Source organism: Myodes glareolus, chromosome 27 (assembly GCF_982192425.1).
Source record: "Myodes glareolus chromosome 27, mMyoGla1.1, whole genome shotgun sequence".
Taxonomy (NCBI): Eukaryota; Metazoa; Chordata; class Mammalia; order Rodentia; family Cricetidae; genus Myodes; species Myodes glareolus.
Genome location: NC_142052.1, coordinates 30,748,278 through 30,810,607, shown reverse-complemented (window position 1 = coordinate 30,810,607; position 62,330 = coordinate 30,748,278). Strand labels below are relative to the sequence as shown.

Genomic DNA, 62,330 nt, shown 5'->3' with positions numbered 1-62,330 from the left:
AAACATCTTTCTTGTTAATTTCTGCACGCTTGATACATTCATGAAAACACATTGACCAACTCGGAGAGGCCTAGTTTCTCCAGTATCTTTCTGTCACTCGGTACTTTTAGTTAACCTTCACATATAGTAATCATTAATTTTAAATTTGTGGAGTTTATCAAAGGATTCTCGTGTTTTGGGTAGCATGCCACTGCTATGCTGTAATGTGGAAGAGGAGATTTGGTGATATATAGAGTATTTACCAATGCTTAGGAAATAGGGAAGTCTCACAAAGTAGAATGCAGTTGAGGGACAGCTGTGTCTAAAACACCCAAAATTTAAGTATATGCTCATCAGTACTGGTAGAGATTAGGATGCTTGGGTATGCATTGTTCACCAGTTTTTTTGCAGATATTTGTCTCCAAACTATTACAAAGAAGCTGTCACTGATTTAAAACTAGTCACTGGGCCCTTCTGCATATCAAAAGAGGACTCTAACAAGCTGCTCAAGGAGGCATTACAGGGTCAGAAACAACCTTAAGGCCTGGTGTGCCTTAAAGTTCCTGTTTTCTTTTTGAGAAAAGCATAGTTTTGTCAGATGGGCAATATGACATCAAGTGACAAATATTTGAAAAGTAAAATAGGGTTGTGGTAAGAACTGACATCATCAATCGAGGCTTTCATTTAGGATCTCAGGCAGGGAGAAAGAACATTCTTGGGAACATTCCCTAAGGGGCCAATGTATTGAAAATAAAAGACAGCTCCATCTCTAAAACCAGGAATATGTTTGAAAAAGCTGTAATGGTCGGGGGGGGGCTAAATTTTCCCACCATATGGAGCTATGGTTGTCACCCCATGGCCACTCTGCACTTAGTAAAGGTCTTGAGATACCCTGTGTTCCCTTTGTGTAGAATTGTTTCAATAGCTTCCACCTAAATTTGTGTGATTGTTTCTACTGACTTCTTATAATTCTCCCATTTCCTTCCATTTCTCCCCTGGAAGTATACAAGATACAGGATGCTTTTTTTCTCCATTTTTTTGTTTTTGTTTTTTGAACAGAGTTTCTCTGTAGGACTGACCTGACTATCCTAGACTGTCCTGACTATTCAAGAACTCACTCTGTAGACCAGGCTTGCTTCAAACTCACAGAGATTACTTGGCTCTGTCTCCTGAGTCTTGGGATTAAAGGCATGTGCCAGCACTGCCTAGCAAGAGGCTATGTTGCTTATGAAGCTTACAAAGCATAGGACATTCCTTCTCCAAGACCTCCCCACCCTAGCTTTTTTCCTTTTTACATTTTACTTGTCCTGTCTTTCTCATCCCCTGTGACCTTCACCTCAGAACCCTGTCAGTGAAGAATGCCCTGTTGTTTCAGGTCACCCTGGTACTTAAGAAATCATTCTGACAATATCTTTGATGTGTAACTCTCCCATTTGCCTAATTGTCCAACCTGGCAATTTGTCTTTTGCTATTTCAATTCCTCAAAGTGTAACCTGGAGCCTGAACCTAAAAGACATTTAGCAATAATGGAATATGTGGAACTCAAAATCTGTCTTAGCTGGCTCCTCTTCGAGCATTAGCCAGAGATGGAAGCATTTCATTAATATACAGACTTATCTTTATTAAATTCCTAAATGTGTGAAGTGGTTTCTCGATTGAAAGGCATATCAGTTCTAGAACAGCTGCATTTCCATCTTGTTAGAAAAATTGTTTCTGGGACAACTTCTGTTATATTGACTGTTGCTGTCCAGGGCAATGACCTTCTGTCCTCCATATTATACTTTCAAAATTCATAAACAAAAATATGTTGCATCCTCACAGCATTTGAGTCATGCAGTTGACTATCCAATGGAGTCACAGAAAAGGATTTGCATATGGAGCATTACTTCTGTCTTCAGAACAGGCGGAATAGTTTATTGTGTACACTGCAGGGGACACAACATGGGCAATCAGCTGATGGTGCCACCATTATGAAAAAAGGGCCCAACTGTAGTAGGGGAAATGATTTTGTAATTTCCAAACATATTTTTTTTAATTAATACCCTGTTAATGAATACAGAGCAGATAGTGAGGGGTGAACACTTTGGGAAGGTTGTTGTGAGCCAATGAATGTTGAATTTGCGATTAGGAAACAATCATATGAAGATATGAATGATCTTGCTTGGCACAGTTGTGTCTGCTCAGAGATTTAGAAAACAGGCCATTGACTGTAACTCTCCTTGTCAGGTTTGAGATCTCAGCAGCCAACATAAGCATATCCATCAATCTATCTCTTATTTATGATGTCCTATTCATCATAAGGGTCTATTCCTTTTCAAAGTCAATATAGCAAAGTTTCATTTAATCTTAAAAGTGTAGTATCTTTTTATCACTTTAGAAATCACATATTGGAATCATTTTCAAATATTTAATTTAAGTGTATTGCTGCTCTTTATTTGTTTCTGTTCTCCAATGTTTCTCAGTTATTACTAGTTTCATTTCATTTCTCTCCTGATGGTTGATTTCTGTGTAGAGCAGTGTCTCCTATAGGTTAGCCTTGCCTCATGCTACTTAACTGAGAATCATTTTGAACACCTAAGCCTGTCTCTATTTCCCAGTGCTGGGAAAAGAAACATGTAGCTTCTTCCAGGTTTTGCCTTGACTAGCAATGAGAAAGAAAAATAGGACAGTTAAAGAGTGTCTGCTGATCTTTCTGGCTTTTATTGGGGATTAAGAAGAAGAGGAACTTGTGCAAGGATTGAGCTCATTGACCAAATCTGAAGCTGTGGAGACACAGTACAGAAAGGGAGAGGATGGATGGAGGGTGAGAGCTTTCCTCCTTCAACAGTAGTTGAGGTAACCTATATGGAATCAGAAGTCTATTGTAGATGCGGTGTGATTATCCTGATTGACCATTGTTGGCCATGCACAGACCATGGCAATCAAGAATCTGAGGAATTTACAGACCTTATCTTTAAATATAATTGTTATATTTATAGTAGCTCATCCAAAACAGAAGATCTGGGTCAAATGTATTGGTTCTGCCAAACAGAACTGTTACTTTTCTGAATTAATACGTTCATCTTCAGAGAAAATATATAAGACATCTTTAATGGGCTCTAATACAAATCCCTTGTCTCTGGAGCACATGACCATAAAGTCTGATTCAACTATTCAAAATGATTTTTGTGATTAAACCTGTATCATATTCACATTCTCTTTGCTCCCTCCAAGCCCTAACATGACCCTAATTGTTTTTGAACTCCTGTTTGTTTTTTCATTAACAACAGTTTCAGAGTAACAGCAGTTATACAGTAACAGTAGTTACTTTATGAATGTGACCTGTGATAGTCTACAGGATTTCCCATCTCTGAGGCAATGGGATGGCTGCACTGGGAAGTGAGTGTGCACTGAAATGTGAGCACAGAGGACCCTGTGCTTTGGATGAGGAACAGGATGTGCTCTAGGGGAGTGGAATTGTGTACTAAAATAGACAGTGAACTAGGGAACTGTCTGCTGGGCTGGGAGGGCAGCACTGAATGACCTGTGCTGTCTGAGTCATTTGATCTCTAATCATCTTAAGGGGAGCTGCTAATATTCTGAGGCCCAGATGGATGACCCTAGCCAAGTAGGAATTCTGGGAAGGGTTAGCAATCAGGAGAACTAGTGGCAGGTTAGTGGGTTCTTTCCATGTTTCTCTTCTGACTCTGCAGTAGGAAGACCACAAGCTATACCATGTTGAGTCGAAGGTGTTCAGAGCAGGTCTGTTGAACTGTCATTTCTGCTGTGACTTGGATGGACCATGAGACAGACTGTAGTTATGTTGTTCTTGTTAGCTGGGGTCCTTCTTCTCTGAGCCTCCTTGTGTGTAGATTTACAGGTTAAAGGGAGACTCTGCAGCTCTGGAAATGGAGACTATGATGCAGGTTGTGTCACTCTCCAGGGTATCCACATGGGCACTGCTTTTGTTGTGCAGTGGGGAGTGAGATTAGAAAGCTGAAGGTCTAGATTTCAGAAGTTTTGAATATCTAATTCTAATTTCAGGTTTGTGGTATAAAGATTTTATATAGCTTGGTAACTTGTAGAAAAATGGTGGTATCAAACTTCTTACAGCAATGCATGTTTAGAAGGTTTTTTACCATGATGTTGCTGCTAACCACAATGATGTCATACAGTGAAGCTTACTTCCAGAAAACAAAAGGCATTTCTGAGGTACAGAGACTTCTCAGGTATTCATTGTGTTAGACAGGTAAATAGGGCACAATCCATATCTCCAGTCATATTCCATGTAGCAGGAAGCAAATTTTAAATTATTTTTTTGATTGTTTTGGATTGATCATCAGTGGGGCTGCATTTCCCATAAACCAAAAGAAAGCATGATGGGCAGGAGAGCCATTGAAAGAAATCTCCTCCATTTGAAAGACAGCATCTGTACCATGAGGTTTCTTTCTCTAGAAGAAATCAGTAACTTGCGGCATCAGAAATAACAGTTTAAGGATCATTTTGAAAAAAACCTTTGTGAAAATTGTAAAGTTTGTGATTATTTAATTTCTGTTCACATATTATCAAAGGCAGCTGGGTAACATTGGTCAAGTCACATTTTTCCTTACCTAAGGTTTCTTTGGTCTTTTGATTTAAACTTGACAATATTTCACTGCTTTTGTTCTTTGTTTCTCTCCAACCCTATTATTCTTTTACAAATATTGTACACATTCTTGATTGATGTGCATTTGTGGAAAGTAAAAAAGTCATATTATATGAACCTGTTTTTTCTGTTTATTGGTATAGTTACTGCGGAGAGACTCAATTTCTTTTATCTTAGATGCCTGCCTCTTTCCATTTACTGTTTCCATTTACAGTTGTTGATATCTTTGTATTTGAATCTCTGCTACTAAAGTGTTGGTATGATCAATACGTAATCCCTTTGAGCATTCTTTGTGTTTCCACTGTGATTGTAGCTTTGTATTCAGCTTTCCTGTTGTAAATTGTTGTAGAAAGTTATTGGATTCCATTCTTCTAATTGTGGAAATTTACCAGACACAAAATCTTAATTTTGATGCAACATTTCCTAAGGATAATTTCTTTACTTCTTTATTTATTTATGATTTGTTTTTTTCACTTTATCAATCTTAGATAGACTTGACCTATTGGATAGAAGATTTTATATGTCTTGGCAAGTGGCTCAGCACATATTCTTTTTGTGGATGACCTGAGTTCAGATAATTATACTAAATATGGGAAGTTTGTAAGTCTCTACTATTCTCAATCCATCAGATCTGACAGCCTCCTTTTTTGTATGTCACCTGTATACATATGCAAAACATTCTCTCTCATACACAAACATACACAAGAAATAGCAGTAACCTTGTTTTCAAAAGTGCTTGTGACTTATAATGTCGGAGCAAAGGAAGTTGCTTTACATGAACCCTGATTCTTCAAAAATGTGTTCTTTTGAAATTTCTTTTATAAAAGTTATTATTTCCTCACTGTGATGCAGATTTAGATTCAATATAAATCTATAGACTTTCCTAACTTTGTATTCAGATTATTGCTTATGCTATTTAATTTTTAATTGTGCATTTTTAAATAGTTTCTGTGATAAACAGTTTTAATTGTCTCTTATTGGTCTTAGATCTTTCATTTTCTGGCATTTCTGTGCTTTTTACTCAGTGCTTTCTTCATGCTTGATTTTTTTCTGTTGTTGGTCCTTAAATTCCAACTACCAGGATGAGTTGCCCCAAGAATCATGTCTCACACCACAGTTGATGTAAAAGCATGAGGATTTTATTAATTCTGTCATGACAGGGTCTTTTAGCATTCGAGAAGCCAGAAAGACCCTAAATAGGTGGTACCGGCTATTTTAAAGCAAAAAGCCACAGAAACAAGGGGGGTATCTGGGGGTTGTTTTTTTTTAACTATTATGATTGTCTTATTTAAAAGTACTATTACCAACAATTGGCTGGAAAGCAGTTGCCAGATCAGATGAGGTAAGAGGGAACATCTGAGGGTCATTTGCCCCTTTCCCAGGGACTGAGTCAAAACACCAGGAATGGAGTCATCACCTATGGGTTATATTGCCCCTATTAATAACTGAGTTCTATTTTGAGAACCTTCACAAAGAATCAGGAATATGATGGAAAGTTCCCAACATTTCAGTATGTGTATGCATAGCTGTTAGTTTCCCAGGGACTGGGTGGAGCACTAAGGCACTGAGGCTGAGAGGGCTCAGCTTGAAGTTCTGTACTGCTTACGTCATTGACAAGATTAATACATTGTCTTTGGTTCTCTAAAACCTTCTCAGATATTATAGTGTCTGTGTGCTAATTTGCCTCAGCTGTCAACATGACAAAGCCAAGGTTCACCTGAGGGAATATCAATTAAACATGTTTTTAGATCAGAATGTCTGATCTCTGTCTGAAAGACATTGTGTTAATTGACAATTGATGTTGGAAGATCGTCCACAGAGTTGGCAACATCTCTAATCAAGTGGTCATTGGCTGATTAAGAGAGCTAGCTGAGCATAAGACAGTGACAAAGAACAAGAGAAAACCAGGAAACAATGGTTCCAATACTTTGCGTTCAGTGATTAACTTGACTTTCAATCCTAAGCTCCCTCAATGGTGGACTCTGACTTAGGGGTAACAACCAGATAAACCTGTACATGACCAGAGTTCCTTTTGCTTAGATAATTTAATGACTGCAACAGAGATGAAAGTAGGAACAAAAATTGGTACCTCAACAGTGATTTTGTTGCTGCAATGGACTTGGAAATAGGGACTTTGGAAGAATTTTGAAGATATCGAGACTTTGGATGGCAAAAGTCAGGGAAAGCTCTACACAGAGCATAACTGACTGTTCCTGTAGGACCTGAAAGCCTGGAATGTTGACATTGCTGGCAGGCAGTGGAGGTCAAGGCCCTAGGATTTTAGTGGGCAAAATTCCCTACAGGGAAACAAGGAGTTGATCTGGCCTATCAGTCTTGAGAGATCTTTGTCTCAGGGTTTTCAGGTTAAGTCTATGGCTACTGGGGCACAGTGTGACTTCCAGTTCCTGACATATTGATGGACTCACTCAGGCAAAGGCATTCAGGCTATTTTGTGTTTCTCTTTATAATCCCTTAGTAGTCAAGAAAGCTCAGAAGCTTTAAAGGGCAACTGCTCTGAGACAGTGAACTTGTGTTCCCTGTATAACTTACAATCTTCCTGGCATCCGAGGAACTACAACTGTATTGAGCGCAGACATTGCCAGAAAGTTCTGATTCTGGTAAAAATATAAAAATTCTGATTGTTCTCAATAAGCTTTCATAGCCTCATCTAGCTTTGGACCCTCCAGCCCAAGCCTGGCCTCATTCCTTGTGGCTCTATTAGGTGATATTGGTCTGGTAAGTAAGTACAGGTGCTTTGAAGACTTTATAAAAGTATTCCTGAAGATTATTTTTGTGATCCTTTGACCCAAAATCTTTCTTAATGTTTCCATATGCCAAGAAGGTTATTAAGGCAGAATTAAAAAGTAATAGACTGATATCTTAGAAAAAATATAATTTCTGTTGGATAGTTATTACTGCTGACTCCTTTAGGTCTACAGTGAAAAAGAAACACATAGAAAGGAATGAAAAGAAAGGATTAGGTAATTTCAAATGACTGTCCAGTGATGAAAAAGAGGGATTTTCAAGGATTTTGCACCATTAAAGGGAAGACCCTTGTTCTGCATTGAAAACCAAGCAATATGCCTTACAGTGTAAGACTGTATCCAGGTATTCTCTTAATTTATGGAAGGCATATGCAACAAAATTCCTTATCTCAGGTCAACAGCATACAGAACCTGTAGTAAATTTTGTTCAAGCTTGGTAGAGTACTACACATGGTCTGTCCAGCAGAATTCAGTTGGGGTTCCCTAGGAAGAGACACTGAGATGGAAGAAAATTTAGATCAAGAGAAATGAAGACAGAAACATAGGTTAGACCAGGAGGACTGAAGGCCACTACCAAACAGCTCCGAGTTTATTTCTCAGAAAGCATATATACTGTTTTCAAGTAATGTTCAGTCTCTGAATCTCTTAAATGTCTCCCTACAGTTGTCATGAATTGAGAAAAGAAATCTTGAAACAATTCATCAGGTCTCGGTTCTATCTTAGACAATTCTTTGCAGTGCCGGGTAATTTATACCAAGCCTTTGTCAGCTAGAATATTAAGTTGAGTATATACTGCCATATCAAATTTCAACTGATGACCTAAGTCTTCATAATTACCTTCTTCTGCTCACATGTCAAACTAAACAGGAATTTTTTATGGTTTATTTAACTTTATTTTATGTACATTGGTGTGAAGGTGTCAGATCCCCTGCAAATGGATTTTCAGACAGTTGTGACCTGCCTCGTGGGTGCTGGGAATTGACCCTTGGTCCTCTGGAAGAGCAGTCAGTGCTCCCAACCAGTGAACCCTCTCTCCAGCCCCAGACAGGCATGTTTTGAACTTTGTTAATATTATCTCTAAGTTCACATACTCATGGAAGTAGGATTCCACAATACATACTCTCCTCCAGACAAACAATCTCTAGCCCTTTTTTTCCAGTCCACAGGAGACAAAGCTTCAACTGGTATTGCCTACAAAATTGCTTGAATAAATAAGAGTTTTTGGCCTATATTGAGAACCAGCATTTTTTAATTCTTTAAGTTGTGTAAAAGCTAAAGGTGTGTGAACTCTCAGAACATTTCCTTGAGCATCCTGATGTTCTATAACTGGAAATAAATTAGATCCTTGAATGACTTTTTTCTTGGCTCCTCTCTTAATACTTCTGTATAATTTCCTAATCGTCGAAGTCTGTTTAGAACTTGCAGGCTTCTGGACCATAGAGATTATAGGAAATTTTCTTTCTTTAATAGTATAATCCTCAGGAGAATCTAAATCTGTCTCCTCTCTGGGGGAGGCAAGGGAGTGCTCCATCTTGAGCTTCTCCATGAACTCCTTTGTGAGATCCTTCATGAGTTGTTTTTTTTTTAACCAGGAAGAAATTTGGACTGCTTCCTGTTTTTTTATTTAAAGAGTCCATCAAATTAATCAGTCCCTTATTCTCTGACTGTATTCCAATTCTCTTAGATCATTTACATGACTGTTCTTCTACATTCATAAAACTGTAGGAAATCTGAATCAGGACATTTAGAAGTCCCTTTTTGATTTCACCTCATTATCAGGAAACTATCTTAAATTTTCCCTCATCATCATAATCTGAGGTGACATCATCAGATGACTTTTAGAAGCATTTGCATTAAACAGTTCCTTCACTGAAACAGAAACTTTGTTTTACTTTTACTTCAGTTTGGGTACAATTTCTGTCTTTCAGGAAAAAGATCTAAGCTGTCAAGAATAAGTGTTGAGAGGCTGAAAATATCTTCTGAAATGTTCTCTGGACAATGTACATCATAATATTGCTGTATTTTAACTCCAATACACCCCCTAATATCTGCATTGATGGTTCCCTGTTCAAGAAACCAAGGAGAAATTCTTTCAATAAATTCCCAAAATTTATACAGTTGCTGACACAATACCTTAGCACCTATGGGTTCTTAAAATTTACCTAAATAAATGTACAAAGAGCCGTTTGCTGTTTTTTGTCTCATAATTACTTTTTACATTTATATAAAAGTTACTACTTTTTCAAGATACTTCCTTCCTTATTATACACTTACACAGCAGTTACTAAATGACTTTTTCATTCTGCATAGCTAACCTCTTTCATCTTGTATATACACTCCTGTGTTTACTTTCCTTTGTATTTACATCTAGGGCTCCCCGAGAAAACTCACTGCAAATCTCCCTTTTACTGAGTATTGAGTACACTCTTTCATCCTGATGTGTCCTTGTGTTGTTCCTCCCACCCCCTTGCACATTCCAGCATTTGGTGCAGATTTCTCTTTGATCTCTGTTAATCTAGTCTGTGTGTCATATGGTTGAACTGAGGTTCTTTTTAAAACTTCTTTAGGCACTTTATCTTTTGAAAATAAGAAAACAAACTATTTCCTTTATACATACCAATCAAAGATGCTGTTCCCTCTCCTTTAATCATTGCCTCGACATAACCTCCCACCCGCCATCTAGTTTTCAGAGAGGGTAAGGCACATTGCTTTGGGGAAATTCCACAGCCCTCCCTACTGTATCTAGCCTGAGCAAGGCATCATTCAAAGAGACTAGGTTCCCAGAAAGCCAGTACTTGCAGCACACCAACTTTGGGACTGAAAGTCTGGCAGTATGTGTAGCGTTTATTATAGAGTGGAGTATGAGCCTAAGGAGGTTAGGACTGCAAACAGAAAAGAGGGGTGAACTTGGGGAAAGTGCTGAGGGTGTAGGAAAGATTTGGGAAGGTCTGTGAGCTGGTGGCCTACATGGAATTCTGGCAGGTTTTTTGTTCATTGAACCAGGGGTCTCCACCCAATTTGGAAGCTACAATACAGACAAGATGAAGGAAGTGGGTTTTTGGTTCCATATTGAGGGTTTTTGAAAGCATGGCGGAAGTCTATGTGAATTTTTGATGGTTGCTATTGGCCTCTCATCCAGCATGTGGTCTTTTCTTCAGTTTACCTACTTGTTCTTCTTGTGGTGTGTCCCGTACTTGAGCAGAGGCTTTCCACCCAATGCGTAAGTTGTGATAATTGTAGGATTGGTTGGGAATTGTGTCTTGGAATGTAGTGAGAGTATTACTTTCATAGACTTGTGGACTGCCTACCTAGTCTTCTGGCTGGAATGATGTGCACATGAACAAGGATTTTCTGCTTGAATTTGAAGCTGAAGCACAATTATATTCCTTTTTCTGAATGGGAGTTTATCCTATGGCATTGTATGTTGGAAATCCTTAATTTGTTTCTTGGAATTTCAAGATGTGTCAGACAAGAGGTTGGCTTGAATGCCAGAAGAGTTTTGAGATATTTGTGCCATATGGGATATTACAGATTATGAAGATCAAAAAACTCAGACTAAATGCATTTTCCATTTGTTATTTTCTATTTCAGTTATTCTTCTCTCATACAATACATGTTGACTGCAGCTTCCACTTCCTTCCCTCCTTGCTTTTTCCCATTCCTCATTCCTCCAGGTCCATTGCTCCTCTTTCATCTGTCACAAAATAGAAGGCCTCCAAGGGATATCAAAAAACCCTTCCTAAAAAGGATCAAGAAAACTAGGTAAAATTTCTCATTAAAACTGGACAAAGCAAATGAATAGCAATGAAGAGGTCACAAAAATTGGAAAGAGTAAGAGATACCAAGAGTTCTACATTTTTGAAAAATTTATTATGATTTATTTAACTTTATTTTATGTGTATTGGTGTGAAGTTGTCAGATCCCCAAGAACAGGAGTTACAGACAGTTGTGAGCTGCTATGTGTTTGCTGGGAATTAAACTCAGGACCTCTGGAAGAGCAGTCAGGGCTCTTAACTGCTGAGCCATCTCTCCAGCCCAAGAGTTCTACATTTAGTAATCACACAAACACCCCAAGCTAACAACCAAAGCGTGCATGCACAGGGCATATACAGAGCTGTTCATGTTCCATGACTGGCTCTTCATTCTGTCTGAGACACTATGAGACTTGTTTTGCTGATTCTGTAGGTTTGGTTTTCCTGGGTTCCTCAACCCCTCCAGATCCTACATTTTTTACCCCTTCTTTCCACAGTATTCCAAGAACTCAAGCTAATGTTTGGGTAGGGATCTCTGTCTGTGCAACAATCAGCTGTTGAAAAAATTCTCTCTGGTGATATTTGTGCTGGGAATCAATCTGTGATTTTTAGATATAATGCATTTCATTTCTTTTTTCTTGTTTAGTTGTATTTAGTTCTACCCTAATTCTGGAAGCCATCAAGTTCTGGTTCCTGGCCATCCTGGGAGTATCAGACATTGGCTTCCTCTTACAGTTTGGATTAAAATTTAGACCAGTCATAGGTTGCTCACTTCACAAACTCTGAGGCGCCTTTTCCCCAGTGTATCTTGCTAGCAGAACAAGTGTAGTTCTAAATTTAGTGACTGACTTTGTGTCCCAAACCTACCACTGGAAGCCTCATGTATTTACAGAAGATGGCTGGCTCAGCCTCTGTATTCCTCACTATTAGGAATCTTCAATAGTGTCTTTCTTGTAGTTCTGAAAGTTTTCAGTGTACTTTTTCCACATCTCGTGCAAACAGCTCCTTCATTCCTGTCATCTCTCCTATTCTTTATCTCTGTCCCTTGCTTACTTGATTTCTCCTGTTCCCATCTCCACCTGCCTCCAGTGCACCCACAAAATCTATTCTATTATGTCTTCCCAGAATTCCATGCATGTCCCCTAGATCTGTTCTTGTTACTTAGCCTTTCTGCATCTATGGATTGTGCTGTGATTGACTGTGATTACTATGGTTGTACTTTACTTAACTGCTAATATCCACTTATAACTGACTATATGGTGTTGGTTTATGTGCTTCTGGTTTGCCTCTCAGGGCAATAAAATACTCGTGCAAAAAGACAGAAACCAAATAATTCAAATATGGTGAGGTACACCTGTAAACGGAATACTCAGTAGAGGAATCTATAATAGATGAGACACATTGAAAAATATGTTCAGTATCATTAGCGATTAGGAGATTTCATCATAAACCTAACAGAAAGGATGTGTTCAACAACACAAGTGACAGCTAATGCTCCAATAATGTGGAGCCAGGGGACTCATGCTCTTGCAGTGCAAACTTGTCCAGCCACTCTGGAAATCAATATGCAATTCTCAGAATATTGGGAGTCAATCTACCGCAAGACCCAGGTATACCACTCTGTGCATATTCCCAAAGCATGCTCTTCCATCCTACCACATGGACACTTGCTCGACTCTGTTCATAATAGCCAGAAACTGCTGTGTCTGTGAGAGATTGTGTTGATTGATCATTGATGTAGGAAGCCCCTAAGAAGGTGGATCTGTGCTGAGATATGGTACATTCTGAGCATGAGGTAGTGACTAGGCAACAGAGAAAGGCTGTAAACTGTCTTTGCAAATGTGTTTTGCCTTCAATCTTGCACTTTTTCCTACTCTTCCTAAAATGATTGTGTGAGATTTGACACAATCAATGAAATAATCCCATTTACTGCCTGAGATGCTTTCAGTTTGAGGATTTAATCACAATAGCATAAAAGCAGGCAACACGAACAAGAAAACACAAAAGTTGATTTTGTCAGTAGAATGATGACTTTTTTGAGTTTTTTTTGTTTTCTTTTATTTTCAGTTTTCTTCTTACTTTCCTTTCATCCCTTACTGCATCTTTATTTTTTCTCTTTTGGAATGTTAATGATATTTTGTGACACTGATGTTAGAAATAGGTAACTTGTTTTCAGGTTTGTAAGATGTTGGTGTCCACAGATCGTCTTGAGTACCAGAGGAGCCATTTCTTATTTGGACAGTGTAGGGACCATTGCAGATGACGATCATTAAATGTCTATCCTTGAAATGACTAAATGCATTTTTTCCATTGTTGACCATGAACCAATAATGACTGGGTTCAAAATGTACTTGACTGAATGAACAACCTCCCAGAAAAGATCACATATTTGAACAAGTTTCTCTCCTTGGTGGCTTTCTTTCAATTTCCTGTGAATCTTTAGTAGGAAAAACCTGTCTAGATGAGAGTTCTCATTGAATGTGATAAGTCTCAATACTCTCAAGTAATTTCCTGACATTTATATCTACTGTTTTATGCTTGTCATTAATTAGACAATTTCCTACTTATACTGAAATGCTTTTGCTATTGTTATAGGCTTAATCTCTACAGTCTATAGCTTACCTATATTCTATAGGTAAAAATGACATGTAGTAGAAACAGTGGCTATTAATGAGTTTGGCAACCTGCTATTTTAATTGCTTTGTTTGCTTGTCTAAGTAGCCCTTACTGTGTGGCTCCAAATTCATGAAAGTAAAGGGGGGGCATGATTTCTGGTTCTATCCATTTTTATATTATTGGGTGATAGCCCTGGAATATAGGTTTTTTTAAATGTCAGGAATATGCTGCTGTGCTGAACTTCATGTGTATCTTGAATTTTAAAATTTGACAGAGGGTATCACTCTGATTCCCAGGATGTCATGTCTTTATGACATTAATATGGCCTGAGCATTCTGAGTCAGTTAATTGCAAGTACATGAACTTTGTCTGACTTGTTAGGCTTGATTTGATTTTTTTTTATAATCAATATGACTATTTTGTATGTCTACATGGATATTCATTACATGGGTTCCTGGTCATCAAGGTGATCAAATGATCTCAGAATTCCTGATCATGGAACAATGGAAAGTTGTGATCTCCATGTAAGTACTGAAAAATGTACCCACCTCCATTCAAGACAAGGAAGAACTCTGAATTACTCTGCCCTCTCTTCAGCCCTGTGTTGGTTATTAATGACCAACATTTATATTTCTAGTGTTTTCATCTGTCCATTTTAATGGCTTTATACATGAAGTTGCTTTGTACAAACTGTTATTGGGATTACAGTTTAAATTATGGCACTTCAGATGTCTGGAAGATGAATACAGAACTGGAGTGAATGCAGAATTATTTGTAAGAACTTCAATAAAAGTCTTTCAGGTCTTTCTATCCCATTTGTTTTTTTCACTGATTTTTGCAATGGAGACAGTGTCTTAATGTGTACTTCCTCCTGTCCTGGACCTGACTGCATAGACTTGACTGGCATTCAACTTAAATACAAATATACCCACCTCTGTTTTCTGAGTGTTGTAGTTAAAAACACAATACACCCGGTGTGTCCATATTACTTTTTTGCGTCATCTGTAACTCTTCTTACAATTTTCTCATGCATACTATATACTGTTGATCTTTTTTGTTGTCTCTTCCTCTCAATAGACATTGCTCTTATGAGGTGGTATCCCATATAAAGAGTACAGAAATGACAGAGTTGACTCTGTTTTTCAATTTCCTTCAAAAGTGACTGTCTATTTCATGGAATAAGAGTAAGGAATACCAGAATAATATGTCTATACTCTGAAAGAAGTATGCATTTCCAACTTTGTAATGCTTTCAATTTTACACATGTGTTGTATATTTTAGAAGGCAGTGACCCATGATGATGTGTATATCAACTTTACTAAGGAAGAGTGGGATTTGCTGAATCCTTCCCAGAAGAATCTCTATAAAGATGTAATGCTGGAGACCTACAGGAACCTCATTTCTATAGGTAAAAATGAATTTCCTTCATGTTTACAAATATGGACACAACTTTTCCTTGGTTAAGGATGTTGTTCTACAATTTGATAGAAAGAAGAATGAGGTGAATAAAGCAGTCATAGTTCTTTGGTGCACTTAAGATAATAAGCTAAATGTGGCACATTGTTAAATAATATGACATATATTCTGGTCCTGTATTTTAGGATACATTTGGGAAGACCATAACACTGAAGAACATTGGCAATGTTCTAGAAGACATGGAAGGTAATTTTCATGTGCAGGTTGACAACAATGTGTCCCTGATGAGATTGCCCTTTATTCTTGAACTTTTAAATAAAACCAGCAATGCAAATAAACACAGCTTTAAGTACATAGATGGTTATTAAATCCTCACAAATCCATACACCTCAATTTCATGTATGTGAATTTTTCATCCTTTTCTATGTATATATAAGCTTATGAGCATAGGGATTTGGAAAGATTTAACATACATCTCCTTGAGAACAAAAAGAAGATATGCAGTAGTTCCCATGTAGAGTATACATGTTGAATTTGATTCAAGTATACAATTCTGATGGCTTTCTACTATCGTTATTAATATGTAAACTTTACAAAAATGCCCCATGAGTTTTAGGTTTGCACAAATACTTCTAAATGTCTTAGTTCATTAGCAAATATATATGATTCACAGTATAGTAAAATTTATGAATGTAGTAGAGTTGGTAAATCTCTCAGTGTATTCAGTTGTCTTCAAAAATGTGAATAATAACATATAAATTATTATTGTAGATGTGAAAAGGTAAACCATGAAACAAAGGAATTTATCATTATACTTATTTTCTTAGATGCAGCCTAACCCCTAATTATAAAACAAACATGATTGTAAACAGTGTTATGAAACCTTAATACCTAAATCCTTTTAGAATTGGATCAAGTTATAAAATTAATTTATACAGATATATGGTTCAACAGTGTCTTGAACATGGTAAAGCTTTTAAGTGTGCCAATTATCCTTGCAGGATTGAAAGAAATCAAAATGCTGAGAAGAAACTTTCAGTGTATACTGACTGTGTTAAAGCCTTGTCTTATGACACTCGCCTTCTATGGAATGAAAAAACACATACTGGAAAAAAATGCTCTAAAAGTAACCAGTGTGGTAAAGCCTTTGCTTATCACAGTCATATTCAAGTGCTTAAAAGAAAACACACTGGAATGAAACCCAATGAATACAGTCAAGATGATAAAGACTTTGTTCTTAATGAAACTCATAAAAGTCATAAAAGAATACATACTGCAGAGAAACCCTATGAATATAATCAGTGTGGTAATGATTATTCATGTCAGACTAATCTTCAAAAGCATAAAAGAACACATACTGGAGAGAAACCTTATGAATGTAATCAGTGTGGTAAGGCCTTTGCTACAAACCGTGCTCTTCAAAATCATAAAAGAACACATACTGGAGAGAAACCCTATGAATGTAATCAGTGTGGTAAAGTCTTTGCCCAGCACAGTAATCTTCAAAAGCATAAAAGAACACATACTGGAGAGAAACCCTATGAATGTAATCAGTGTGATAAAGCCTTTGCAGATCACAGTAATCTTCAAAATCATAAAAGAACACATACTGGAGAGAAACCCTATGAATGTAATCAATGTGGTAAGGCCTTTGCTGCTCACAGTACTCTGAAAAGCCATAAAAGAACACATACTGGAGAGAAACCCTATGAATGTAATCAATGTGGTAAGGCCTTTGCAGCTCACAGTAATCTGAAAAGTCATAAAAGAACACATACTAGAGAGAAACCCTATGAACGTAATCAGTGTTGTAAGGCCTTTGCATGTCACAGTGATCTTCAAAAGCATAAAAGAACACATACGGGAGAGAAACCCTTTGAATGTAATCAATGTGGTAAGGCCTTTGCCCATCACAGTAATCTTCAAACTCATAAAAGAACACACACTGGAGAGAAACCTTTCGAGTGTAATCACTGTGGTAAGGCCTTTGCCCAGCACAGTAGTCTTCAAAAGCATAAAAGAACACATACTGGATAGAAACCCTATAAATGTAATCATTGTGACCTTTACATGTCACAGTGCTTCTCAAAAGCATAAAAGAACACATACTGCAGAGAAATCCTATGAATGTAATCAGTGTTGTAACGTCTTTGTGTATCAAAATAGTCTTCAATTGCATAGAAGAACACATTCTGGATAGAAACACCATGAATGTAATCAGTGTGATAAGGCCGTTTCAAGTTTCAGTCATCTTCAATTGCATAAAAAACACATTCTAGAGAGAAACCCTATGATTGTGATCATTTTGGTAAGGCCTTTGCCAAACACAGTCATCTTCAAATGTACAAAAAATCACAGAGTAGAGAGAACCCCTATGAATGTAGTCAGTGTGGTTAGATCTTTGGAGACCACAATACTCTTCATGGTAATGAAAGAACACACAGTGTAGGGAAACTTTAGGAATGTATATGTGTGTGAGAAAGACTTTTCACATCTTATTCACCTACAAATGCATAAAAGAACACAGACTGGAGAGATAATGGTAAATGGAATCTGTGGTAAATCCTTTGTCACAATCATCTGCAAATACATAAAATAAACCATCTTGCAGAAAAACTCTGTGAACTTAATGTGTGTATTTTGCAAAACCATGAGAAAAATCGTACTATAGTAAAACTCTATAAGTGAATTTAGTGGTTTAATGTTTTGTATTCATCTAAGAGTAAGACTTTTGTGTGTAATCAACCTGATAAAGCTTATGCATATTACCCCAATTATTTGGGCCTGTGGAAGAAACTGAGGGCTTATTATAACTTATTTTTTAAAGATCTTAAGCCAACAGACATACAGTCAGTTAAGCAACATCAGTTATTGTGTAGAAAAAAATGGATAGCGTAAAAATCTGTTCAAGCGCTATGATATCTCTTTTTCTTTGTTTGAACCAGCAAACTAATGAACAAAACCTTTTTTTGAGCCTTATGGTTAGGGGAAAGAGCTAGTCAAAGAAACACATATCAGACCTGAAAGCAGAGCCAAAGGAAAGCACTTTTTCTCTGAATCTAGAACTGGCTAAAGAAACAATATCTCCCTGAAAACAGCCCATCATTAACAAGTGCCAGTGAAAGAAACACACTCTCAAAACACAACCAAATCAAAAAGCCCCACATTCTACCCTTTTCCAAGTTATCACAAATGTAACCAATCCCTCAGTATAAAATCCAGCCCATCTCTGATCTTGTTCATGATTAGGGATTAAAATCTCACAAATTCTCTCCTTCAAAATCTCCTTTGATATCCCCTGGTTTTAAGAATCCCTATATGAGCCATATTCAAATTCAGTATGCAGCTGCCTCATTCCAAATTGGCAGGGGTATTTATGCTTTTGGTTTCTTCCCTCTCAAATAAATCTCTTGATTGGAGATTTGTGTGAAGACATTGTTTCACTGGAATGCTTCAAAAACTTGAGTTGTGCTGACATACAATTGCTACTTCCCTTTGGAAACCCTTATGAGAACTGAGCTCATCCCAGATGTGAAGGATCACTTTTAACTTCTCTGGCCATAATCAAAGATTTTTTGTTTCTCATCCCTGCAGCTCTTTAACTGCAAGCAGACAATTCTTTGCTGCTGCCCCATTTGCATGAGCATGTCTCTCTGTAGGAGCTCTTCCCATTTGTGCATGCACATTCACCCCTTATCTCTTCCAGAACTGCTGGCAGGCTGTGGTCCAGAGAATAACGAAGGAAGGTGGTCAGTGTCATGCCTCTCCTTAGGAAGCTTTCCTTTTGGGACCCAAAGTTCTAGAACTGATCCAATAAAAATTTCTAGAAGGATAAAGGTAGAGGATGCCTGCCTCATCTCTTTCAGGATAAAAAAGAAGGTGAATACACAAAAATGTACAGTAATTACATACTATCAGGTACTAGTACCACTTAACATTTTTAGAAATATAACCACATAAAACAGCAACGTAGTACCAGTCAAAACACAGACCAAGAAAACATGCACTCATTAATTCATACACAACTTTTTAAAGCTCTAGATTTATACTTCATTCTGGAGGAAACCGGGAACACATATCTTTTATACATTTCAAAAACTGAAGCAATTATTGTTGTCCTTCCTTAGTACCTCTGACCTTTAAAATACCTATAAGTAATGTACAAACAGCTGTTTGCTATTTTCCTGGCCTGTATTTAACTTTTTGAAAATTATATACAAATTACTTCTTATTTTATTATTACTTATTTTACAATCATACTCGAGTTACTCCTTACTTGTTTTTCATGGTGCACAGCTAACCTCTTTTTTATATTTACACTGTGCAACTGCTGATACTCCCGGGAGATCCTTAATGTACTTTAGAGCACCCTTAAAATTTGTGGTGTCCCTACGAAGACACCCTTCCCCAGAAAGCTGCACAGCTGGATGTCACCTGTAGGAGCTGCTCCTACAAGGTCAGCTAGGGTTTCTGGATAGGGGATCCTTGAGGCCAAAGAAAAGTCAGAAGAAACAGACAACATGATAGAATCGGGAGGTGTGTCCAGTCATGCTGAAGCAGACAAACAGCCCAGGGTTTATTTCAGAACTTTCTTAAATACAAAAGCAGATCAAAGCACAGCACAGACAGTCAGTCAGTATCTGACCAAAAGGTTGTGGGGCAAAGGAAACATTCATACATTGCTGGTGGGATAGGGGACAGCCTATTTTGATGTCAGTGTGGCAATTTCTCAGAAAATGAGAAAACAACCTTCTTCAAGACCCAGTAATAACACTTTTGGGTATATATTAAAAAGATGCTCAATAGTGTCACAATGACATGTGCTCAACTATGTTCCTAGCAATATTGTTTGTAATAGCCAGAACCTGGAAACAAGCTAAATGTCTTCTCAACCATTAAAAAATGGATAAGGAAAATGTGGTATACTTATACAATGGAGTACTCCACAGCAGAAAATAATAATGTCTTGAATTTTGCAGGTAAATATGTAGAAGTAGAAAACATTATTTTGAGTGAGGTAACCCAGACCCAGAAATAAAATTATCACATGCACTCACTCATAAATGGTTTTTAAGCATCAGACAAAGAAACCCAGTCTACAAATCATAATCCCAGAGAGCCTCAACAACAATTAGGACCATAAGAGAAATATACATAAATCTAATCTACATGGGAAGTAGAAAAAGACAAGTTCTCCTGAGTAATTTGGGAGTGTGGGGATATTGGGAGAGAGTCAAAGGGGAGGGGAGCAGATAAAAATGTAGAACTCAATAGAAATAGATAAAAATCATGCTTCAATGAATAGGCAAAATTTTCACATAAAATCTGAAATAACTTGGAAAAAGATTCTAAACACCCAAGAAGCATAGTCAAATGCAGCTTCTTTGTAACTGCCTTTTTCTGGTGGGCTATGTTTGCTAGCAGTGGCCAGAGGCATACCACCTTTAACAGAGGGCTTTCATTGCTGAAGCTCTCTCTTCCCTCTGATTTATCAGGCTGCACTAGTTGATTAAAACAGATGGGAGAAATAGGTGGGTTGACACCTAACTTACAGCCTAAGCTGTAAGTATATTTTGTTTTCTGATGAACAGAATACTGACTATGCCAGTACTTTAGGAGTGCATGAGCTTTTGACCATTGTTGTCATCATTCATTTTGATTTAGCACAGTGGCCTCATGAGGCACAGCACTGTTCCTCTATATGCGGACATTTAGGTTGTTTGTACATTTTAGCCACAAAGAAAATACCTGCCATAAGTATGAGAATCCTCTACTTTTTAATTCTAATTTCAATAATATGGCAACTATGCTGAGGAGATTGCTGTGATCTATAGTAATTTGTGTCATTTTATGAGAACTCTGTATAATGTGAAGACACATAAGCACAGGAATATAAAGAGAATGTCTAGGCATTACAATTTACTGTGTTTCCTGTGGTAATGGTGCTGGCCCACGCACCAGAATACACATACTAAATATGTGTAATTTTATGTCAACTCTAACAATACAACATGCTGTCATTTAATTTTAGTTGATATCGGTGGGAAATCCCAACCTCCTGCTATCAGAGTCTATTTCCCATGATACTATACAATCTCATGTCACATTCAAATTCACTCTTACATTCCGGAATGTGCATTATTTTCACTGTTTGTTTTCTCATTTACATAATACTGAATGTAAAAGCTTTTAGATGAAAATAGCAATGTATTCTTTGTCACTATCCTATACTGCAGCCTTCTTTCTATGTCTCTTTACTTTATTTTCCTAATCCAAATGCAAGAATGTTTAGAGTCCAGGTTACATACATGATCAACACATGAATGAACAGAACCACACTCTGTCTTATGATCCATCAAACTCCCAGAAGATCTGGCAGTTCAGCCAACATGTTCTTTCTGTTCAGAGGACAATGTACCACTATTTCCCATGGCATGACTTATGGTCTCCCTCACATTTCCCCAGAGCATCATAACCTGAGAATCATAAGAAGAGAAAACTAGAATAATCCAAAAATCTACCTCCCAATGGTGGTAATATCACCCTTCTGGGCCTGGGGAAAATAGCAGCATCCCTAAGAGATGAGCAGAGATCAAATGATTAGACTTCACAGACTTTCCAGCTATGGCCTTCCACCCTAGGGGAAGACAGGAGTCTCATCAAGGAAATTTTGTATTTTAGTAGAATCTCTTGTCAGTCTCTCAGTGCACTTCCTGTTTTTCTTTCAAGATGCAGTGTTCCTTGTGTGCATATTCTACTACACATTCAATGTCCAGTGCAGACTATCCTCTGCATAATAACTCATAAATCCTGATGCCAAATAAAGGTCACATTTAAACAGTAACTTCCGTTAAAGCAAAAAGAGGCTGTGAGTGAGAAAACAATGAAGAGCTATGGAAGGGCTTAGAAGAAGGAAAAGGTAGAGGGAACTGAGCAATTTTTATTCCCAAAAATTGTTTTAAAAAGTTGAAATAGGCTTTATGGCCATGTGCTCTAGAGTTGAAAGATTCGTATTAGAGGACAAGTTTTAGCCACACATTTTCTCTCAGGATGTTCATCTTAAACCTGTTCTTTTAGGCAGGCTCATACCATTTTATCCAGTTCTAATTTGTTCATACTAGTGTATCTTCTGAAATTTGGTTCCATAATAAGTTCTATTCTTTATCTAAATGCTCAGTTCCCTGGTCTGTGTAATCTAGAAATGACCAGTTAGAACATGTATCAATTACAATGTAATATTTTGTATTTGTTCCAGCAAATAAAGCTTTCCTGGACATTAGAGGCTGGAAGTAATCTTTGTTGGATGACAGGATCTGACAGAACATGGCTCATGCTTTTAATTCTACCATTTGGGAGATGAAGACAGGAATATAAGGTGGGTGCAGACAGGATCTCATCCCCCATTCGGTCTGATGACTTGGAGAGGTAAAAAGTGAATTTGACTGCTGGGTTGCTTTTTTGTTCTGTCAGTTTTCCCCCAATATCTGACTCTAGGATTTTATTAACAATACTAATTAGGATCATACTTCAATCAATCATCTTAACTACTTATTTCTAAAGTGGACTACTTTCAAAAGATGGAAATTTTTGTGTTCCTTTCTGTCTATCACTTTTTGTGCTGGGACTGCACATGGTTTAAAGTTGACCTTTGAACTCAATTATTACACAGGGCAGCACTCATTTACTGGTCTATATTTCTTTCTAACTGACCAGATAAGGCACAGCATTGAAGCAGTTGAAGGACTTGCTTTCCAGCACTGGGCAGCAGAAGGATTATAAGTTTAATAAAATTCTCAACTGCATAGTGTAAGGCAAGCCTAATCTACAGGAGACATTGCTCTAAACAGACATAAATAATCAACATAACTAGAGAAAACAAGGAAGAAATTCTTAATGACCTGGAAACAATTGGGAACAGAAAAAATAAGAGATTAGAGCAAAGATAAATTTAAAGGAATTCAAATTTAAAAAGTAAAGCTCATAATTGTTTTTTTTCTTAAAAAAATATAATTGAAAAATCTATATTGACTTTCCAAAAGGCAAAATAATTCCCTCACAGAGAGAATGGCATTAATAAAATATTACTTCACCCTGTGCTTATGTGTATTGTTTTCTACTGAGACCTGTCACCTGACATATGCAGTTACAGCTAAAGGACATAACAATGACAGCAAGGTTGAACATATCTCTATATGAGAGTTCCTTCTTGCTAATTCCATATTATTTGGTTCAATTAACCTTCCCAAATTGTATACAGAAATCTGGTCTGACTTCATTTGCATGACATGGATCAATACATGTCAGGAAAAAATAAAATTACATATCCATCTACAATCATGTCTTATTTTATAATGGTGACTCCACAACTGTTTGCCTTCACTGTTTCCCCTATAGTCTACACAGTAAACTATTCCACCTATTATGGTATGAAAGCAAAAACCATGCTCCACACACAAATCCTTTTTCTATTACTGAAATGGAAAGTTGACTATATGACTCAAATTTGTAATTTTATGACTGAGTGGTGAATGAGTTGTTTAATCTAAAAATTTAGTTGGTTTAACCATGAGAACAAGGTCATTTCCCCGGGGAACAATGGCATTGGATCAAGGGTATTCGATCCAAAATAGGAACTTTTGATTCAGAAACATTATCGTACAAACTGGAGATACTGATGTTCTAGAATTAATATGCCTTCCTCTGGATAAATTTTTCCAGAAACTTAAAAGTTTAATAAACAAAATCTCTGTAAAAACTGCATGCATCTGGGGTGGTTAATTTTAAAAAGAGGAGCCAGCCAGGAAACACATTTTGCACACCACATAAAATGTCATTTTTAAGTCTCTTTTGGTTTCAGGCCCAAGGTTATACTGTGAACAATTTAAAAAAAAAAAACAGGAGAACCTAGGCAGTGGTTGCACATGCCTTTAATCCCAGCACTTTGGAAGCAGAGGCAGGTGGATCTCTGTGACTTCAAGGCCAGCCTGGTCTACAAGAGCTAGTTTTAGGACAGGATATAATGCTACAGAGAAATCCTCTCTTGAGAAAAAAAAACAAGAAACTAACAACAACAACAACAACAAATAAAGACAGAAGGCACATCTAACCACTTAGGCAGATGGAGACTTACAGAGCAAAATTATCTTTTGATCATGCATAATAATCAGAAACTCTAAAAGAACCAAGTCCAAGTTAGATTCTGGTACTGTCAATCTTTTCTTTCTTCTGGGTCATGAAGGCTGAGGCAAAGATAAACTTATTATATCAGCCTTTCCTGTCTCACTATTATTAATGACATGTGCATGAGACTGAAGACTCAGCACTTAGAACACTGGATACTCATTCATATGGCCTAACATTAATACCCAGCACCCACAGCTGTCTGTACCTCCAGACAAAGAGCACTAGACGCCATCTTTTGACCACCACTGGCACCTGGGATGTGGGGCTATAAACCAAACTTGGGTACCCAAGAGTAGCAGTACTTTGAGACAACTCTCCAGTTCCCACATATGTCATTATAATGTAGAAGGTGAAGGTGTCCCACTGTTCCTTCTGTCTCTTAGCACATAAATGCCTTCAAGATTGTTGTCAAATGTTTCAACGGATTGAATGTGAATGGAATATCTATAATGCTTATGTTATTGGTATCACAGTTTTTTTGTGTGTGTGAATAACAATAACCAAAAAATTGGTTGGAATCAATCTGAGTCCAGCCAGATTTTATTAGCAAAAGTTACATAATTTGACGTAGCCTCTATTAGAATTTCTGAGACAGGATTCTTCCTCATAGCCATGGATGCCATGAATTTATTATGGGGAGGAAGCTGGCCTCACTAAGACCAGGCCCACCCACAGTCTTAAGTGCTGTAATTATAGCCTTACACCTCTAAGTCCAGTTGAAATATGTGTTTTTAAAGGACTTATCATTGAATCAGAGAAAAAAAATAATAAAATAAGATATTAAAAGAAACATTGTTGTTTTGCTGGATAGTAATGATTCTTGAAATTCTATGATTTAAATGCCCAAATCATTTCATATGTTCTTAATAATGGGTTAGTTTCTTTGCATTGTTAATTTCATCCATTTAAAAATGGTTAAAGTGTGTTTGTGTGAATACACCTGTGCCATAATATGTGTGTAGCACTGACAGGAAACCTAACAGGGGTCTATGATCTACTCCCGCTTTGTGAATTCTAGTGATTAAACGTTTGGAGTTATTTGACTGCAAATGACCTCAATTGCACTTCTTGTGAAGTGAAGAAATGTGAGAAAATTTGTAGAAGTATTGTGCATAACCCAGAGATAGAACCCAGGTCAGACTTAGCAGCAATGAACTTTACTAAATGAGGCAATTTTCTGGTGTATAATTTTGGTTCTAAGAAAGTGCTATAAATAAATGTGTAGTCCTTAAAATGAACAAATTTTCTGTTGTAATATTTCTTCAAATTGAAGTTGAGCACCAGTGAAATGCCTCAGGGGGAAAGGACTTTTGTAAGACTAGAAACCTATCCTCAATTTCTATAGAACATCAAGCTGTGGTATTAGATACACAGTTGTTTGCTGGTTCTCATACATTATTACATCCATATCAGATAAATGAAATCTTTGAATACACACATGAGGTATTTAATGTTTCTTATAATTTTTTATTAGTCATTTTAATATTTACATTGTTAAATTCTCTTGAAAACACAGCACATTGGGAGTTCATCATCTACCCTTAGACTTCTACTCAAGGGTAAGACAAATAAGCATCATGAGTTCAAATGTATCCTTGAATCAGTACTGACATCCAAGGTAAGATGAATAACAAATAACAAAATCTCAAGGGAATTTGTGAAAACATGAAAATCGAAATCAGGAACACAAACCACCACCCTTATGTGTAATACTTGATCAAACATTGCCTGATATTTCAATAACCAATGGGAAAATTATATGATGGAGGCTCTATTATACATTACAGTAGAAAAATACCTATCACTAGGTACAGATAGAATAGAAGATGAACAAAAGTCATAGAAGGAATAAAATGTCTATGAAATAAACTTCACTAAATGGATTTGCTACGCATACAGCACACTTTAGTGACTCCCTTAAATATTTTAAAATAGAAACCACAATACAATGCTCTCCTCCATCAGTCTTGACTGAATATGATATGTAGTTTACTTCCTTAAATGCTATGATGAAAAATTATTATTCTTGAAGCTAAAGAAATCTGTGATGTTTAATGTCATTAACAAAATTTTTTCATGAATAGGAATGTCTTCCATATGAGTTTATTCCTATTACAGACTTAAAAGTAACCTAAATAGAATTTAAAACATTAATAGCACTAGAGTTATGGTGAGGTGACTAAGAAATGTTCATTCCCAAGACTAAGATCAAATTTTTAACAGTTTCCTTTAATTCCTGCTACAAGAAGTGTTATTTTTCTCAAGATACAGAATGCACATTCAAATAGACACACATACACACACACCACATAATTACAATTAAAATAACTTTTTAATCAAATAATTTTTCAGTCATGAACATATTTCTCCTGTAAGCATTCATTATTCTGAATGAGGAGTTGGGGGATTTTACAGCTCACTTACAGAGTTTTTCTTCATGAATTGGTTCATGAAAGAGAAAGCAAATTTAAGCTTGAAGTAAGAGAAATTAGTCCTTCTAAGTTGCTGGTATCATTTGGGAAGATTTAGGACAAGCTGTCCTGCTGAAGGGAATATGTCACTGAGAGTAGGCTATGAGAATTTATATCCATACACCAGTTCCAGTTCCCACTCTCTGCTTCATGTGGGAGATTAAGGGTGATAGCTCTTAAGCTCCTTTGTCATATGCCATGTCTGACAATTTCTGCCATGGAACTTTCATGGTGATCCTTTTATCTTCTAGAACCAAGGGTCAAATTAAATGCATTTATAATTTGAAATAGAGATTATATCACAACAAAAAGACCCGAGTACACATCCATAAAGAGTTATACCTGAATTATTTATGCCTTGCAACTGCAGAGAAGTATAAACTCAAAAAAGGTTTCATTACCATTCAAATTTGTAACACAAGAGTTATAGTTTTGGAGGAAAAGGTACCCTTACTGCTGGAAGTCAGGAAACACCAACAGTTGTGAAGAGAATGGCACCACAGTAGATGAGGCAATAATGTTCTTCTCTGAGAGAGAGCCATCACAGCTGGGATCCACTCCATTTTTAAAGAGAGTTTCCCAGCAGAAATGTTTGTCACTGTTCTGCTCCACTCCCCTAATAGAGTGCTTCAAAAGAGGTGTCCATTGCTTCTGTGCTCCTCTGGGTTAAATGAGTTTCCAAGTAGAAGTATCAACTATATCTCAGTTCAACTCCACTATGGAGTTTCTGATCCATTCTAGTGAACGAGGATATTCATAGAAATCTCAATCAAGAGATTTATTTGGGAGGGAAGAGAGTGACTGCCTCTGCCAGGGTGGAAAGGAACATATGCCAACTGAATGAGCATGTGACATATATAGGGCTTCTTAAAACCAGATCTCTTCTAATGAGATTTAGAAAGTGGGAATTGGACAGATTTCAATCCCTGAGCTTGAACAACCAGAGAGATGGGCTGGATTTTGTGCTCAGAGATTGGTTGGTTTTGTGCACAGTGATAAAGGGTAGAGTGTGTTTCTTTGGCCCTGGTTTGAGAGCTGAAGTGTGTTTTCTTCATTGGCTCTTTTTAACTATTTGGCTTTGTTTTCAAGGAGATGTTGTTTTGATAACTAGCTCTAGATTCAGGGACAAAGTGTTTTCCTTTGGATCTCATTTCAGTAACAGGGTGTCATTCTCTGACTGGCCAATTTACCTGATTGTAGGACTTCATAACTTCAAAAATTATGTTTTGTCCATTAGTTTGGTGGTGCAATCAAAATAAAGTGTTATCATATTAAAAAGATTATTGACACTATCAATTATTTTCTACAGAATGAATGCTGTTTTTTATCTGACTGTAAGTGTATTGGCTTAGGATCTTGAAAAATAATTTAGAATAAGCCCTCAGGTTCTACTTCAGGTACCCAAAGGCTATTGTAATTTGCAAAAGCTTTATCAGATTGATTGCACACAAAAAGTTTTACTCCTGTATAAATTACAAAACATCGCCACATTGAATTCATTCATAGATTTAACTGCAGTATGATTTTTGTCATGTTTTTCAAGTCTCCATTCATGAAATTCACAGTTTCTCTCCTGGATGGCTTACATAATATATTTGGAGATTTTTGTGACAAAGGATTTACCACACAGATTCCACTCATGGTTATTCTCCTGTATGTGTACATTCCTGCATTTGAAAATGAATAAACCATAGAAAGGCTTTATCACACTGATTTCATTCATACCATTTTTTATTCTTTTAAATCTTTGAAGATTACTGTGATCTGCAAAGGCTTTACTACACTGAATACATCAATGGAGTTTCTCTTTTTTGTATGTTTTTTATGCTTTTGAAGATCACTGTGCTGTGCAAACCTCTTACTACACTGATCACATTCAAAGAGTTTCTATATATGGTGAGATCTTTGATGCCTTTTAAGATTACTTAAAGCTGCAAATGCCTTACCACACTGATTCTATTCATATGGTTTCTCTCCAGTATGTGTTCTTTTATGGTTTCGAAGATTACTCTGATCTAAAAATGCCTTACCACATTGATTACATTCATATGGTTTCTCTCCAGTATGTGTTCTTTTATGTGTTTGAAGATTACTGTGTTGAGCTAAGGCCTTACCACACTGATTACATTCATAGAGTTTCTCTCCAGTGTGTTCTTTTATGGTTTTGAAGTTGACTCTGAGCTGCAAAGGCCTTCCCACACTGAATACATTCATAGGGTTTCTCTCCAGTATGTGTTCTTTCATTCCATTTAAGGTGTCTGACATTTGCCAAGGCTTCATAACATTGAATATATACTAAAAGTTTTTCTCCAACTTGAATTCTTTCAATCCTGCAAGGATAATTGGCACTTATAAAAGCTTTACCACATTTAATGCACTGTTGTGCCTACACATTTGTATAAATTAATTTTATAATATGTTCCAATTATAAAGAGGAATCAGCCACTAAGTTTTTATAACTCTATCTAAACTCAGGCTTTGCTCTTTCATTAAGCACTGTTTTGCCACTTGGAAGATACTTCCAATGGTAAATGCCTTTCTTTTATGGCTTACCTTTTTACCTTCACAGAAACTTTTTCTATATGATATTTTATACATATGTGAAGAGAACTGGATAAACCCAGAGCTTTAACATTCATAAATTCTCCTATACTGTGAATCATATTGCATATGCTATGTGAACTAGGCCACCCATAAGCATTTGCACAGTTCTAGAACTCATAGGCCTTTTTTGCTGTGTGAGTTTTTTCATGTATTAACAGTGATGGTGGAAAACCAATTACTTGTATACTTGAACCAAATTCAACAACGATACTCAACATGGGGACTACTGGTTATCTAATTGTTCTTAGAGAGTGGTATGCTACATTTCTCCAGATCCTTGTGCTCATACACTTGTATCAAGAATAACATATGGTATACATAGTAAAGAAGAATAACAAGTAATAAATTTCCACATTGAATTCTCAGGGTTTGACTTGTTTCTCACAGACTTGTGGTATAGGTATCAAGGTTTCTCTGGAACAACTGCCTCTTGATTCAACTCTAACTGCTTCTATCACTAAACTTAGCACAGTCACAAGAAGTGTATGAGTAATACAAGATTTACTATGGGCTATTGGTTTAGTACAAAATTTTGTAGATATACTTATCATCTCTTCAATGTGTATACATTTGTATTATGGGTAGCAAGAAAGAAATTCATTTGAAGATCTACAACAAAGCTCTCAGGGTGCTAGGCCTCAAAAGATGATATCTTTTTAGTCATTGCTTTCTTGACTTCTTTCTTGAAAGAATATCATTCAAATGCAATTCACATATATGAAATATAGATTTGTGAGAAATTGATAAAATTGTGCTTATTTACAGTGCTGCTTTAGACTAAAACTTTCTGGACACATGAAAATTTCATCAGAGGAACATTGTTATCAGCTTGCATATGAAAATTACCTTTCATGTCTTCTAGAACTTGGACCATGTTCTTCAGTATTATTGTCTTCCCAAATCCATCCTAATATAATACCAGAAAATATATGTTATATTACTGAAAACTGTGCAGTATTTAAGCTGTTAACTTAAGGCACCTTTGGAATGATGACTGCTTTGTTTCTCTCATTCTTATTCTTTCTAAATCAAATTACAGAAGAAGATCATTAACCAAGAAAAATTTGTCCCCTTATTTTGAAACATGAAGGAATCTTTTTACCTACACTAGTGAGGTTCCTGTAGGTCTCCAGCATCACATCTTTGTAGAGATTCTTCTGGGAATGATCCAGCAAATCCCACTCTTCCCAAGTGAAGTTGATATGCACATCATCATAGGTCACTGCCCTCTAAAATATGAATTTAATTCATGTGTATAATAGAAACCATGATGGTGACATCATTGTAAATGTATAATTCTTCATCAGTATAGTCATAAAAATTCTTTCAAATTTTCAAAAAGGTTTTCAAATCAATGGACTTAAGAAACACACAAGTATAGCTATCCTAAAAGCTAACAAAATATACTTCAAAGTAAAGTCAATCAGAATAGATGAAGGACACTTCATACTCATAAAAGGAACAATCCATCAGGATGAAGTCTCAATCCTGAACATCTATGCTCCACATATAAAAAATCCACATATGTAAAAGAAATATTACTAAAGCTTAAAAATGCACATCAAGTCCCACATTATGAGTAGGAGACTTCAATACCCTACTCTCCCCAATGGATTGGTAAATTACACAGAAACTTAACAGAAAAATGAGACAACTAACAGATGTCTTGACTTAAATGGACTCAACAGACATCTACAAAACATTCCACCCAAACAAAAGAACCTTGTGGTATCCTCTCTAAAATGGACTACAAACATGCTAACAAGGCAACCTTCGACACACACTCAAACAAAAACTGGAATAAGCCCCTATACTTTATCAGATCACTATGTTTTAAAGTTAGAATTTAACAACAACACTATTCACAAAAAGCCTAAAAACTCATGGAGATTGAAGAGTGCTCTATTAAACTACCCCTGGGTCAAGGAAGAAATAAAGACATACTACAGAAAAAGTTGTTCTCCACAAAACTGGAAAGTTTAAACACACCTAAAAAGGGTTAGTCAGCAAAATAAAATCAACCTAATGACAGCAGACAACATAACCAATTGTTTTTGGCCAATTTTGTTGAGACCTGATTTTGAAATTCAGGAGCCTAATTAAAAAGTGAAGATTTGAACTAACATAGTAAGGCTATATACACTAATACAATTACTATATTTAATATATACTGGCAAGATTTATATTGACAATACCAATCCATTTGGTTTGGTAAATTTAGAGAAAATATTTTATCATCTATCCTATCTCAGTAAGCCCAAGGTGTTGTATGTAAATTTCTTTTTATCCTAACTCATATTACCAACCTTATATAATGTTTTTATGTCTCTTCACTTTATATACTTTATACATTTTTGAGTTCATTTTTTCAATATGGTAACATGCATAACTACAATTACTGAGTCTTTAGCTCCATTAGAGAACCCAGAAGGATATAATACTACCTGAGTAAACAGGAAGTATAAAGCAAACAACATTTAAAATAAAGAAACAACACCAACTGTCTAAAATAAATTTTTGCCAGGCTGTGGTGGTGCATTCCTTTAAACCCAGCACTTTCACAGCAGAGGCAGGTATATCTCATTAACTTAGAGGCCACAATGATATACAAAGTGAGTTCCAGGAAAGCCAGAACAACACAGAGGAATCTGTCTTTAAAAAAAAGGAAACAAAATGTCTTTTTATTTCCCTTGAAAACATCCCTAACATGATAATAATAAGTGACTGTTAGGCCAATTTATTCCTTTGGAGGGGGACATTTTATTTGGATGATATTGTTTTTTTTAGATGTCTCAGTTGTCCAGTGAATTTTAGATTCCTTGGTTCTATGTTTTCATGGTTTTGTAAAGATAAAACAAAACTCTGCCCTAACCCTAACTTTATGGAGTTTTATTTTTGGAAATTATATTTAATTAAAAGGAAAACATCTGTTAGTCTTACAAATTAGTTAGGATTGAATGGCAATGTTCTCTGATGAACTATTATCTTTTTTCCTGAAGAGATCTTTTTGTTTGAAACTAATAATTAATGACTTTATTGGTCTCTATAACTTTATTCCCCAATTTAATTCATATCTTGGTTTTTATTCTGATCTCAGCATATCTTTAAAGCATACAGGTTTATTTAGTTTAGCAGGGATTTTTATTATATAATGTCTCCCCACAATTGTTGTTTCCTTTTCATTAGCATTTAAAAATTTTAAAGTCATAATCTATTCTGTAACCTATCTCTGTGGGTCTTAACTACCCCTTTCTCTTAACTGTGCATATCTTTTAAGATGTCTGATGAAGTAAGTGTTAATCTAAATCATCTTCATCAATACAAAATCAGGAGTCAGATAAGGGGGTCTGAACCTGAGAGATCAGAGAAGCAGCAGAGCACCACCAGTGACTCCGACTTCCTCTATCTATAAAAAGAGAAAGATCCTCTCTCAGTCCCACTTGTCTACTTCCTGTCTCTTATCAGTTCACAGTCCTAAAAACCTCTATGATATTTTTGTTCAGCTAATGGCTAAGTCTTATCTCTGACTACAAACAAAGTTTATTATCAAAATAAGGTCAAACTATTACACAGCTCCCTGCAACTTCTCATATACCTCACTCTATTGTTACTTTCATTCCTTATATGCAGACCTCCATGAAAGATATCTCAATGCTTGGAAATTTCAACATCCTGTGGTCTCAAATGTAACCCAGCTTCATCTTCAACACTTAACGCAGTGAACTTCCATAGTCTCTTCACTAGGGCTCTGAATCTCCCAATCATAGATGACTACAATAGTGATGAATTTACCACAGGAGAAAAATCCACGACCTTTACATTTTGCATCTTTCTTATTTTAAGAATCAGTAAAACGTGGATGATCCTGCCAAGATTTGATGAACCCTACCAAACAATGACTAAATTTGTAGCAGGTTCTGTATGATGTTGCTCCTGAGACTGATGTGGGAGTGCCCTCTGTGTGCTGTGATTACCATTAATGAATAAAGTAACTGTCTTGGCCTGTTGATAGGGCAGAACTTAGGCAGGCAGGGAGGACTGGACTGAATGTTGGAAGAAAGAAGGGCAGAGTCAGGAGATGCCTCGGATCCTCCACTGGAGAAAGATGTGCTCAAAGTTTGCTGGTAGGCCATGAACTTGTGGTGATACACAGATTAATGGAGATGGGTAAAATTAACATGTAAGAGTTAGCTAATAAGAAGTTAGAGCTAATGGGCCAAGCAGTGATTTAATTAATATTGTTTCTGTGTTGTTATTTGGAGGATCTGGGTGGTTGGGAAACAAACAAGTGGCCAAGTGGCATCCCTCCAACAAGAGACAAGAATTACATTGTATATTCCTTCCACAGATTAAGGGCAGAGCTGGATAGAGTTTTAGACATAGGGCCCTTTACTAAACTTTAAATTCCTTTAATGGTGCTGAAAACCATGAAAATCCTTGTTTCTTTTCATCACTGGACTGCAATCTGAAATTACTTAGTACTTTTATTCTTGAGACATGGAGAAATCAAGATAGTTTTGGGGCCAAATATCACACAAATGATCTCTAGTTAAATGTTTTTATGAAGTCTTCTAAGCCCCAGCTTATTGATCTAAGCCCCACATGTTGATCTGTGACTGTTTATTGAGAGCAATCAGACATTTGATAAATTTATCAAAAATAGGAGAAATTTCCAGGATCAATACAGTTTAGCTGCCAGGATATCATGAAGACTGCAAGCTATACAGGGAATACAGGATTGTGGTTTCAGATCAATTGCCCTGTTGAGTGCCAAACTTCCTTGACCACTAAGGGAATACTCAGAGAAACACGCAGCAACTGAAAGGTACACTGTGTCCTAGGAGCCATGGATTTTAACGTGAAAAAAACTAAGACAAACATCTCTCAGGATAGATAGACCAATCCAATGCTTTTGTTCCCTGCAGAGCCTTCTTCCCACTAAAATGCTATGATCTTAACCTACACTGTTCACCTGTACTCTCTACATTCCCATCTTTCAGGTCCTACAAGAACACTCAATTAAGATGTGTTGAGTTTTCTGTGACTGACTTTTGCCATCTAAAGTCCTGATATCTTGAAAATTCTTCCACAGACAATATTCCCAAGTCCACTGCAGCAACAAATTCACTTTTAAGGTACCTCTTTTGTTCCAACTTTCTTCTTTGTTGCTGTGATTAAATTATCTAACCAAAACAAAGTAACACTGGTAATGAACACATTTATTCAGTTTTTATTCCTAAGTCAGAGTCCACCACTGTGGGAGGTTAGGATAGAAACTCAAGTTAATCACTGAAGGCAAAACATGCAGAACCATTGCTTCCTAATTTTTTCTTTTCCTTTGTCACCGTCTTTTGCTCAGCCTAGGCCCACTTGCTTAGGGACATTGCCAACTCAGTAGAAGGGTCTTCTAACATCAACAATCAATCAACACAGTCTCTTTCAGGCAGAGATCAGACATTCTGATCTAAGCACAGACTCAATTGATGTTCTCTCAGATGACCCTAGGCTTTGTCATGTTGACAGCTGAGGCTAATTAGCACACAGAGACAATATTATATGGAAAGGTTTTAAAGAACTAAAATTAATGCATTATTCTTGTCAATCCCTTAAGCAGCAAAGACCTAAACATGAGGATAACAAAAACTGGAAAACAGAAAATTCTGTCTGTTAGGATTGCCTAGACACCATTTCAATTCCTCCACTTGGTGATTGCCTCTAAGTCTGCACCAAAGTGGAGAAATGAAATCTTTTTAAATAAAATTTTAGGAGAAAGATTTTTAAGGAATCAGTATACATGTGAAGTAACTTGCTTTACTCAGACTGCTTTATAAGTCACAAACACTTTTGAAAACAAGGTTATTCCTGATTTTTGAGTATATTTGTGCATGACACAAAATTCCTTACATATATCATATACAAAAAAAAAGAGACTGTCAGTTCCCCTGGATTGAGAATAGTAGAGATTTATCGACCTCCCAACTTGAATGTAGGTTTAAACTCAGGTCATCCACAAAAAAATGTGTTGGACCACCTACCAAGAGTTATAATACTTTTTATCAAATAAAGAAAGCCTTTCTCAGATTAATAGAAACAAGAAAAAGAAAATATAAACAAACTAAGAAATATATAGTCAACTTTTAATCAAAAGACCAAAGTAATCCTAGACAAGGAAAAGTGTGATCTTGACCAATGTTACCCAGGCAAGTTTCATTGTATGTGTTCAGAAATTAAATAAATAAAAACTTCACCACTTTCACAAAGATATCTCAAAGTGACCTTTAAACTGTTGTTTCTGACCATCCATTGCTAATATGTATTCTGAGACAACAGCCTCATGATATAGATGTTCTCTTTGCAAATAGAGATGATTTCTTGCTACAGCTCTCCAGATCTTTGTGTTTTCTTTTGGTTTAATGTAAACACAGTCCCAAAATGTCCAATACCAAAACAACCAAAAAAGTAATTTAAAATCTGTTTCCTACTACATGGCATATGACAGAATATGCAGATTGTGCCCTGTCTTCCTGTCTAACACAATCGACATCTGAGAAATCTCTGCAAATAAGAAACTTCTTTTGTCCCCTGGTAAGCTTCACTGGATTACACCATTGTGGCATGTGGCAGGATCATGATAAAAGCATTCTACTCAAGTATTGCTCTACCAGATCCTAAACAATTTGTAATCTCTAGAACAGAAACCTGAAATTGAAATGCAATATTAAAGAACTTCAAGAAACTAGAAATTCAGTTTTCTAATCTCTCTTCCCACTGTAAAACAAAAGCAGTGCCAATGTGGATACTCTGGACAAAGACATAACCAGTATCATAACCTCCATTTCCAGGACTTTAGAGTCCCCTATTCTTCAGTAAATCCATACACAAAGAGGCTCAGAGAACAAGGGCCACTGCCAACATGAACCACATGGACCAACATAACTACAGTCTGGCTTGTGGTCTTTCCAAGTCCCAGCAGAAATGACAGTTCAACAGACCTGCTCTGACCACTCCCCACTCATTACGGGATAGCTTATGGTCTTCCTTACCACTCCCTATGGCAGAGACAAAAGAGAATCATGAAAAGAACTCACAAACAGTCTGCCAACAGAACTCCCAGTTTTTAACCTTTCTTAGAGTCCCTCACTGGCTAGAGCCACCCAGCTGGGACTCACAATATTAGCAGCTCCTCTACTGGAGGATCAGAGATCAAATGACTCAGACAGCATAGTTTTTCCATGTCTGCCCTTCCAGCCCAGCAGACAGTTTAAAAAGTTTGTATTTTAGTACACATTATTCCACTCTCCTAGAGCAATCCAGTTCCTCATCTAAAGTACAGAGTCCTTTGTGTGCACATTCCATTGCATACTCACTTTACAGTGAAGCCATCTCATTGCCCCAGAGATGGGAAATTCTGCAGACAACCAGGTCAGATTCATAAAGTGATTACTGTTACTGTGTAACTGTGGTTACTTTGTAACTGTTGTTAAAGAGAAACACACCATGAATTAGAAAACAATTCAGGCATATTTGGGCTTGGAGACAGCAAGGAGAATGTAAATATAATATAGTTTTCATCTTAAAAATTATTTTGAAAACTTGAAATAGACTTTATGGCCATGTGCTCCAGAGACTAGGGATTCCTATTAGAGCACATCTCATGTATTTTCCCTAAAGATGAATGTCTTTATGCCAAATAGCAAGAGGCCTGTTAAGCAGGGTCACAACATTTTACCCAGATCTATTTTAGATGAACTACTGTAAATATAGCAATTAGGTTTAAAGATAAGGTCAGTTTCTTTCCCAGATTCTCGATTGCCCTGGTCTGTGAACTGCAAACAATGGTCAATGAGGACAATCATAAAACATCTCCAATTGTCTACCTGATTCTACATAGCTAATCTCAACTACTACTGAAGGGGGAAAGATTTTACCCTCAGTCCAACCTCTCCACTTCTGCACTGTCTCCACTATTTCAAATTGGTCAATGAGCTAAACTTTTGCACAGGTCCCTCTTCTTCTAAGTCCCCAATTAAAGCCAGAAAGATCAGCAGACACTCATTAACTACTTTACATTTCTTCTTCATTGACAAGTCAAGGCCAAACCTGTAAGAAGTTGCAGGACTATTTTCCCAGCACTGGGCAGCAGAGGCAAGATTAGGTGTTCAAAACAATTCTCAATTATATAGTATGAGGCAAGCCTAAACTATAGGAGACATTGTTCTACACAGAAATCAATAATCAACATCACTTGAGAGAGATAAAATGCAACTATGAATGACTTTGAAACACTGGAGAACAGAAACAAACACAAGAGCAGTAATACACTTAAAGAAAATATCTGACAATGACACCAATAAGTGATTTTAAAATGATAAAAATACTACACTCTTAAGATTAAATATAACTGTTTATATTGACTTTGAAACAGAGTAGCCCTTCTACATGAGAGGAGATGTCATTAATAAGAGATAGATTGATGGTGCCCATATACATATGTTGGCTGCTGAGATCTGTATCCTGACACATAGATTTAGTCAATGGCCTGTTTCTCAAAACTCTAAGCAGACATAACTGTGTCAAGCAAGATCAACCACATCTGCCTAGAATTGTTGCCTAATTGATTATCTGGAACTAGCTCTTGTAGACCAGGCTGGCCTTGAATTCACAGAGATCTGCCTGCCTCTGCCTCCCCAGTGCTTGAATTAAGGGCATGCACCACCACTGCCCGGCAAATACATAATTTTAAAACTGTGAATTGGTACAGTCACTTAAGAACTTTGAAGGAATTAAAGACCTACACCACGACTGCCAGGCCAGAAAATTTTTTCATAATGATCACTCCAATAGCTGATTGCCTCCACTGTTTCCCCTGCAGTGTACACAATAAACTATTCCTCCTATTGTGGTCTGAAGACAGAAGGGATGCTCCATATGCAAATCCTTTTCCTACAACTGCAATGCATAGTCAACTACATGACTCAAATGCATAATTTTAAAACTGTGAGGTGGTACCATCATTTTTTAAGGAATTTCAAAAGTCTAATGTACAGGAAAGCAAGGTTATTGCCCTGGACAACAGCAGACCAAGACCACCTGAATCAGCATAAGAGAATTTATGTTCTCTTATTTTTCTAACAGGATGGAAATGCAGCTGTTCTAGAATTAATATGCCTTTCCATTGAGAAATCACTTCACACATGTAGGAGATTAATAAAGAAAAACCTCTAATGATGGTAGACATCAATCTCTGGATGTTCAAAGAGGAGCCAGCTAGACAGATTCCACATTTGCTGTTGACCTTAAGTGTCCTTTAGGATTAGGCTCTAGGTTACACTTTGAACAATTGAAATAGAAATAGGGAACTAGCCAGGCTAGACATTTAGGCAGATAGGAGAGTTACAGAGCAAAGATATTCCCAGGATAATTTCTCCATTGCAATTGTAACAGGAATCAGCAGGTCATGCTTCGGTGATATGTTCCTGAGGTGAAGGTCACAGGGAATGAGAAAGATAGGAAAATTAAAATGTAAAAAAGATAAAAAAAAAACTAGGTCGGGAGGTCTTGTAGATGCCTAGGAAACTTCCTAAGAAAAACAGTATCTTTCTGGGCATTGGTGGCACACACACACCCTTGCTGAGCCAAGTGACCTCTATGAGTTCAAGGACAGCCTGGTCTACCCTGTGAGTTCCAGAATAGTCAGGACACTCCTACAAAGAAACCTTGTCTCAAAAACATTTTTTTTAAAAAGGAGAAGAAGAAGAATAGCACCAGGTGGTGGTGGTGCATACCTTTAATCCCAGCACTTGGGAGGCAGAGGCAGGTGGATATCTGAGTTATAGATCAGCCTGGTCTATAAGAGCAGGTTCCAGGACTGGCTCCAAAGCTGAAGAGAAACCCTGTCTTGAAAGAAGAAGAAGAAGAAGAAGAAGAAGAAGAAGAAGAAGAAGAAGAAGAAGAGGAAGAGGAAGAGGAAGAGGAAGAGGAAGAGGAAGAGGAAGAGGAAGAGGAGGAAGAGCATCTTGTATACTTCCAGGGGAGAGATGGAAAGAAATGGGAGAAATATAAGAAGTCGGTATGAACTATCACATGAATTTGGGAGGAGGCTACTCAAATAATTCTATACAATGGGATCACAGGGTATCTCAAGAACTTTACTAAGTGCAGAGTGGCCATGGGACTGATATATATATAGCTTCATATGGTGGGAAGAGTTGGTTTCCTAGGATCTGAAGCAACCCCACCACAAAGGTCTTGGCACCAGACCATTACCAGCTCTCCAAAGCATATTCCTGGTTTTAGAGAAGAAGCTATGTTTTTTTTTTTTACTTTTTAAAAATTTTTTAAAATCTAACTTTATTTCATGCGCATTGGTATAATGATGTCAGATTCTCTTGAATTGGAGCTACAGACAGCTTCGAGCTGCCATGTGGTTGCTGGGAATTGAACCTGGGTCATCTGGAGTAGCAGTCAGTGCTCTTAACCACTGAGCCATCTCACCAGCCCCCATGGAGCTATGTTTTGTTATCAATACATCAGGTCCTTAGGGAAACTCACAAGGCTTAGGGTCACAGGCTGTTACTATGTCTCCCAAGATTGTTCCTCCTTCCTCAAGAGGCCATAAAAGAAAAGCCTTGATTGATCAGGTTACTCCTCCACACAACAATGTTTTACATTTCAATTATGTCATCTGGTGTCATATTGTTCCTCTGGAAGAATTGTGCTTTTCTCAAATAGAAAACTGGAACTTTAAACCACATTAGTCCTTAAAATAGGTTAGAAACCTTTAATGCCTCCTTTAAAAGGTTGTTAGAGGTTGTTTTTTGATATGGGGATGTGCCTGGTGTCTGGTTTTAAATCAACAGTGGCTCCTTTGTAATGGTTTGGAGCCAAATATCTGGAAAATCCAGTTGAACAATGTGTTCCCTATCATCCTAATCTCTAACAACCCTGATTAAATTACATTTATCTTCTGGGTGACTTAAAGACAGTCCTCCTTCAGCTAAATTAGACTTTGTGAGACTTAACTATTTCCAAGGCATTGACAAATCCTTCATATCAGCAATTCAACTCTTCTATGTTGCAGCTTAGAAGTGCAGTGCTATCGAACAGGTGAGATGCCTTGATATCGTCCACATAGTTAAAGATAAAGGGAGATTATATGTAAAGGTTAATTGCAAAGTGCTCAATTTCAAGAAGATACTGGAGAAATTAGGCCTCTCAGAGTATGGCATATTGAAGTTGAGGAGAAAGATGTTTGTATACACAGCACCCTGCTTCCAATTCTCTAAGCAGATTAAGGCCACAGCGCAAAGTTATTCAGAGGCCTGTCCCTAGGTCTAGGAATTAACAAAGACAACATGAGACTTCACGATACAGGGAATATGGCAGCAGGTTCCCACACCAATCCCAGGAGGACACACCATGCTGTCTCCTGCACCTCACCCTATGCTCCTCCCCATCTGGAGACAGCATTCCCTCGCTCACTATGTTGTTGTTGTTCAGCTCGCCAAAGCTCTCACTCAGTTCATCAACTCCTAGCAGCAGGAACTTCACTGCAGCACATGAAACCACTGAAGTCAGCTCCTCTGCAAAGCCGAGTCTGAACATGGCTGCCAGGAAGAGCCCTGCACCACTAGTGACTGGCAGGTCACCTGGAGGGCCTGATTGGCTAGTGCAGTCTGAGTGACAAGAACACTGTCCACAGGGCTGTAGTGTGCTTAAAGACACAGCAGAGTGGTTCCTGACCATTTCTCCCACCCCAGTCAAAGATCTTTTCTAGATAGACCAAGGTAAGCATTTCAATAGCACTTGCCCATGGGCTGGAGAGATGGTTCAGTGGTTAAGAGCATTGCCAGCTCTTCCAAAGGTCCTGAGTTCAATTTCCAGCAACCACATGGCTCACAACCATCTGTAATGAGTTCTGTTGCCCTCTTCTGGACTTCTGGCATACATGCACATAGAATATTATATACATAATAAAATAAATATTTTTTAAAAAAATAGCATTTGCCCTTGGCTACAAAAGCAGACACAGTCATAATCTTGCACTCCACAGGAACTTTCCCTTTTCCCTCCAGGACACAACGTGGCTAGCTGGCTTGTACTGTGCACTGTGCTTATCTAGGTGGGTGCAGGGATTTCCTATCCCAAAGGGAAAAAGATGTCCAGAATAGTAACAGCTAAATTGAATTTTAAGGTAACCAAAGGAGATGATTGCCATGATGTTAAAAGTGTGCACTGCCACCAAGCAGTTAAAGGTGGTCCTATCATCTCAAATTATACAGACTGATGGAAGCTTTACCCATTTCAAAACCTTTAAGTAAAATATCTCTCAGGTATAATCACCTTTTAGATAATCCCAGAGGTAGTCAATATGACTACCCAAAATCAACATCTTAACAGCCAAGAGAGAAGAAATGAGAAAAAAATACTTGACTGCAGGAGGCACAAAGTGAATGGGAGTTATTTTCAATACAGAGTTTCTCCTCAACAAAGGAAGCATGGGGATTTTACTTAGGGAGTCTGAACATGCTAATGTTTCTTCTCCCTTTTTCTAAGAATGCTCAATTAACAAATCCACTTCTGAACATGATCACAATGGAAAAAGAGATATTTAGGGGCATTCTTACCTCAAAATCATGAAGGAATATAAGTTACCATTGGTGGTTTTAATCTTAGCCATTCTAACTATTGTAAGATACTATCTCAGAGTCATTTTGATTTACATTTTCATGATTACTAAGGATGTTGAACATTTCCTTAAGTGTCTTTAAGACATTTGAGATTCTGCTGTTGAAATTTCTCTATTTAGATCTGTATCCCACTTTAATTTGGAATTTTTGGAATTTTATGTCTAATATCTTGAGAGTTTATATATTTTTGAGATCAGTCCTTTGTCTGATCTGGGGTTGCGAAGATCTTTACCCATTCAGTGGGATGCCTTTTTACCTTATTGACTGTGTCCTTTGCAATCTTCTCAGTTTCAAAAGGTTCCATTTATTTATTGATGCTCTCAGTGTCTGTGCTACTGATGCTTTATTTAAGGAGTAGTTTCCTATGCCCATACACTGAAGGCTACTTTCCACTTTCTCCTCTACGAGGTTCAATGTGGCCAGATTTGTATTGAGGTATTTAATCCATTTGGACTTGATTTTGTGCATGGGAATAGATATGGATCTACTTGCATTCTTCTTCATTTTGATATCCAGTTATGCCAGCACCATTTGTTCAAGATGCTTTCATTTTTCCATTGTATAATTTTAGTTTCTTTGTCAAAATTAGGTGTTCATAGGTTTGTGGATTCATATCTGAGTCTTGGTCTTGATTCCAATGGTCAACCTGTCTACTTTTATGCCAATACCAATCTGTTTTCATTACTGTAGCTTTATAATCCAGGTTTATGTTAGGAATGGTGATACCTCCAGAAGTTCTACTACTGTACAGGATATTTTGGCTATCCTGGGTATTTCATTTTCCACTGTTTTTTTTCTGATATTTATTTGAGTAGTGTGCTTTCAAGGTCTATGAAGAATCATGTTGGGATGTTTTAAATTATTTGTAGCTATTGTAAATGGTTATGCTACTCTGATTTCTTTCTCAGCTTTATTATTCTTTGTATATAGGAGGGCTACTGATTTTTTGAGCTGATCTTGTATTCTGACACTTTACTTAAGTTATTTATGGGTTGTAGGATTTCCCAAATAGAGTGCATGGGGTCACTTATGTTACTATCCTATCATCTGTGAATAGGAAAAGCTTGATTTCTTCCTTTCCAGTTTGGATCCCCATGATCTTCTTTTGCTTTCTTTTTGCTCTAGCCAGAGCTTCAAAAACTATGCTTACTAGTTATGGTCAGAGAGGACTGCCTTGTATTGTTCCTGATCTTAGTGGGATCGTTTTGAGATTCTCCCCATTTTTTTTTGATGTTTGCTATAGGCTTTCTGCCTATTCCATTTATTATGTTAAGATACTTTCCTTGAAGCCATGATCTCTCCAAGATCTTTATCATGAAGGGGTGTTGGATTTTATCAAATGCTTCTCAGCATGTAATGAGATGATTATATTTTTTCTTCCAAATTTATTTATATGGTGGGTTACATTGACAGACTTTCATATGTTCAACCATTCTGCATCTCTAGGATGAAGCTAATTTCATCATGGTGAATAATGTTTTTGGTGTATTCCCAGATTCAGTTTGTCAGTATTTTACTGGATAATTTTGCATTAATGATCATGAGGGAGACTGGTATGTGATTCTCCTTTTGATACTGTATGTGAGATTAGTATTAGGGCAATTGTAACATTATAAAATGTAAATGTTTGTATGGAAATGTTCCTTCTGTTTTTAATTTGTGTAACAATTTGAGGAATACAGTTGTTACCTCTTCTTTGAAGTCCTGGTAGAATTCTTCACTGATACCATAAAGTCCTGGGTTTTGTGGGGCGTTGGAGGAAGGTTTTTGATGTCTGCTTCTATTTACTTGAAGGTTACAGGTATATTGAAATTGTTTACTGTGTCTTGATTTAATTTTGGTATGTGGTACCTATTCAGAAAATTGTCCATTCACTTTACATTTTCAATTTTGTGGAATGCAGGTTTTGAGGTATGATGAAATGATTCTCTAGATTTTCTCAGTGTCTGTTGCTCTGGCTACCTTTTCATTTATGATTTTGTTAATTTGGATGTTCTCTCTCTCCCTTTTGGTTATGTTGGGTAAGGGTTTGTCTATCTTCTTGATTTTTTTCACGGCAGTAGTTCTTTTTTACATTGATTCTTTAGAGTGTTTTCCTTGTTTCTATTTAATTGACTTCACCCCTAAATCTGATTATTTTCTGTCATCTACTCATCCAGGGTGAGTTTACTTCTTTTGTTCTAGAGCTTTCAGGTGTGTTGGTAACTCACTAGTGTGAGATTTTCCCACTTTCTTTATGCAGGCACTTAGTCCTATAAACTTTCTTCACAGCACTGCTTTCCTAGTGTGCCATAGGTTTGGGTATCTTGTGCCTTCATTTTCACTGTATTCTAGAAAGTCTTTCGTTTCTTTTCTTCTTTCTTCTTTGACTCATTGTTGATTCAACTGAGCACTATTCACATTCCAAGGGTATATAGACTTTCTGTGATTAGTGTTGTTGTTGAATTCTAACTTTAAAACATAGTGATCTGTTTGTTTTTGTTTGTTTTATTTTATTTTTCAAAATGGGGTTTCTCTGTAGCTTTGGAGCCTGTCCTGTCCTTGAACTCACAGAGATCCGCCTGCCTCTGCCTACCGAGTGCTGGGATTAAAGGCGTGTGCCACCACCACCTGGCTAAACGTGGTGATCTGACAAGACACAGATGGTTATTACATTTTTTTGTGTCTGTTGAGGTTTGCTTTATTACCATATATAAGGTAAATTTTAGAGAATGTCCATAAGGTGCCAAGAAGAATGTATATTCTTTTGTGTTTGGGAGGAATGTTCTGTAGATGTCTGTTAAGTCCATTTGAGTCATGACATCTGTTAGTTGTCTGATTTCTCTGTTAAGTTTCTGTGTAGTTGACCTTTCCACTGGGGAGAGTGGGGTGTTGAAGTCTCCTACTATTAGTGTGTAGGGTTTGATGTGTGATTTAAGCTTTAGCACTGTTTCTTTTACATATGTGTGTCCTCTTATATTTCAGGCATAGATGTTCAGGATTGAGATTTAGGCATGATGGATATTTTCCCTGTGATGACTATGAAGTGTACTTCCTCTTCTCTTCTGATTGCTTTTAGTTTGAAGGCTCTATTTTATTAGATATTAGGATAGCTATACTTGCTTGTTTCTTAGGTTCATTTTATTGAAAATCTTTTCCCAACCCTTTACTCTGAGGCAATGTCTGTCCTTGAGGTTGAGGTGTGTTTCTTATATAGAGCAAAAGGATATATTCTGCTTTCATATCCATTCTCTTAGCCTGTGTGTGTCTTTTTATAGGTCAATTGAGTCAAAAAAAATTTGGAGATATTTATAACCTGTGATTGATAATTCCTGTTATTTTTGGTGGTAGTGCTTGTGTTTTCCTTCTTTGGGGTTTGCTGATAAGTGGTTATCTGTTGCTTGCATTTTTTCTGGGTATAATTAGCTTTCCTGAGTTGGAGTTTTTCTTCTATTTCTTTCTTTATGCTAGAATTTGTGGATAATTATTGTTTAAATCTGGGTTTGTCATGGAATTTTCTCCATCAATGGTTATTTAAAGATTTGCTGGGTGGTGGTGGCACATGCCTTTAATCCCAACATTCACAAGGCAGAGGCAGGCAGATCTCTGTGAGTTCAAGGCCAGCCTGTTTTACAAGAGGTAGTTCCAGGACAGGCTCCAAAGCTACAGAGAAACCCTGTCTAGGAAAAGAAAAAAGATTTGCTGAGGCTAATTGTCTGTGTTCTATCTGTGGTCTCTTACTGTCTACAGCACATTTGTCCAGGACCTTCTAGCTTTCATGGTTTCAATTAGGAATTCAGGTGTAACTCTGATAGGTTTGCCTTTATATATTACTTGGCTTATTTCTTTTGTAGGTCTCAATATTCTCTCTTTATTCTGTATGCTCTGCATTTTGATTGTTTTATGGTGAGGGGACTTGTGCTCATTCCCGTCTATTTGGTATTCTGTAAGCTTCTTCTACCATCATAGTGATATACTTCTCTAGGTTGGGAAAATTTTCTTCAACAACTTTACTGAACATGTATTCTGTGCCTTTGAGCTGGAGATCTTTTCCTTCTTCTATCCCTGTTATTCTTAGGTTTGAATTTCTCATGATGTCCCAGAGTTCCTGGATGTTTTGTGTTAAAAATTTGTTGAATTAAAAAAAAACAAAAAAATTGTTGAATTTAAAATTTTCTTTGACCAATGAATATATTTCTTTATTAGGACCTTCAACTCCTGATATTCTTCCTTCCATCTCTTCGATTTTGTTAGTTACGTGTGCATCTGTTGTTCCCATTTGTTTAAATAGATTTCCATTACTAGTATTCCCCTTTTGGTGTTTTCTTTATTGCCTTTATTTCAGTTTTCAAGTCTTGAAATGTTTCAACTCTTTGCTTCACGTGTTTGATTATTTTTTCTTGGTTTTCTTTAAGAGATCTGTTGATTTCTTCCAATTTTTTTGTTTGCCTTTTCCTGCATTTCTTTAAGTGAATTTTCTATTTCCTCTTTAAATCTTTCCATCATCCTCTCGATGTTATGTTTAAAACTATTTCTTTCTGCCTCTTCTGGGTTAGGCTGGTCAGGTTTTCCTGTAGTATTTCTATTCAGTTCTGGTATTATCATGTTGCTTTTTAAGTTGTTGAATAAGCTCTTCCATTGGTACCTACCCATCTCTTCCTCCAACTGTTGCTAACAGAGTCTTTGCCTCTTTGTACAATCATTGCCTTTGCTGTCTGTGTCTTTGGGAGCTGTTTTTACCAGCTCTCTACTGATACTGTTTGCATCTTAGGGAGTGACTGAGGACTCTCTTGGCCTTCTGTCTTGTTCCACTGTCTTGGTCTGCTCTCTTGATATTCTCTGTGCAGTAACAGTCTCTGTGTCAGAGTTCCTCCGAGGCCATGCAAGATAGAGGTTTTGGGGCCAGAGTAGGACTTCTAGCATGAAGGCTGCTACTCTGAGAGGTTTGGAGCAGCCAAACTGCTGGATGTTTGCCTGCTGACTGGCTGGATGACCAGAACCTTACTCTACTGAGGGCTTAGAGAGTGAGATATCAAGCTGGGTGGGTGCTCTCTCACCTCTTTGTCTACTGTGTGCAGTAGCAGCCTGTGCATGCAAGTTTCTCTTAGGTCACAGGAGATTTGAAGGTTTGGGGATGGAGTGGGACTTGTAGCTTACAGGGTGCAATAGAGAGGGTGGTGGATTTGGAGCACCCTACCTGTGGGAACCTTACTAGCTGACTGACTAGAGAAGCTGAGGCAGGTGGGGGAGGGCCCAGGGTTTGTCCTGGTGCCAAGGGCCTGGAGAGTGGGTGTGGGTGCTCACTCACCCCTTGTTCCATTGTGTGTCCTCTCAGCCTGTGTTTTCGAGTTCCTCTGATGTCTGCATATGAGTTTTTAATCTGTTAGCATCATGGCTAGTATTAAAGCTGCATCTTTGTTGGCTGGCTCCACTGCATTCTGTAGGTTTCTGAGAGTCTTGCTTCACTGAGGAGGTCCTGAAAGAGAGACATTATGAAAGAGTTTATTATGACAACTCTGGAGTTTCTAGGTCTGCGAAGACACCAAGAAGCCTGCAGCTGACTGCTTATGAACACAATTTAAATGTTTTATGGTATATCTTCTTAAAAGAACTACAATGTTTCTGCCTTTAATGCTGAGTCAGGTAACATCTCTTAAAGGAAACCTTCTTCTGCTTCTAGCAAACAGAGTCCACATGATACAATGTGCTACCACCAAGAAATTATCTATTTCTCCTTAACTGCATTTTCCTCTGAGATTTTTTCTTTTGTTTTTTTATATATCTCTTTCCTTCTGACTTTGTAGCTGACTGGGTGTCTGGGTAGCTTGCTTATGGACTCTTATTTTTCTTCATTTCTCATACCTATGCAATTTTAGATATCTCTTCCTTTTTATACTTTCTGCCCACAAGCCCCAAATATTTCTATCTCTTGTTTAGCTATTGGCTTTCAAGCTCTATATTTGATTAATTAGGTGTTTTAGGCGGGCACATTAGGACAGCTTTATAGACTTAAACAAATGAAAAAAATGAATGCAATACATCTTTGCATCATTAAACAAATATTACACAAGCATAAATGTATGTAACACATCTCAAAATCATATTCCATTACATGAATTAATTCATCACATACTCTAAGCATGATCTATGATTTATGTGAAATTTAGAGTAACTGGGCTCTGCCTATGTAAAGATACATATATCTTACTGTGACTTGAAAATCAGAGTCTCCAGCCGGTTGGTACTAGCACATGCCTTTAATCCCAGCACTCGGGAAGCAGAGGCTGGCACATCTCTGTGAGTTTGAGGCCAGCCATGTCTACAAGAGCTAGTTTCAGGACAGGCAGCAAAGCAATACAGAGAAACCCTGTCTTGAAATAGTAAAAAAAAGAAAAAAGAAAAAAGAAAAAAAGAAAATCAGAGTCTCCTTCCCAGCCCACTCCCCCAAAGAATCCAGGGTTGGATGAGTTCAGAGCAGAATTCCACCAGAACTTCAAAGAAGAGTTAACACCTATACTGCTCAAATTGACTTGGTAGAGTAAGGAATATATTGTGGGAGGGATAGCATCAAATGGCATTCAATCTGAGTATTCATGGAGACACAAACTTGTTCATTAGGTCTGAGGGTTCAGTAGACATAAAAGAACTTTATAGTGTTTGACTCCTTTACTTCTCTGATATTTCAGAATTTATCCCAATATCTGGCTCTGTCTTTTATAATTAAGAACAATTAGAAGTTGTACTATAGTGATATGTAAAATAAATTTCATTAAACCATTTACTTTCAAAAATTCCACAAAAGTTTCCTGTGTATATTGTTTTTTAGAGTCTACATCATTATTAACACTTAATTTTAGAGTGTTTTATTCCAATTTTATACTTTCAGGTTTAGCAACGGAAGCATGCACACATACCTCTGTAAATCCATCAAGTATGGATGACACCAGCATGAGTGCTCCATTTAGAAACTAATGGTGAATTTTATTCTGTATGATAAATTTATTTATTTTTATGTTATGTGCATTCATGCTTTGCATTCATGGATGTCTGTGTGACAGTGTTATGTCCTCTAGAACTGGAGCTATAGACAGTTGTGAGCTTCCATGTATGTGCTGAGAATTGAGCCAAGTTCCTCTAGAAGATCAGGCAGTGCTCTTAAACCACAGTACCATCTCTCCAGTGCCATCATTCAAGTACAATTCTAAATATGGATTTAGAACAGGAGACAGAGTTTACTTTCCCATGCTTTGGTGGGACAAGCTTTGATTTTCCTGTTAATCATCAATTTACTTAGTTTTTCAATTTTAATAGATGTAAGAAACACATGAATGCAAATATAAACAAATAGAGAAATAGCTTTCCACTAACAAGTACCTATCAACTTGATTAAAACAAATAACCAAATATTTCCATGGATCTAATACTTCATACTGTTTTACATTTTTTTTGTCAGAAGTAGCACTCAATCCTTAACTTTACTGTTTGACTCTTTTTTACCTTATTACAGTATAAATGGTTATTGTCTTAAAATGTTTATAATGTGATATTAAACTTTTTGCTAAAAGTGTTTCTGAAATGTATATAGAGTATAAATAGAAAAATTATAAACTGAAAGTTTAAAATTTTAATTGACTGAAAATCACAGCTTATTATTCAGGGTTCTTAGGGTCATAGAACTTAGGGACTAAATCTCTCTCCATTCATCTATCTATCAATCTATCTCTCTATCTATCTATCAATCTATGTATCTATCTATCTATCTATCTATCTATCTATCTATCTGTGATCATATGGGGATTTTTTTTTTGGAATAACTATCAGAGTGCAGTCCAAAAATGACTGTCAGTGAATGGAAGATTCAAGAATCTACCTCAGAGTCACAGGTCTGGGAGTCTCGGCTGATTGGTGTATATGCTGGAATCCTAAAGTAGACTTCAATGACAATGAAGGAATACTCCCACTGACAAGGTGTAGGAATTCAGAGATGTTAGAGCACACAGGACTATACAGGGAATGAACTATGACAGATGACTAGGCAGATCCACAGGAAGTGTATACATCCACCTCCACATGGAGCATCCCATTGTGCTGAGCTGTGGGAACACTTCTCTTTTGGAAAAGTCACTGTTGTACCTGTGTTAACTTTGGAAGCCATGATTCTTCCCTTTGAAATGGGAATTTTCCCCCAAAACACCTCAGCAGTCTGACTTCTACAGGGCAATGGTGTGACCTTGCTTCCCCACACCAGGAGGCTTTAGAGTGATAACATTCATTCCTTTTTCTAACAGTCAAATTTACATTTGTCAATCCAATATAGAAATTTCTATAGAAGGCAGGCACTGAGCAGTAAGGCAGCATGCCCCAAATTTGCTAAAAAACAAATCTGGGCATTCCCAAAACTGGTTATCACAAAGAGGTTAGATAAAGAGAATGGTGAATCCAGGATTCAGGCTTGTTTATTAACTTTATGTAATGGTTTGGAATGTCAGGTACTTCCTCTTGAATGCTGGTTCTTTCCTGGGTCAGGTCACCTGGTCAGGAGTACTGCTTTGTCAAGTTCTACCTGCCTGGTTTTGTCATTCTGACATGCCTATTATCATTGTCCTTGCCTGTGGAATATTCCTACTATATCTGTAAAAACTAGAAACCCTGTGGAGATCAGTTCTTACTCTTTTTCTTCTCCTCACTACTTCTACTTCTTCCCCTTTCTCTCCTTCTCCTTTTCCTTCCTCTTAGTCCATTCCCCTTTCTCTTGCCCTTCCTCTTTCCCTCCTCCTCCTCCTCCTCCTTCTCCTCCTCCTCCTCCTCCTCCTCCTCCTCCTCCTCCTCCTCCTCCTTCTTCTTCTTCTTCTTCTTCTTCTTCTTCTTCTTCTCTGTGACCCTCCACTTAATTTCTTTCCACTTGCATGAAAAATAAAGAAGATGCAGAGGTAATATACTTAAGTTTAACTTTTACACTCAGATCCTTGCCTGCTGTACACATCTAATTCTAAGCACTCTGGGGGTACTGAGGCTGGTACTCAAGGACCCCTGGTAGAGAGAAATAATGCCCCATCTTTTTTCTTCCATTGTCCTTCCAGCAGAAGGTGTGACACAAATTAAAACTGTGCTTTCTAGCTTCAAGGTCTAGATCAAACTTGAGTGTCATCCATCCTTACTATTTGGATCACTGGCCTATTGTTCTCTTCCCTGAAGGTACAGAGCACAACTATGCCCTCCATTTTCATATTGTAGTTCATTCCTGATATAATAAAGTTGAAAACCAAGAACAACTATCATGATCAATCCATTGTCAACTTGGCATACAATCATATCTCCTTATGAATTTCCAAATTAAAATCAATAATCGGGTTCTAATTATGACTAAACATAACATACTTATGTCAAATACAAATGATTATATATTTAGAATAGTGACAATGTCCCTTGGAGGATATCTTTCTGGTATCTAAAACTTTTGATAACCACAACTATTGGGTTGTGTGATTGTTTTGTTTGTAGACTATGTAGCAGCTGTGGCCTTCTGCCTAGTCAGCCTGTTCAGACCAAAAACAGCTTTCTTTGAGATTAATAGAGATCATCAGAGCTGTTCTTCCAGAAGCACTATATAGAGGACTGTTAGGTGATTTTTCCTTGAAGTTTTCTGGTTTTGTGTTCTCTATTTTTTTGTGTTTGTGAAAATTATGCTGTAGGTAAACATATCTTTTAGAATAAGCATCAAGATTGATAATCAAATTTTTACAGTGTCATCTACTTGATTTTCAAGCAAGACCTTATGAACATGCCGGAGGTATTTCTTTCCATCATTTCTCCAATTTACATTTGTTCCCACATGATTTTGAGGCGAGAATGTCCCTAAATGTCTTTGCTTTTACATTGTGATTGTGGTTAGAAGTGAATTTGTTAACTGGGCATGCTTAAGGAAAGGAAGAACATTTCATGAGCATGTTCACCTCCCTATGTAAAATCTCCATGCTTCATTTGTTGAGGAAAAACACTGTTTTGAAAAAATCTCTCATGGTTTTTGTACCTCTTGCAGGCAAGTATTTTTTCTCATTTCTTCTGTTTTGGCTGTTGAAATGGCTGACTATTTTTGATAGTTAAAATTGACTACCTCTGGGATCATCTGATACACAAAGAACTGGTTATACCTGAGAGAGATTTTACATAAAGGTTTTACAGTGGGAAAATCCTCCATTAATCTGTATAATTTGAGATGATAGGACCCACCTTAAGCTCCTTGGTGTTTGTGCACACTTAACCAGTGAGCCTTCTCTACAGCACATGTCTTTGCACAGTTTTAACACCGTCACTCATGAGCTGAGGTAGTGGGATTTTCTGCGTTTGAGACTAGTCTGTCTTACAGAATGAGATCTACAACTACACAGAAAATTCCTGTCTTGAAGTCACCCAAAAAAAAAAAACCCAAAAAAAAAACAAAAACAAAAAAACACCAGAATTAAACAAAGACCATGACCCAACTTTAATCAGCATCTTACATTCTGGTAGCAGCAGTCCCATATAAAGTATTTTGAAGAATAACAGCCTTTTGCTGCCTCTGTGTTCTGGCTCTGGCTCCCAAACTCATTCCTTTACTAGCATTAGCGCCTACTTCATTGTAATTTTAGTGTACACTTAAAACCAGCTGAGTCACAGAGCCTTGTTGGCAGAATAACTACTGGATTCCTCACTAGACCTTAGACAAAAGGCTGAGAAGCAAGCTATTGGATTCTTCAATTGCCATTGGTAGGTAGCTAGTCTTAAGTTACCCGGACCACAGCTTGTGAGACATTCTAATAAGTTCACTTTTTTACATCCATGGTGAGATTCATTCTACCTGTCCTGTTCATGTAGAGAATCTTGAATACCGCAGCTGTATATTTTATTCACCTGACTATGGAGGAAGATGTGCTGGCTAACAATAGTGCTCTTGAAGACATTCTTTCAAGCTCCATTATTCTCTACATATTCAAATTTCCATGAACACTATTCTTTTTATTTTTATTCATTTGCCTGGAGTTTGCTTCAAATTTAAGGAACAAAACCCATCAAACAATGGAGCCATCATCCAGCTTTCTGATGGGGAAAAGACAAATAATTTTATTGATATCTGGTTTCTGCTTATCTCTTTCCTGTTGTGTAAAATCCCTGTGAAAACCATGTAAAAAGTACCTTCAGTTTATCTGACCTCAGAATTAAGCCACAGAGCAAATATTTCATTTGTAACTTTAAAACTCTCTTTAGTTGTTATTATTCTAGCCATCCTTACATCTGTAGGACAGAAAATTACTCCACCCACCTAGCACTGTGCACCCCACAAGTCATATACTGTGCTGGAAGAAAAAGGGAAAGTTCCTATGGAGTGCAAGAAGATGACATTGATTGCTTTTATCGCCAGGTGCAAGTGCTATTGAAATGTATATAAACACAGATCTAGAAAAGTTCTCTGTTGGGGTGAATGGAATGGACAGGAACCAGTATTCTGTCTCTTTGAGCACACTATAGCCCTATGGGAGGTGCTCTTGCCGCACAGGACTCACTAGCCATTCATGTACTCCAGGTGACCTGCCAGTCAGAAGCAGAGCAGGTCTCTTTCGGGCAGCTACTTTCAGTCTTGGCTTTGAAGAGGAGCTGGTGCCAGTGGATCCTCCTGTTCTTGGGTGGAGTTGCTGTTGCAGAGAGATGATGAGCTGAGAACTTTTGCAAAATGGAGAAGCACAACAAGGTGAGTGAGGGAATGCTGTTTCCTGATGGGGAGAAGCAGAGGGCGAGGTTTGGAAGACACTATGGTTTTACCTTCATGGGTCTGGGTGGGAACCTGCCATCATATTCCCTGTATTGTGAAGTTCCTCACGGTCCATGCTAACTCATGGGCCTGTGGGCAGGCCTCTATATAACTTTGCTCTATGACTTAATCTGCTTCAAGAGCATTGGGAGCAGCAGGAAGGTGGATGTACAAACACTTTTCTAGTCAACTTCAACGGGGTTGATTCATTCATAGAATCAAGTTGCCAAACTCAGAGAAGCCTAGATTCTCCAATATCTTCTCAATATTGAGCACTTTGCATTTAAGCTTTAAATATAATCTCTATTTATATTTAAATTTGTGGAGGTTATCAAAGGCATCGCACGTGCTGGCTAGCACTCCACTACTGTACCATAATGTAGAAGAGTAGATTTGTTGATACAAAGGATTTACCAATGCTTCGGAAATAATTAAGGCTCACAAAGTAGAATTTAGCTGAGGGAGTACTGTGTCGAAAATACCCAAAAGCTAAGTATATGCGAATCAGGGCTGATAGAGGTTAGGATGCTTGGGTATACATTGTTCACCTGCAATATTTGTGCAAATATTTGGCTCGAACGCATTTCAAAGAAGCCATTACTGATTTAAAAAAATCACTAGGCCCATCGAAATATCAATGAACAGGTTTCTTAACAGGCTGCTCAAGGAGGCATTACAAGGTCACAACCAACCTTAAGGCCTGGTGTGCCTTAAAGTTCCAGTTTTCCTTTTGAGAAAAGCTTAGTTCTACCAGATGGGCAATATGACACCAGGTGACACATATTTGAAATGTAAAACACCATTGTGTGAAGGACTGGCCTGATCAATCAAATCTTTCATTTTTGACCTCAGGCAGGGAGGAGGGATATTCTTGGGAGACCTAGTAACAGCCTGGGGCCTAAGCCTTGTGAGTTTCTCTAAGGACCTGATGTATTGATAATAAAACAGAGCTCTTTCTCTAAAAATAGGAAAGCCCCAAATAGTCTGATGCCAAGGCCTTTGTAGAGGGTTTGCTTTAGATCTGGACAACTCAACCTTTCCCACTATATGGAGCTATGGTTACCAGTACCAAGTTTGCTCTGAGCTTAGGAAGGATATCAAGATGTGCTATGCCGTGTACCCCTTGTGTAGAATTGTTAGACTAGGTTCCTAGTAAATTTGTCTCATTGTATGACAGTTTCTGCTGACTTCATATAATTCTTCCATTTCCCCCCAGGAAGTAGTATACAAAATGCTAGCTGTCATCTTTTTTGTTTGTTTGTTTGTTTGTTTGCTGTTGATACAGTGTTTTTCTGTGACAGTACTGACTGTCCTGGAACTCTGTAGACCAGGCTGGCATTGTATTCACAGAGAACCATGGGGCTCTTTATCCTGTGTCTCAGGATTAAAGGTGTGGACCACTGCTACCTGACAAGATGCTATTTTTCTTAAGAAGCTTACTATGCATGGAATATATCTTGTGCAACACCCCCTACCCTATCTCTTTTTATCTTTTACTTGTCCAGTCTGTCTCATCTCTTGTAACTTTCACCTTAGAACCCCATAAGTGAAGAATGGACTGCTGTAACAGGTCACTGGTGTACTTAAGGAAATATTCTGGGAATATTTTTGCCTAAATAGCTAGACTGGCAAGTTGCTTGTTTCTATTTCATTTGTTCCAAGTATTATCTAGACCATGATCCTAAAAGAATCTTAAGGATAACAGCATATATTGAATGCAAAATCTGTCTATCCTGGCTCCCCTTTGAGCATTGGCCAGAGATTGATGCATACCTTCAGTAAAGAGATTTTTTTTATAAATTCCTAAATGTGCAAGGTGATTTCTCAGTGAAAAAAGGCATATTAATTCTAGAAGAGTTGCATTTTCATCCTGATAGAATTATTGTTTCTGAGACAATTTCGGTTATGTTGAATCAGGTGGCCTTTGTCCCTGTCTGGTGCTTCCCAGGCAGTGACCTTGATTGTCCTCTATTTTAAACCTTCAAAGTTCTTAAATGACTGTACCAATTCACAGTTTTAAAATTATGCATATGCAGGGCTGTTGTGGCACATGCCTTTAATCCCAGCACTCAGAAGGCTGAGGCAGGTGGATCTCTGTGAGTTCAAGGCCAGCCTGGTCTACAAGAGCTAGTTCCAGGACAGGCACCAAAGCTACTGAGAAACCCTGTCTCAAAAAACAAAACAAAACAAAACAAATTTTATGCATTTGAGCCATACAGTTGACTGTCTAACACAGGTGGCTTAGCACATATTATTTTTTATCACCTGAGTTCAAACCTACACTCAAGTTGGGAAGTTAATAAATTTTTACTATTGCCAATCCATGGGATTTGACCTCTGTTTTTTTATATCACATGTACACATATTTAAGGCTTTTTCTCTCATGCACAAACATTCTCAAAATACATCAATATTTTGTTTTCAAAAGTGTGACTTATAAAGCAGTTGGAGTAAAGCAAGTTACTTTCCATGTACACTGAGTCTTTAAAAGTCTGTTCTCTTGAAATTTCTTTTAAAAAGTTTTAACTTCCTCACTCTGAAGCAGACTTAGGGGCAATCACCAATTGTAGGAAACAAAATGGTGTCTAAGTGATCCTAACAGATATAATTTTATTTTCCATAAGAGAATGAGATGCTTTCAGCAATTAAAACTATTTTCTGTAAAGTAAAAACATCAGAAGACTTCAAGTGAATATTGCAAATTTTGGTGAAACATCCCTTCTCACTGAACCCATTTTCTGTTATAGGTAAATGAGAGAACTGGAATGTACAGGATGTGTGATGGCCAGTTGTTTCTTGTAATTTGATTTTGATTATAATCTTGTAGTTCTTACTTAAGGAACCATAATATATATTTGCAGATCTGTGTTTGTGTCTTGCTTTGTCAATGGTCCATCTATATTGTTGATTTTAGCAATCATAATCTAATTATGTCATTCAATTTTTGAAAATGATGGACTTTCACCAATTTGTACTTAGAATATTTCTTATACTGTTTGGTGATAAACTGTTTTAGTTTTTTCTTCTTGGTCTTAGATGCTTGCTTCTAAGAATTTTATTTTATTTTTTCATTTATATTTTAATAATAAAGCTTGCCTGAATATCGTAAAGTAAAACAGGCACCCTGGCCAGACTTACAGATGAGACAGTGCTGACACACACCTTTACTTCCAGTAGTCACACTAGTTTGTCCTAGATTCAAGTGTTGGTGTCTCACATATTTAATCCCAGCACTAGAGAGTTGCAGATGGGAAGTGACATGACTGGGCAGTGACATGGCAAGGTGGGAGGAGAGAAGCTGAGGATTGAGTGTTTCATAGAAACAGCCTTCAGTCTGAGGACTTATGGAGACAGGATACCCCATTTGATCTATCTAGTAGAGTTCATCTAGGGGTTTTCTGCGAGTGGATGCTGAAACTGAGAAAAAGTTAGACTGAGAGAAATGAAGACAGAAATATAGGTTAGACTGAGAGGAATGAAGGTCAATACAAAACAGCCCAAGTTTATTTCTCAGCCAGTGTATATACTAAGTACAGTCAAAAGGCAGAGCAAAGAGCAGTACAGTCAGCTCACCACCTCCATGCACTGTGCTTGGAGGCAGCTCAAACAGGTGCATTATCTGATTCAGCTAAGCAGCTACTAACCACTAACAAGGAGTGCCCCTGGCTGGCCTACACTAACCCAATTCTTCATAGGAAAAAATGTGCTCTTTCAACTAGGAAAAATGCTTTTTCTGTTGACTTACACAGATGTTACAGCCCCCAAGATTACTGGAAGAAGCACAGCAGGCATGCTTGAACTCAAATGACTTCTTCAAAGTCATTTAAGATCAAAAACACTGATGACTATTTATGCTGGATAGGTTGTGGGAAAAGGGAACACTTCTGCATTGCTGGTGGGAATGCAAGCTGGGATAACCCTTTTGGATGTCATTGTGGTGATTTCTCAGAAAATTAGGAAACAATCTTCCTCAAGACCCGCTAATACCACTTTTGTGTATATATCCAAAGGAGGCTCAATTGTGCCACAAGGACATGTGCTCAACTATGTTCATAGCAACATTGTTTGTCATAACCAATACCTGGAAAAAACCTAAATGCTCCTCGACTGAAGAATGGATACGGAAAATATAGTACGCTTACAAAATGGAGTACTACAGAGCAGAGAAAGATAATGACATCTTGAATTTTGCAGGAAAATGGATGGAGCTAGAAAATGTCACTTTGAGTCAGGTAACCCAGACACAGAAAGACAATTATCACATGTACTCACTTAGGCAGTTTTTAAACATAAAGCAAAGAAAACTAGCCTACAAACTCTAATCCCAGAGAATTTAGACAACAATGGTGACACTAATACAGACTTACATAGATCTAATCTACATGGGAAGTAGAAAGCAGAAAAAGACAAGATCTCTTGAGTGAATTGGGAGCATGGGGATCTTGGGGGGAGGGTTTTTGGGGAAAGGTAGAGGCAGGGAGGGGAGTAGAGAAAAATGTAGAACTCAATAAAATAGTCATTTAGCTACAACACTTTGGATTTACCTAGATAGGATAGATAATAAAATATTTTCTCAAAATTTACCAAATGGAAATGTTCATATTTATATTTGTACATAGTTATTGTGTATTTTATATATAGCTTTACTGTCTTAGTAAATCCTTCACTTTTTATTCAGACAAAAAGGGAAGATGTATGACATTTTGATCAAGGTCGCTTGGAGTCAGAACAGAGCTAATGACTACCAGACTGAAAATTACCATAGAGATTTGAGGACTTTGGCCAGGTAGAAGTCAGGGATATTAAGGCAGGTATGAGAGAAGATATGGACACTTTTTTGCAATGAGAAATTGAAGAGGTAGTAGTTACTTGTGGCTGATCAATTGGTTCTCTGATCATTCAAGTTCTTACCCTGCCATCTGACACCTGAGTTTTTATTTTATTTTAGTTCATTTTATTTTAGTTTAGTTTAATTTTTAGAACTGCCTGCCTCTGCCACCTGAGTGCTGGGATTAGAGACATGCACCACCACTGCCCGGTCTGAGTTTTTATTGATAAATATCAACTAAATTAATGCTTCAGTTGGGACAGAGCTATCAAAGTATACCTTTTGAAAATGAAGCCCCACTGGACATTGGTTGTGCATGCCTTTAATTCCAGAAATCGGGAGGCAGAGGCAGGTGGATTTCTGTGAGTTCCAGGTGTATTTCTGTGAGTTCCTGGTCAACTTGGTCTACAAGTGCTAGTTCCAAAACAGGCCCAAATGCTACAGAGAAACCCTGTCTCAAGGAACACAAAAAGATAACAAAAAAACAAACAAAAAATGAAGCCCCATGTACCTGAGAGAGAACCACAGGATTTGTCATTTGCTCTGCTGAATTTTCATTTTTCCTTGATCCAATCTTCCCTGATTTGTCCTCATTCCTCTCTCTCTCATTTGTCTTTTGTTTCTTTTTCTTTCACCTTGACTGCAGTGCTTCCTTCCACCATTTCTCTCAGTCCCACCTTTCCCCAAAATCTTTCTTCTTTGTTTATCTTTGAAAAGAGAAGGTCTTTCATGCATATCAATAAAACATGGGATCTTTTTAAAATTAGGGTTTCTGGTATTGTGATGAAACACCATGCCCAAAAAGGAAGATTGGGTGAAAAGGGTTTATTTGGATTATATTTCCATATTGTTGTTCACTATTAAAGCATACCAGGGAAGGAACTCAAGGAGGGTGGGATCAATTCGAGAATTGATGCAAATATGATGGGGGAGTGCTTCTTACTTTCTTACTTCACATGATTACTCAACCTCTCTTCTTATAAAACCCAGGACCAGCCCAGGGATGGCACAACTCTCAATGGGCTGTGCCTTCTGCCATTGATCAATAATTGAGAGAATGCCTCATTTCTAAATCTCATGGAGGCATTTTTTTTCCTGAAGCTCCCTATTCTCTGATGTCTCAAGGACATTGTCTAGTAGACATGGAAAACCAGCCCATATACATGGTACAACAAGTTAAATTAAGACTAGGCAGAAACCATGTCAAGCCAGGATATAGAGACTCAGTATGAGGAAAAGGGTTTTAAAAGTTATCAAATGAGTTAAAGTATATGCCACATATACACACCCAGTCTTAGGAGTCCCACAAAGCCCCAAAGTATGAACTAATATCATATGTGTGAGGCATTTAGTATAGGCCCCTATAGGATCAGGAGTCTCTGTGAGCACCAATGACTCCTGCTTAGTTGGTTCTCTGTGCTGTGTTATCCTAGGATCCTCAACCAAGGTGGGAGGTGGTTGCTATAGTACTTCATCCCCATTGCCAGCAGGGTCACCTTAGCTCCTCTTATTGTTTGACTGCCTGTGTCTGCTCCTGCTGCTTTCATTTCCTGGAGTAAGTCAGACTGATAACAATTGGATGAGGTACCATTCTATGAGTATAACATAATATTATTAGAAATCATTTCATGGACTTCCTTTTCCTATCGTGTTTGGTTCTATCATAGACCTGTAGTATAGTGAACTTCAGGTTCTTAGTCATCCAAGTAGTGGTAGGCATGGTCTCCCACTAATGGAATGAGCCTGGAGTTTCACAAGTTATTTGTTTTTTACTCCTACAAGTTCTGAGGAACAAATACCTCAACATATCTTGCAAGCAGGAATAGTTGTAGATTGAAGTTATGGTTGCTGGGTTGGTGTCCCTGTCCCAATGTTGAAAACTTTGCCTGGTTAGAGAAGGCTCCACAGGGTTCTTATCCCCCTTTCCTAAAAGTCATTGCTAGGAGCATTTTCATACAATCTAATGAGTATTTACTGTACTAGGTATCATATCAGCTCCCAAATATGCCCCAATGCCTGCAGTTTTCCCCTTTCTCCCTATATCCAAGCACCCCAATCCTGATTTCTCCTGTTCCCTTCCCCACCCACCCCCATTCAATCCAGAAGACCTATTCTAGTTTGTCTTTCAAGGGAGATCCATGTATCTCCCTTGAGCCTTTGTTGTTAATTAACCTCTCTGTGTCTGCAGATTGTAGCATTATTATCTTTTACTTTACAACTAATATTAATGTATAAGGGAGTTCTTACCATTTTTGTCATTTGTGTTTTGGTTACCTCACTCATAATAATTTTTTTTGTATTCTTTCATTGAGCTGCAATTTTATAATGACCCTGTCTATAACTGGTTAATAATTTATTGTATAAATGTACCACGTGATTCTATGCATGTATTGGTTGAGAGACATTGACATCTAGGTTGTTTCTGTCTATTAGGAATAAAGCCTAATAGCTTTATTATCAACACAGCTGAGCAAGTGTTCTTGTGGTAGATGACTGCAAACTTCAATCAACGTAGATTCTTTAGGTCTCTCTTAACTTTAAAAAAGAAGTAAAAATAGTATTTGTCAAATAAAAATAAAAAATGCTTTGGAAAAGATGTTTTGTATTTGTTTCCATGGGAAACAAGAGACTGTAGATTTGTTCCAGTTTGATCAGAGCATAGCCCTTGATTCTTGACAGCTGTATTTCCAGGCTTTTAGATTTTTTTTTCCTGAGACTAGCTATTTTATCTGACATAAGTGGCTTTGGTCCCAGTCTTTTCCTCTCCAGGGCAATGACTTTGTCCTATATTATACCGTCAAAATATTAAATTAAATGATTCTACAATGTTAGAGTTTCATAGCTATACATTTATGTCATAAAATTGAATATCTGTTGCTGGAAAAGGAAAAGCATTTGCATGTAGAGAGTGGTTTCTACCTTCAGACCAGAAAAGAAGCAACAGTTTTGAGAGTACACTGCCAAGGGAAACAGGGCTACTGGAGTTACAATTATGAAAGAGGAACTGATTGTAATGGGGAGCAATTTCATTATTTTCCAGCATGCATTAACTGATTTCTCTTTAGTGAAGACAGACCAGACTGGTAGGTGCACTCTTTGGGAAGATCAACTTGCACCAAAGGATACTGAATTTTCAATTAGGCATCTTTCCTAGGCCAATATGTTGAATCATGCTGGACACAGTTATGTCATCTGAGAGATTTGAGAAAATGGTTATTGAGAGCAACTCTCAGAGTCATGTTACAAATCTCAGCAGCCAGCAAGTACATATGGATAAAATTAATGAATCTCTTATTAATAATTTTCCTTCTTCTAGAGAAGGTCCTACTCTTTTTTGAAGTCAACATAACTAAGATTTTTTGTCTTATAAATACATTACTTTTATTATTTTAAAGTATCATCTTATTGGCATTATTTTTAACATTTTCTTTAAGTGCATTACTACTCTTATCTCCATTTGTTTGTTTCTCCAATGTTTCTAGGTCATTTAATAATTTCATTCCATTTTCCTCTAGTGTTGTTGATGATTGATTTCAGTTTGGAGTAATATCTCCTGTAGCTGAAGCTTGTCTCATAGAAAGTAATTGAGAATTACTTTGAAAACCTCATCTCACCTCTGCTGCCCAGCACTGCAACTGC

The 62,330-nt window shown here is 37.3% G+C and overlaps 3 protein-coding genes across 3 annotated transcripts in view; 2 read left to right on the top strand and 1 right to left on the bottom strand.

Annotated features, from left to right (window-relative positions):
* Nucleotides 1–10,932: 10,932 nt before the first annotated feature.
* On the bottom strand, nucleotides 10,933–47,688 carry LOC148117661 (zinc finger protein 431-like). The gene is made up of 4 exons (XM_087902268.1): nucleotides 47,387–47,688; nucleotides 30,513–30,639; nucleotides 30,257–30,317; nucleotides 10,933–11,107 (listed from the first exon to the last, which is right to left on the bottom strand). The coding sequence occupies exons 1-4, from the start codon at nucleotides 47,396–47,398 to the stop codon at nucleotides 11,059–11,061; spliced, it is 249 nt and encodes an 82-aa protein (XP_087758394.1). The 5' UTR covers nucleotides 47,399–47,688; the 3' UTR covers nucleotides 10,933–11,058.
* On the top strand, nucleotides 14,240–17,352 carry LOC148117662 (zinc finger protein 431-like). Its single transcript, XM_087902219.1, has 4 exons — nucleotides 14,240–14,260; nucleotides 15,018–15,144; nucleotides 15,338–15,398; nucleotides 17,334–17,352. The coding sequence occupies exons 1-4, from the start codon at nucleotides 14,240–14,242 to the stop codon at nucleotides 17,350–17,352; spliced, it is 228 nt and encodes a 75-aa protein (XP_087758345.1).
* A 6,097-nt stretch (nucleotides 47,689–53,785) lies between the features above and the next one.
* LOC148117660 (zinc finger protein 431-like) overlaps nucleotides 53,786–62,330 on the top strand; it is a 22,717-nt gene continuing 14,172 nt past the window's right edge. The window contains exon 1 of the mRNA XM_087902362.1: nucleotides 53,786–53,803. Within this exon, the coding sequence (XP_087758488.1) occupies nucleotides 53,786–53,803 (18 nt within the window). The remainder of the gene's footprint in view (nucleotides 53,804–62,330) is intronic.

Bases quoted from the DNA above. Each gene is read 5' to 3' on its own strand.
- LOC148117662 (XM_087902219.1), top strand. From the start codon at position 14,240: ATGGAAAGTTGTGATCTCCAT. The intron at 14,261-15,017 runs GTAAGTACTGAA...TGTATATTTTAG, and splicing joins TGGAAAGTTGTGATCTCCAT to AAGGCAGTGACCCATGATGA. The intron at 15,145-15,337 runs GTAAAAATGAAT...CCTGTATTTTAG, and splicing joins CAGGAACCTCATTTCTATAG to GATACATTTGGGAAGACCAT.
- LOC148117661 (XM_087902268.1), bottom strand. The intron at 30,318-30,512 runs GTAAAAAGATTC...GTATTATATTAG, and splicing joins CAGGAACCTCACTAGTGTAG to GATGGATTTGGGAAGACAAT. The intron at 11,108-30,256 runs GTAATTTTCATA...GATCCTTTTTAG, and splicing joins AGTTCTAGAAGACATGAAAG to GAAGGGTTTTTTGATATCCC.